Here is a 72,089-nt window from a genome sequence, read left to right as displayed (position 1 = left end):
ATGTTTAAAGCTACTGAAATATTGTGCTTGCGTAGGGAAGTGGGGAGGAGTCTGAGGCAAGGACCAGGAAGTCTGATACAAAGAGAGGGGCCAGAAGATTGCCTGGGCTTTGTCATCCTGGACCTCAGGCTCCACTAAGGGGTTAACACGTGGGCCCTGGGTTCCGTGCAACGTGGAGACCTGCCCTCATCAAGGGCTGGCCTCGGAGGAGAACTTTGAAAGCCACCCTTCTACGTGAACACGTAAGATTCATTTCTATTCCTTTTGATCTTTTTGAATATTTTTTGGGAGCCAGGCATATTACAGGTATAAGCTCTTTTAATCATTGCACCCACTTTACAGACACGCAAAGTCCTGTGTAGATGTGTAAAATGGTGGAGCTAAGATTTCAGCGGACGTCTGTCTGTGTCCAGAGTCTGAGCTCCTAACCAGGCATGCCTTACTGTCCCCCCTAGCCCATCTACTGAGCACCTTTCCTTGGAATGTCCTGTGAGGGGCTTGCAAAACAGAAATGCAAAAGCTATCCCTGTTTCAAGAATGATCACTCTCTGGAGGGTAATGGAAGGATTCACAAAGAGGTGACTTTAAGTGGTGTTTTGTGGTGTGAATAGGAGTTTGCCATTCTATATAGAGGGAAAAGTAGCCCAGAGGTATGAAAGGGGGTGGTGGATCTGAGGAACAGTGGTCCCTTTACTAGCTGAAACATAGGAGTTGTGTGTGTTTGGGGTGGGGCAGAGATAAATGAAGCTGGGAGGGTGAATTTGCACAGGTGGTAAGATGCCGCCGGCAGCGCTTTAACGGGAAGACTGGGTTTTATCCTCTACACTAGAACTTGCAAACTGGTGGCCCCAGGAGCCCAGCTTTGGCCTGCAGACATGTTTTGTCGGCCCATTAGTCTTTAAAATTATTTTAACTGACTGCCAACTTTTGAAAGTGAGAAGATTTTGCATAACTATCAAGATTTCACTTCTCATTTAAAAAATTCAAAATCTGGTGACACTGGATCCGGGTTTCTTCATAGCTACTGACTGGAGCTGAGGAGCTATGGTTCCTGCAGACCCACCTTGTGTTCCTCAGATGGACACAGCCCCACCTGCCCCTCCACCCTCCTGCACTCCCCGCCTGGCGCCTGCGGGCGTTTGAGTGCTTTCCTCTGATGAACGGGGATCAGCTGGGATTTTTAAGCAGGTGAGTGGCCTGGTCACATCTGAACGGGTCAAAGCTATTCTGGCTAGAGTGTGAAGACAAGACTGGATGGAGAAAACTAAAAACAGAGAAACCAGTTTGGAGACTATCTGGGAGATGGCGTGGAGGATGAAGGGACCTTGCTCCAGTAATGGCAGTGGGATGCGAATCTTCACGAGGCTGTTTTCTTATCATTTCAGTCTCTTCCTTATCACTCCATGAAAATTACGCCCCTTGACATCACCTTCTCCAGCTCCTGCTCTATTTCTCTGCTTTACACTTATCACAGCCTGACATCCTGGATGTTTTACGTATTCATTTGTTAATATCTGTCTCCTCCCACAGAATATAAGCTGCATGTGTCCAGGAATTTTGTTTGTTTCATAACCTGCCAAATCTCCAATGCTGAGAAAATTGCCTGGCACAGAATGTTTTTAGTGAAGAGATGTTTATTTCAGATAAAAAATGATGTTTTCAATTACTTACCAATTGATATACTTAAGCATCCATGATCTCAATACTCTGAGGACGACTGACACGCCAGGAAGATGTGCCATGTTTTGTAGCCAGCTGGCATAGCCCAGGGGCTTTCCACAACTGTTGGGATCCCAGTCTGGGAAGTACATCCCCACGCTAGCCATGCAGCGGGCAGGGCAGGAGAGGCACCAGGCTCCGGAAAGCTCAGGGTCTGGCCAGGACTCGCTCACAACAACACAGCCAGTGCTCTTCAGACATCTGCCCTGGACCACCCCAAGCCCCCTGGGACCCACACATCCTTTGGAAGGAGGACTCATTGATTGTCCTTTATCTCCATTGTAATTTCTTCACTGGCTTTCTGAACGAGCGCCAGGGCTGTAAGAGCCTCTCTTTGATCCTTAATTGCTTAATTATCAGTTTACTCCACCAACTTTGAGAGAGGGAATTGGACCACTTTATAAAAGGGGGGTGGGTTGGAGACAGCCCAGGGGGTAAAGCTCCCCTCTGTGTCTGCTGCAGATCCTTCTGAAGAGTGGAGGTTCCTGCAACCTGAGTTCCGGGGCTCTCTCCTCCGGTCACTCCCCTCATCTGGACCTCTGCACCCCGCGATCCCTCTTCATCAAGCTGAGCCCTTGGGCCGTGAGCGTGGGAATATCTGAGTCGCTGACGGACTCTGAGGCCCTGACCAAATGTACCATTCATTTTTCTTCAAAAGCATCTAAATCTTTTCATATTCTAATTCTTTTTATTCTACTGGAACTCACTTATTCATTCCATCTTTCTTTCAAATAATTCATTGACACCGTGTATGTGCCAGGGCCAAGTTAGTCACGCAGAACCAGACAAATGAAAAGACGTGGATCTGAGAATAACTGCCGTCAAATTGGTGTGGGCGCCCTGAGAGTCTGGGCAGAATGTGGGTGGGGGTCGGTCCTAGTAAGCTGGTAGTAGGGGGTCTGTGCATGTGGAGGTCGGGACCACCTTCAGGGAGGAGGTGACCTTTCAGAGAGCTGAGGAGGATGGACGGGAGCTCAAGATTTTAGCTCTCTCCTCCCCCTCACCCCCTCCCCCCCTTCCCCGTCTCCTTCTCCATATTCTCTCTCTCATTCACACAAACACACACTCACACACACATACACACTATGTAAAGGTAAACTGAGGCACATTAAAATGTTTAAGAGTTTATTTGAGCAGACATTGATTTGAATCAGGCAGTGACGACCTAAGATGGTTAGGAGTGTTCCAGCCACGGGAGCTGGGGGCAAGGTTTTTATGGAGAAGACACTGAAACAAAGCAAAGCTGTTATCTGACTGGCTACAGTTTAAGCTGCCGCCTTATTGGGGAAAGCCTAGTTGGCTGTTTGTGCTTGGTTGTTCCGAAGTTTCACTTTCTTGGATTCCAGTGCATTGACTCTGGCTGAGGATTTGGGCTGCTTGCACTTACCACCAAGACATTGGGCCCTCCCCTGCCAGTATAAGGGGCTCCTTGTTTAATTACATTAACACCACTCACACACACACACACACATACACTAAAGTGATCAGTCAAATGAGGATAAAATGGCATACAATCTCAGGGACCTGTGTCTATACTGGCCGACTTCAGTGTGACTCTCTTTTTCTTTAGGAAATTGGTATAATGGATTCAGATTCTCAACACACAAGTGTACCCACACACACTCTGATAGTCCAGGTCAATATATATGTTTTTTTCATTTGAAAAGAATTCCTACTGAGATGCCCTGTAGAAATGAGCCAGCCCCACACAGACAGCCCTTCTCTCACAGTTCAGCAGGCTCCTCCCACTCACATCCCGGCTCCAAGCTGCAAGAGGCTAGCCCCAGATCCAAACCCCAGAGCGCAGGCTTCTCTCTACCCTGTCTGTTTTTCTTTTCCTTTCTTTCTTTTCTAAGCCAGTGTCTGGCAAGAGATATACTCAGCAGAGGGGTCTGTGGGACGAAATAAAAACAAACACAATGAAGGTGGAGAAGGAAGAAGACAACAGACGTTATAGAGACGGTGAAATGTAGGGAGGGCAGGGACGTGGGACTGCAGGCCACAGCCATGCCCTTGGGTGGGGACCTGGGAGAAGGAAAGAGCTGTGGGCTACGGGTCTCATGGAGAACAATTTTCAATATTTTCCCGACATGCTGGGTGAGAAAACATTGCAGCAGAATGAGCCCGAGTCCAAAAATTTAAGTGTGCAAGAATTATCCGTAACATTATTACCTATAGATCAAATTATATCACGCTCACGGCCTCCATCCTTCTTAGAGGGGGAAATTTCCTGGGCTTCCTCTCCCCAGTGCTGGATCTTGCAAATGTCCTGGCATCTCACACAAAGCAAATATTTGAGAGTTTTCTCTTGGATGGTTGGACCACAGTGGGCAGGGGACTCTTTGCTCAGCTGAAACACAGGTGTCTGGATTCAGGGTCTCAATGACGAACACTCCGAGGGGCACCACGCACATCGCAGCCTATGTGGATGGAGCCCTTGGAGCACACAGCATGCACGGTGTCCATGATGGACTCCAGCTTCTCTCCATGTGCAATTTGGTCATCCCACCCCATCCCCAGGGCTCTAATCTTCCCAAGTGCTAAGACGAAAGCCGTTGCAGATCTCCGGTGCTTGAGGACCCAGAGGTCTCACCTTTCTTCCCAATCCCTGGAGGATCCAAGCCTCTGTCTGCTTGTACTCCTCAAAGGTGCCCATTTTCTCAATTCCCTCCTCCACGGGAATGCTTGCCTTGATAGCCTCAATAATCTCACAAGAGCCAGTAAAGGACTGGCTTCAAGAAGCTTCTGCTTTCTCCTAAAAATGCCTCTAACAACAAAATCTAACAAGAACCAAGAAACAAATGAATGTGTCTATTGGCCACCCCACCAGAGGGTTAACTGCGGTGCCTTGGGGCGAGTTACTAGAGGGTCCCATTGAGAATGAACTGACTGCCCACTACTGCGCTACCCTCGGCAGTTTGCTACAGTAAGGGCCCCAATGCATCGTGCATCCCATTATCCACACCCTTGTGTGTTCCTCCCACATTGACTCTGGGCTTGGCCTTATGACTTGCTTTGGCCAACAGGACACGTGCAAACACAGTAGAAGCAGAGTTTTGATAAGCATTTGTGCATTGAGGCTCACTCTCTTGGAACACTGCCCTGACATCACTGTGTAAGGCCTCGTCTAGCTTACTGGAGGATGAGAGGCCAAGTGGAGGGGAACCAAGATGACTCAGCCAACAGCCGCCACTAACTGCCAACACGTGACTGGGCCATCTTGGATCTTTCAGCCAAGCCGACTCTTCAGTTGAATTCAGCTGCCTAAGTGAGCTCAGACAAAAACAGCAGAAGAACAGCCCAAGCAACCCACAGAATCTTGGGGTGGTTTGTTATACAACGGCAGGTAACTAATTGTCTCTAACCACAAGACTTTGTATGCCAACTGCTGGAGAGCTGTTTTGGCTTTTGTTAATAAACTTTATTTTTTAGAGAAGTTTTAGGTTCACAGCAAAATTAAGAGGAAGGTGCAGAGATATTCCAGATATCCCCTGTCCCCACACATGCACAGCCTTCCCCATTATCAACAGCCCCCACCAGAGTGGTACGTTTGTTACAATTGGTGAACCTACAATGACACATCATTATTGCCCAAAATCCAGAGTTTATGGGTTCATGCTTGGTGTTGTACATTCTATGAATTTAGACAGAGGTATAATGACATGTATCTACCATTGTAGTATCATACAGAGTAGTTTCATTGCCCTTAAAATCCTCTGCTAAAATAGCGCCCTGCCTATTCATCCCTTTTTCCTCTTCATTCCCTGGCAACCCACTGATTTTTTCACTGTCTCCGTGGCTTGCCTCCTCCAGAATGTCATAGAGTTGGAATCATGTAGTATAGAGCCTTTTCAGACTGACATCTTTCACTTAGTAATATGCATTTAAGTTTCCTCCATGTCTTTTCATGGCCTGATTGCCCATTTCTTTTTAGCACTGAATAATCCTCCATTATCTGAAGGTACCACAGTTTATACACCCTTTCACCTACTGAAGGACATCTTGGCTGCTCCCAAGTTTTGGCAATTATGAATAAAGTTGCTTCAAACATCCATATGCAGGCTTTTTAATGGACTTAAATACCAAGGAGTATTTGGGCAAACACCAAGGAGGGAAATTTCTGTATCATATGGTGATACAGTATCACCATATGTTATATTTAGCTTTGTAAGAAACTGTCTTCCAGAGTAGCTGTACCATTTTGCATCCCCATTCAGCAATGAACAAGAGTTCCTGTTGCTCCAAACCCTCACCAGCATTTGGCGTCATCAGTGTATGGGGTTTTGACCATTCTAATAAGTGTGTAATAGTGTCTCACTGTTGTTTTAATTTGCATTTCCTTGATGATGTATGATGTGGAGCATCTTTTCATGTCTTTATTTGCCCTGTGTATGTCTTCTTCCATAAGGCATCTTTTCCTGTCTACTTTTTAATCAGGTTGTTTCTTTTCTTGTTGTTGAGTTTTAAATATTCTTTCTATATTTTGGATAAAAGTCTTTCATCAGATATGTCTTTGGCAAATATTTTCTCCCAGTCTGTGGCTTATCCTTTTATTCTCTTGACAGTATCTTTCACAGAGCAGAAATGTTTAATTTTACTGAAGTCCAGCTTATCAACTCTTTCAGAACTTTTTTCCTAACTCTAACCACCTGCTAGTCTGGACTTCCAAAGGTTTGAACAATTGCTCAGTCAGTGCCAGAGTCCACCCAGCCCCCAGGCGCCCTTGTTAAGGCAGCGTTCTCAACTGAGCTAACCTGCACTCCAGATCTCGGCCACCTTCTCATCTCTGATCCATGCTGCTGATGGGCCAAGCAGAAACTCTTTCTCGAGTGTGTTCTCAGAATCTGGCATATATTACTTGAGTCTGTGACTCATAAGCAGAGGGTAATGGAGTTGCGAAACCAGGAGGGAAAACTCACTATGAGACACTGAGACCTAATAAGGAGATGCTGAAAATCATAATGCAGGGATCTCAAATGCAAAACACCATTGAGACAAAAAGATAAAGTAAAAGAATGATTTAGGGTAGTGTGCATTTAGTTGCCATCTTAAGTCGTATTCTTTCAATGAAATCCATGTTCGACTTGCAGATTAAACACTTACAATTGATCTTCACTTCCTCAAGAAATTAACCCTGTAGCATTTCTCTTAAACCCATCACCCCTCTTTGTTCTATATCTTCTCCTTTTTGATAAAAATAGTATAGATCCAGAAAATATTTTGGTTTTTGCATTCCCCAAAATGCAAAATAAATGAAACAACAGGACAAGCACAGGAATAAATGGCAACTGACAGTCATCCTCAGTGTTAGGGACAATTGAGAGTAGTGAGGACTGAGGCAAATCTGGAGAATGCAAGCTCCATCTAAAGAGGAAAGCAGCTATTCAGCTCCAGCTGGTTGAGGCTATATAAGAACCACAAGCCCAGAGTTGTCAGATCTTCTGATTATTCAGGATGCCAGAAATCCAAATTTTCACATGAAAATCTGAATTTTTAAAATTAAGCAACTAATTTAAAATAATTTGAAATGCTGCATGTACTAGACAAACTCAAATTCCTAATATCCACTAGTTTGAGAACTCTGCCATAAGACAACTTAAACAATGAAAAGGCAACCTAGAGATTAAGAGAAAATATTTTCAAACCTTATATTTGATAAGGGGTTAATATCCAAAGTATATAAAGAGCTTATCCAACTCAATGGCAAAAAAAAACCTAACAGCCTGATCAGAAAATGGGCGAAGGACTGAATAGACATTTTTCCAAAGAAGACATACAAATGTCCAACGGGGTACATGAAAAGATGCTCAGCATCACTAATCATCAGGGAAATGCAAATAAAAAGCACTATGAGATATCACCTCCCACCTGTTAGGATGGCCTTTATCAAAGACAACAGATAGCAAGTGTGCATGAGGATGTGGGGGAAAGGGAACCCTGGTACACTATTGGTAGGATTGTCCATCGGCAAAGTCATTCTAGAAAACACTATGGAGGTTCCTCAAAAAGCTAAAAATAGAGCTACCATATGATCCGGCAATCCCTCTTCTGGGTATATACCCAAAGGAAATAAAATCAGTGTCTCAAAGAGATGTCTGTGTCCCATGCTCATTGTAGCATTATTCACAACAGCCAAGATGTGGAAACAACCTAAGTGTCCATTGACATATGAATGGATAAAAAAATTACTGTACACACACGCAGTGCAATATTATTCAGCTTTTAAAAAGGAGGAGATCCTGGGGCTGGCCCCGTGGCCGAGTGGTTAAGTTCGCGCGCTCCGCTGCAGGCGGCCCAGTGTTTCGTTGGTTCGAATCCTGGGCGCGGACATGGCACTGCTCGTCAGACCACGCTGAGGCAGCATCCCACATGCCACAACTAGAGTAACCCACAACGAAGAATACACAACTATGTACCGGGGGGCTTTGGGGAGAAAAAGGAAAAAATTAAAAAAAAATCTTAAAAAAAAAAAAAAAAAAGGAGGAGATCCTGCCATTTGCAACAACATGTATAAAGCTGGAGGAGATTATGCTAAATGAAATATGTCAGACACAGAAAGAAACAAATTGCATGATCTCTCATATACTGGAATCTAAAGAAGTCAGACACATGGAAGCAGACAGTAGAACCAGGGTTGGGAGGGTGGGGGAAATGGGGAGAGGTCAGGCAAAGGGTACAAAGTTGTAGTTATGTAGGGTGAATAAGTCTAGAGATCTAATGTACAGCATGATGCCTATAGTTAGTCATACTGTATTCAATACTGGAAATTTGCTAACAGAGTAGATTTCAGGTGCTCTCATCACACACACTCACAAATAGTACCTATGTTAGGAGGTGTTGTTTACTAGCTTGACTATAGCCGTCATTTCACTAGGAAATGTATATCAAATCATCACGTGGTACATCTTAAATAGATACAATTTTGATTTTAAAAATTCAATTAAAAAAATGTATGAGCCAGAAAGGTTTGGGACCCTGGAGTTGGATTTGGTTCCTGCAGGGCTGCAGGTCTCCTCCTGAGACCCTCATGGTCAGAATTATTCTGATAGGGTCCTTGAGCATGTGGCCTCTTTCCAGGCCTCTGAGAACTATGACAACGGCTGCAACCGTTCCCCTCCCAGAACAGATTCTTCACTGCAGCGTTTGTCCCTACTGGACTGGCTTCCTCAGTCCAGTGGTTCTCAAACCTGAGCACACATCAGAATCACCGGGAGGACTTGTCAAAACGTGTGTTGCTGGGTCCGCCCCCAGAGTTTCATTTCAGAAGATCTGCAGTGCGGCCTGAGACTTTGCATTTCTAGCAAGTTTCCAGGTGATGCTGCGGCTGCTGCTGGTGCTGATGCAGAGAGCTCACCTGGAGAACGCTGCTGCAGACCAAAGGGACAGTGTCTTAAACATGCGGAGAGATGCCTGACTTGGGAAAAGCTCTGGAATTCATCAAAGGGAGAAACTTTCTATCATAGTCCTAGGAAGGGGACAAAATGTCTAGCAGCCAGCTCCTTCAACATGGAAAACAGGTGGCTCTGGCCACATGGCGATGGGGAGGGGAGGGGTTCAGATGGAGCCATGACAGGGCAGCAGAAGCCAGATAGAGCTGAGCCTGGCAAAGCTCTCAGCCACTTTGTCTGGAAGTCTGAGGATCATGAGGAAACATGAACATCTATGGTTAGTGCGTTTTCCTTGTTTATTTCCCCATCCCCACACACTTTTTCAGTGATGCTCTTTGTGGAAATGTCAGCCTGTGAGCTCTGAGACAGGAAGGGAACAAGGAACACAGATGCTGGTCCAGACTCGGGCCAAGTGTTCCAGGGGGAGCAGGGCCCCTTGGGGCCAGCAAGGTGGGGCAAGCAGGAGGAGGGCTGAGCCAGGGAGGAGAGCGCTCCTTCCTTCCACAGGCATTTATTGAGCGCCTGATGTATGAGATCCAGGAGAGGAGTGGGGAAAGAGGAGAGTGGAAGGACAGACAGGGCCAGATCATGAAGGACTTAGGACTTCCGGATCTTAACCAGTTGTCTGCTCACTTTACATTTCCTCACAGTTCCCGTCAACTCAAGTCATCAAAATGAAAGAACGTCAACGTCCGAACCCACAACTGGAAACAGAGGAGTATGATTTTTGATATTTTGTTTTCTGATAGAGAAACTCCTTAGAGATGTTATCAGAAGGGGTGGGCATAACACATTCATCCAATTTCCTTTCCCTGCGAACAGGATCATTAAGGCAGCCAAATTAACTGGGTGTAATCATGAATTAAATCGAGCTCGTTTATAAGAGAAACATAGAGGCATCTTTCATCTTAATAACCTGACAAGATTCTCCTGACTTGAAGGTACGATTAGGAGGAAAGTGGAAAAAAAAACCTCTGTAGCTTAACCCTGAGCGGAATTTGTAATAAAGCGCCAGTTCCCCAATGAACTCTCTGTCTTTCCAGTCCTTCTCAGCTGAGCTCATTATTTTATTTCACTACTTGATAGGTTGAAAAATTGCCTGCAAACTGGTTAATTAGGACTAACAGTGCTTAGTAACTGAGGAGACAATTGCAGTTTGAGAAATTGATGCTGAAATTGTGGGAGCTCATGCTTCATCTCTCAAGTGCATCTGGACACGGAGTTCCACGGCTGTTGTCTCCAGCCAGCCGTCTGTCCGGGCGGCCAGAGTAACTGAGCATTTCTCTGTCTGAGTTTGGGGGTGGTGATGGTAACAAAGAGAAATCCATCTGGAAGAAAAGGGAGGTTCATTGTAAGGACACAAAGACAGTTCCACATAGGGCTTCTGGGGGTGGGTATGGACATAAGCAGGTGAGGAACTAAGGTGGTCTCTCTGCCTCTCCTTCCTTCCCTTGGTCTTTCGCTATCCCTCTCTGTATGCCCTGGGCGCTGGCTCCATCTCTCTCTCTGCCTGGACCCATCCTCCATTTAGTATGGGGTATGGACTACCCAACATCCAGTCATTCTCCTTCCAGATGTTCAGGGGGGCCTCTCCTTCCCTCTGTAGGTCCAGATTATCTGGTTAAGGTCCCATTGACCAACACCAGCGATGCAACCTGTTCCCAGGCTTTCACCTCTCAGCTTGTCAGGTTCCCTCTGGTCCCAGAAGCTGGCTCAGGGATGATGTCACGGTTCAGTCAGAGTCAAGAGGATGCAGTGGGGCTTTTGCTGGGGCATCTTGGAAAGACACTCCCTGCCCTTACCGTGAGGTTTCAAGAGGGGGGATGTAGGTTTTGGAACTGCTGGAGTCATCTTGCAACTACCAAAATAAATCCTATTTGAAAGCAAAGCCAGCCTGTGGAGCAGGACAGGACTCAGTAATGAAGAGCAAAATAGTCTGTATGACATCATTTGAGCCCCTGAATCAAGCAGTGCCTGATGCCTGCATTATCCTGGATTTTACAGTTGCCTGAGCCAGTAAATCCCTTTTTTGTGCGTAAGAAAATTTGTTTTTAATTGTCTGTCACTTGTGATGGAAAGAACTCCCACTGAAATTTGTGGCTTTCCTAACTCCCTCTAACTTTGAATTGCAAAGGCCCCAGCTCTCACCCTGCTTCCATATGGCCTTCCAGCCCAAGCGCTCACCATCCTCTGACTATGGTTTCTGTGTATCTTACTTCGTATTCTCAAAAAGACTGATTCGGTCGTCTCAGTCAAGGATTGGATGTCCTGACCCACCCCCGTCTAATCAGCTGTAGCCACAATGGTGAGGTCCCATCGTATAAGCACGGTGACCCTCCAGCTGGGATGGTGGAGAACAATATCAAAGAGGAGTCCAGATCATGACCACCACATCCTTCCTGGGTTCTCTCAGCCTGTGGGAAAGGCCAACGGCAATCCCTCCAAATTCACAAGCATCCTCCCTCCTGCTTTTCTTGTATGAGTCTCAGCATCCGGGCACCCCAGTCGTTATCTCACATTGGCCTGCAGGCTCCAAGGTCAGCACTTAAGCTTGCCAGGCCTCGAGCGAGCCCCCATGGAGCTCCTACTATGCTAAAAGAAGGAATCTTTGGTTCTCTCTGCCGAGAGAGTTCCACGCTCCTGAAGAAACTAACCTTTCAGCACCTTTCTATCTTATGCCGGCAAATTGCAACTCCAGGAAATGGCTGGCTGCTGCACAAATACTGGTCATTCTCCTTGGAGCTCTGACTAGGGGTCAATAAGTAAGATCTTAAAATGTGCTGCTTATTTTAAAGCCCCACTTCATCTTTGTCCATTGGGGTGAGGGGAACATGTGCTTAGCAAATGTTTGCTGAGTCCTGGGCTTGAAGAGAGGCAACGAAGAGAAACAGGAAAGTTTGAGAGTTCATGATTCCTTTAGCAGGAACTGGGTTTCCTAAGGCAGGTTATGTAAGAACTCTGAGCCTCAGTCTTCATCCATCTTGAGAAGGAGAAGTGATTATCCTTCTAGTCTACCTCAAAACGAGGCTGGTCTCCAGGAGGACCCTGCTGCCTGCTGCTCCCTCTCCCGTCAGATGATGGGTCCCGCGGACTGGGCCTCCAGCAACATGAGCAGATGCAGACGGCTTCCTCGCCCGTGTGGACTGCAGCAGGTTTGTGGATCCCGCCCCCAGCAGATGCCGTTCACGACCCACCTTCACCTCCAGGACAAGATGGAGAGACCCTTCTCAGCTCTGCCGGGCTTCCTCCTGCATCAGGCACTGCAGGACTTGCTGTGGTGCAAACATCAAGAGGGCTCAGGGGTCAGTGGACAGCGGCCCCGCCTCCTCAAGCCGCAATGAGATAGTGCTGAGGTGGTTCCTCAGAGGGACCTCAGCAGGACTGAGCCCTAGGTGCCCACAGCAGTGACCCGCTCTGAGCACACCCCTTACTGGCTTTTCTCCCTTCCTTTCTCCCCTTCTCCATTCTCTCACTTGTGTTTCTTGGGATCACCTCTCAAACAAATGACTTGAGTCCAAGTTCTGGTCTCAGACTCCGTGTTGAAGAAACACACACCAAACCACCACCCCAGGCCCGGCTTCTTCCCCAAGCTTCTTGCCTGGAGCCCAGACTCACTTCTTGGAGTTAAAGTCATTCCTGGAATTAAACAAATGCTATCAGATTCTTGGGTATCCTTGAAGAGATATTTTATGCATTTACAAGCAGATGCATAGATAAGATTCGCACACAAGCAAACTTCCCTCTTGCAGACCAAGTCTTTGGGGGCCTGCGCACATCCTTCCACACTTCTCCTCCATCCGCATGTTCTAATTTCCTTTCTGTTCACACACCTACCTCCAGTGAAAAGGTGCTATGAAAGAAGAAGTACGAGGTGCAACACATGGCAAGGACAGTTAACCCACACCTGAAAGGAGAAGTCAGAGAAGACTTCCTGGAGGAAGCGCCATTTAAATTGAGACCAGAGGATTGAGTAGAAGCTAGCCAGTATATTCAAAAATCTGGAAGTAGGGGAGAGATTGGCTTGTTTAAAGAACTGTAAGTGATCTGCATGGGTGCAACCCTAGCTGTGGAGTTAGGAACGGTGACAGCTGAGACTGAGAGATGCCCAGGGCCTTTTAGTCATCTCCCACCCTGGCCCATTTTTCTCTCCAACCACATCCGCTCCAGTGCACGTGTGTAGCATTGTGCCCTAAGACAGTGGGCTTGCGCTTTAGGCTTCTGGGCTGCTTTACGTATTGATCCCAAAACCAGGAGTAAGTTTAAGTCCAAGAAGGGAGTCTGAGCTTGAGGCAAGATGCCTGGGGAAGAAGCCGGGCCTGGGGTTGGGCTTTACTTTGCGTTCCTCCCACACAGACCCTGAGACCAGACTTGGATGCAGACCAACTTGAGAATGCTATTTCAAGAATGTTACACAATGGAATCACACAGTATGTGGCGCTTTTTGCACTCCGAATAATGCCCTTAAGATCCATCTAAGCTGCTGAGTGCATCAATAGTTCACTCCTTTTTATTGCTGTGTAGTATTCTCCTGTGTGGCTATATCAGTTTATTTAACCATTCATGTATTGAGGCATATTTTGTTTGTTTCCAGTTTGGGACGATTACAAATATAGCTGCTCTGAAGAGTTGCGTACAGGTTTTCTGTAGACAAAAGTTTTCATTTCTTTGGGATAAAGGCCCAAGAGAGTAATTGCTAGATATAGTAAGTATGTGTTTAGTTTGGCTTTTTCAATCTCTCTAACTTTTCCAGAGTGGTTGGACAGTCTTACATTCCCACCAGCAACGTTGTGAGTAATCCACTTAACCCAAAAAGGATTTGCCTTTTGTCACTTTTTATTTTAGATAACCTAACAGGTGTGTAGTGATAGTTTTTTGTGTTCTTAATTTGCATGTTCTGAAAGCCCAGCGCTGCCGAAGGCCTTTGCCTGTGCGCACTTGCCGTCCTGTGTGGCCTCTTCAGGGAGATGTCTGCCCACATTTTTTCCCCATTTTCTAATTGCATTGTGTTTTTTTACTGTTGAGTTTTGACAATTTTATATATATTCTAGCTACTACTCCTTGGTCACCTATGTGGTTTGCAAATATTTTCTCTTCCTCAATCCTACTTTCCTGGTAATTTTTATAGGAAATGGGTGGTGAATTTTGTCAAATGATTTTTCTGCATCGATTGATATGATCTTGTGATTTTTCTTCCTTGACTTATTAATATGATGAAGTACTTGATTTTCAAAATTCAAACCAGCTTTCCAACCCTGGAATAAGTCAAATTATTAGTAAAAAATAATGAAAATAAGTATGTCGATTGCTGTTTCTATTTACTAATATTCATTAAGAATTTCTTCATCTATATACATGAAGGATATTCACCTATAATTTTCTTTCTTTCTTTTTTTTTTACTGTCTTTGTCTGATCTTAGTAGCAGAGTAATGTTGGCTTTATAGAAAGGGCTGGAAAATGTTCCCTTCTCTTCTATTTTGTGGAAGAGATGGTGTAGAATTGATGGTAATTCTTCTTTATACATTTGGTAGAATTCTCCAGTGAAACCACTGGGGCCCGGAGATTACTCTTTTGGGAGGTTTTACTTTATGAATTCAGTTTACTTAATAGTTTTAGGACTGTTCAAATTATCTACTTCACATTTGGTGGTAGTTTGTTTTTTTTGAGGAATTGATCCATCTCATCTAAGTTGTCAAATTTATGTGTGTAGCGTTGTTTGTAGTATGATCTTGTTCTTTTGATGATGGCAGGGTCTACAGTAATACCCCTTGTTTCATTCCTGACATTTGTCATTTGTGTCTTCTCGTTTTTGTCCTTTGTCAATTTTGCTAGAGATTTGTCCATTATATCAGTCTTTTCAAAGAACCACCTCTTTGTTTCATAGATTTTCTCAATTGTTTCCTGTTTTCAATTCCCTTGATTTCTGCTCTTATTTTTGTCATTTCCTTCTTTCTACTTGTTTTGGTTTATTTGGTCATCTTCTCTTTCTAGTTTCTTGAGGTGAAAGCTTAAATTATTAATCTGAAACGATCCTTTTTTAATATATGTGTAGATGCCACAAATTTCTGTTTTAGTTTTGTCCCCCAAATTTTGATATGTTGTATTTTCATTTTATTTCAATTAAGTATATTTTTAATTTTTTCTTCATGCTTCCTTTTTGACCCATGTATCACTTAGAAGTGTGGTGTTTGGTTTCCAAGTATTTGGAGATTTTTCTGTTATTGATTTCTGGTTATGTTCCCTTATGGCCAGAGAAAACACTTTGCGTGATTTCACTTCTTTGTTGGGGTTTATTTTGTGGCCCAGGAGATGGTCATCTTGGCATATCCATGGGCACTTGAAAAGAGTTTGTATTCTGCTTTTTCGTTTTCTATTTTTTTACATTTTTTGCTGAGGAAGATTTGCCCTGAGCTAACATCTGTTGCCAATCTTCCTCTTTTTGTATGTGAGGCTCTGCCACAGCATGGCCACCAACGAGTGGTATAGGTCCGTGCCTGGGAATGGAACCCAGGCTGCTGATGTGGAGCACGCAGAACTTAACCACTAGGCCACTGGAGCTGGTCCCGTATTCTGCTTCTTTTCAGTGGATTATTGTACACATGTGAATGAGATTCTGCTGGTTGACAGTATTGTTAAGTTCTTCTATAACCTTGCTGATTTTCTGTCTAGTTGTCCTATCAATTATTGTAAGGAGGGTATTGATATCTTCAATATTCATTGTGGATTTGTCTGTTTGTCTTTTCAGTCCTAACAGCTTTTGCGTCACATACGGTGCATTTCTTTTGTTTTGTGCACACACTTTTAGGATTGATATTTATTCTTCATGGATTGACCCTTTTATCATTATGTTATGACCCCCTCTTCCTCTGGTGATTTTCATCACTCTGAATATTCTTATTTGTTATTAATATAGCCACTACTGCTTTCTTTTAATTTTTTTATGGTATGTCCTTTTCCATTTGTTTACTTTCAACCTATCTATATGTTCAATGAGTTTCTTAGAGACAGTATGTAATTGAGTCATTTTTTTAGTCCACTGTGCCCATCTCTGTCTTTTAATTAGTATATTTAGATCATTTACATTTAATGTAATTACTGATATGTTAGGGCTTAAGTCTGTCATTTAAAGTTTTGTTTTCTATTTGTCCTCTCTGTTTTTAGTTTCTCTGTTTTCTCTTTCCTGTCTTCTTTTTGATTAACCTTTTTTTATAATTCCATTTTGAATTATGTAATATTTTTTCAGTGTGAAGCTTTTTAAATGGTTGCCATAGGTATTCCATTATATATACATAATTTATCACAGTCTGCTTGTATCAACATTTTACCAATTCAGTTGAAGTTTAGAAATCTTACTTCCTTTTATACTCTCTTACCCTTACCTATTTGTGATATAATTGTCTTAAATATCACCTCCACAGACATTTAAGGCCATATTAAACAGTGTTATAATTTTTGTTTCAACTAGCAAACATATTTGTGAAAACTCAAGAGGAGAAGAAAGTCTATTGTATATAACCATAGTTTTGCTCTACGCCTGTTCTTTTTTCCTTCCTGATGTTCCAAGGTTCCTTCTTATGTTATCTCCTTTCTGCACAGATAACTTCCCTTAGCTGTTCTTTCAGGGTATGTCTATGCCAAATTCTCTTAGTTTCCCTTCTTCTGAATATGTCTTGATTTCCCTTCTGTTCCTGATGGATATTTTTTCTGGATGCAGAATTTGGGGTTCCAAATTCCTTTCTTGCAATACTTCAGCAATACTGCGCCACCTCATCCTGGTCTTAATGGTTTCTGATTTTAAAAATCTGCTCTTGTTCTAATTGTTTTCCCTTATAGGTAATGTGTAGTTTCTCTCTGGCCACTTTCAAGACTTTTTGTCTTGTTCACTCAGCTCCTTGAATCTGTAGGTTCACGAATTTTATCAAATTTTAGGGAATTTTCAGCAGTTTTTCATTTCCACCCCTTTTCCTCTCCTTTGGGATTACGATGTCCCAAATGTTAGATTTGTGTTATATTTCACATGTCGCTGAGGCTCTGTTCATTTTTCTTCTGTTTTCTCTCTGTAGTTCCAATTGGATAATTTCTGTTTCAAGTTCACTGATTCTTTCCTCTGTCCTCTCCTTTTTGCTGTTCAGCCCATCCATTGAGTTTTTATTTCATCTTTTGCATTTTTATAGTTCTAAATTTTCCATTTGGTTTTTCTTTATATCTTATATTCTTTTCTGAGAATTTCTATTTCTTTTCTGAGACTTCCTATATTTTCATTAATTTCAATTGTGTTCATAATACCTCAGTGAAGCATTTTTATGACAATTACTTTAAAATACTTATCAAACAATTCTAACATCTCTGCCATCTTGGTGTTGGATTTTGTTGATTGCCTTTTTTTTCATTCAAGTTGAGCTATTCCAGGTTGTTGATATAACAAGTGATATCTGATTGATACCTGGACATTTTTGAATATTACGTTATTGGACTCTGGGTCTTATTTACATTTCGTGTTTTAGCAGGCCTCCTCTGACAGTGCTCCAGTAGACAATGGAGAACACCACCTCATTACTGCCATGTGGAAGTGGAATTGCAGGTTCTCCACTTGGCCTCCATTGACATTCAGTGGGGAAGGGGCTCCTTGTTACTACTGGACAGGAGAGGGATTCAGGCTCCCTACTCGCTGTCTGCTGATACCACTCTACCTGGGAGGGGGAGGGGAGTCACCTTACTGCTCCCCATGTGGCCTCTACTTATATCACAGAGGGTTGCCTCATTAATGCTGAGCGGTGGTCAAAGTCCTGACTATCCACTAAGCCTCCTCTGACACTATCCCAGTGAGGAGGGGAATGAGCACCTCACACCACTGAGTAGAGGTGGAAGTCCAGGATCCCCGCATGGTCTCCACTAACACCACCCCAGCAGAAGAGTCAGGCACCTGTCACAGCCTGGCAAGGATAGTCTAGGCTCTCTACTCAACCTTTGCCAATGGGAATGGGAAATTGGAATTTCTGGATTGCTGGTTTCTCCAGTATGCAGTCTAGGCTATACGAGGCAAAAAGAAATCCCAGGGAATGCAGCACCAAGTTGTTCCTCAGGTTTGGAGGCCCCTAGACAGTTTACCTTCTCTCTGCTTTTCAGAGTCCTCTTATGTTTGTTTTATATATCATGGCCAGCAGTTTTAGCTGTACCTAGTAGGCTGAATAGGGAAAAGTATGCCTGTCCACTTCATCTTACCAGAAGTGGAAGTCCCCTGATTAAATTATTTTTAGTATTTATTTATTAATAGATAGTATATTCATGTGGTTCAAAATTGAAAAGACACAAAAGGGGGTATAATACAATTTCTCTGCTCACCTCTATCCCTCAGCCACTCAGTTCCTATTACCATTAAACAAATGTTATCTGCTTTTTGTGTCCCCTTTCTGAGATAGTTTATGCAGATACAAGTACATTCATGTATAGTTTTCTGCTTATTTTGCATAAATAGTAAAATCCTAAACACTCTGATCTGGCGCTCTGAATTTTTAGCCACTTTCTCTTAACTTTTTATTTTTTTAATTTATCTATTATTTTTACTTATTTATTATTTTTGGTGAGGAGGATTGGGCCTGAGCTAACATCTGTGCCCATCTTCCTCTGTTTTGTGTGTGTGACGCTTCCACAGCGCGGCTGACGAGTGGTGTGTAGGTCCACAATGGGATCTGAAGTTGAGAACCCTGGGCTGCCAAAGTGGAGTGTACAGACTTAACCACTGTGCCACCAGGCCAGCCCCTAATTTTTTATTTTTAAATAATCATAGATTCACAGAAGGTTGAAATAAATGAATAGGGAAGCCCCGTACATCATTCCCCCGGCCTCCCACAATGTTCTAAGCATTTTATACAATTACAGTATAATACTAAAATCGAGAAATGGACATTGGTACAATCTACAGACTCCACGGGCCTTATTCAGATTTCATCGGTTATACATGCTCTCGTGTGTGTGTGTGTGTGTGTGTGGTTCTTTGCAACGATGTCACATCTGTAGCTTTGCATAAGTGCCACCACAATGAAGATATTCAATTGCACTATTGCAAGACTCCCTTGTGTCACCCCTTTGTAGCCCCACTCGTTCCCTCATCCCCATGCCTAACCATCTCTATCATTAGATTATTTCATGAATGTTATGTGAATAGATTCTTTCTGAAATTTTTTTAAACTCAGCATAATGAGGCTTCTTGAGCTTCATCCAAGTTGTTGTGTGCCTGAAGAGTTCATTCCTTTCCATTACTGAGCTGTATTCCATAGTATGGATGTACCACAGTGTGTTGATCAGTTCACCCATTAAAGGACATTTGGGTGGTTTCCAGTTTGGGGTTCTTATGACTAAAGCTGCTGTGAACATTTGTGTTCCGGTTCCTGAATGAAAACAAGCCTTCATTTCTCTGGGATAAATGCCCCAGAGTGCCATTGTCGTTCACATGGTCAGTCCATTTTCAGTTCTGAAAGAAACTGCAAAACAATTTTCCAGAGTGGTTGTACCATTAATATTCCACTGGCAATGCATGTGTGCTGCAGGTTCTCCACATCCTCATTCATGAACTTTTATTGTACAACTTTGTGAGCGTATTAAAGACCACTGAATCGCCCCCCACTAAAAGAGTAGGTTTTACGGTATGTGAATTACATCAATAAAAAATAAATAAAATGAATAAAAGTTCACTTTCTTCACGTCGTCTCCACTGTCACGTGCTCAGAAAGGTCCTTTCTGCTCATCTGGTAGAAGCAGAGCACCTCGCTCTGTTTTTCTTCCCAGCACTTTTTACAGTCTTCCTTCTTCCCTCCCTCCTTCCGTCCTCCTCCCTTCCTTCCTTCTTCCCTCCTTCCGTCCTCCCTCCTTCCTTCTTTCCTCCCCTCCTTCCCTCCTCCCCTCTTTCTTTTCTCCTTCCTTCCTCCTTCTTTCCTCCCCTTCCTCCTTCCTTCTTCTCTCCCTCCTTCCTTCCTTCTTCCTCCCCTCATTCCTCCCCTTCCTCCTTCCTTCCTTCTCTCCCTCCTCCATGAGCTGTGCCCCGCCATTCTACCCTCCTTCCAGCCCCTGGCAGCCATTCCTTATTAACCATTTTTTAAATTTCCCCTCAGCCTTTCAATTTCTAAATACCCTTTCCTACTTTGGAATGTAGAATCTCATTGAAAATAAGTAGAATCATACTCAATAGAATGTAAGCTGCATGAGGGTAGGGGTTGTATTTATTCATTCATTTAGTCTATTTTGTTCCTTGATTAATTCCTTGCTGTCTAGAACAGAGTCTGGCCCTTAGGAGTTGCTCCATACTCATCTCTGTGAGTATAAGTAAATGGAGTAAGCAATGCACGCAGGAGTGGATAAAGTGCCCAGAACTGCCATGTCAAACCCCAGCGCTGCTACAGGACAGCAGTTTGCATTCTTGCTGAGCATCAGCATAAACTATGGAACTTGTTACAGGTTTACATGCCTTGGCTCCACTCCAGATCTTCTGCATCAAAATCTCCAGGTATGGGGTCTGAGATCATTCATTTTTAATCAACACCCCTGGTGGTTCTTATGTAACTAGCTCCACCCCCATGCACAGTCTAGAAATTTCTAAATCAAGGTGGGCAATAGGGCTGAGGAGGTACTAAGTGCACAATCTAAGCCCTTGCCAGGAGCTAGTGGATTTATGTACCTTTATTTCTCAGGGAAAGGGGGATGCAGAAAAATAATTCTGTCCAAAGGATGCCTCTGTTGGGGAGGCAGTATGACGTAGGAAAGAGTGGACACCTTGAAGCCAGGGAGATACAAGTTTGAATTCTGACTCAGTTACCAGCTGAATTGAACACATTGTTCGACTCCTCTGAGTAGTTTCATCCCCCATAAAATGGGCAGAATAATAGTTTCTAGCCTAGGTTGCTCTCATGAGGGTTAAATGAGCTGATCCATACAACGCATGCACACGCATGTGCAAGCAAGCATGCATGCACGAGTGCACGCACACACACCACATACCGTATTTTTAACTTCCAGACTTCCAGTTATGGGATCAGAGCCCAAGAATCTCAGTATTAAAAGGGTCCTAAGAATAATATCATCTCACCTCCCTCTTACAATGGATATCTCTTCTCTAGCACTCTCAGCAGTTGGCCACTCAGTCGCTGAATGCCTCCAATGCTGGGTGCCTCACTACCTCATAAGACAGCCCAATTCTTCAGTTACTCTCATTATTAGGGAGTCCTTCCTTAGGATGAACTAAAATCTACCCATCTTTGGCTCCTATTACTAATTTTCCTCTATGCACTGGAGTCCTGAGGAGTGAGACAAATCACTTGGCACCTCGCAATCTATCTGATTAACTAACCTCTCACCAGATAATCACAGCTGGGCAATATATTATCTGAGGGGTGGCGTATCTCGCAATGGAATTGTTTCATTGTGACATCCTGCTTCGCTCCTCGACTGGAAGCGCAGAGTCACAAGCACAAATGCCTTCAGAGGCTCGGCAGGTCATATAAACAAGTGAGGTCACCTCACTAAGGACGATGGCAAAATGAACATCCAATGCCACTCGAAAATCAGCGGGCTCCACTCAGTGTCAGCTGATCTTTCCAGATATTGAAATCTGGCCCAGTGTTTTCAGACAGGCTTTTTCAATGAGTATCCGAATTCCACACTTTTTACTTAAAATCACTTAATTAAAAAATGAGTGCCTGCACAAACCAGTGAAGTGTGATTAAGTTCTGTAGTTCATAGTATTAAACCAACATCAATTACCTGGTTTTGATACTGTACTGTGGTTATGCAAGATGTTATCATGGGGGGGGATTTTGTACTATTTTTGCAACTTCCTGTGAGTTTAAAATAATTTCAAAATAAAAAACTAAAAACTAGAAATAAGAAACTACCACTTTTTTTAACTATTCATTTTTTAAATGTTGGCAAGCAAATTTAATTAGAAAGCATCCATGTGTTTGGAAATAAAACTTACCTCGTGCCACTATTTTGCGACTTTTGCAGTTTAGCATCGTGATTGAGTTTATGAATTTTGCAGTCAGACTGTTTGAATTTTGGCTCTCGTACTTATTAGTTCTCAGACCATGGCAAGTTTCTGAGACTTAGTTTCCTCACCTGTATAACGAGAAATAGTAATGTCTCCCTGGGTGTTTGTGGGATTAATGAGGCAGTGTGTGTTAACATGGTGCCCAGGATACGCGTACTGTTCAATACATGCAGCCGTTGTGACTATTAGGATGAATTCAGATGGATGGATGCTCGAATCACCACCACATCAGGCCAGTCTGGCATAGTCTGTTGACAGATGCTCTGGCTTCCTCTCTCATTTCTGCTCGGAACAGGTTTTCTATAACCATCTGATGAAGCAGACTAGCTGGATCCAGAAAGCGAAGAGAAGGGTGCGTCCCCCTTCTGCTGCTCAGACCACTTGGAAGCCCTATGCTCAGGGGACGCCATGGTTTCTCCAGTCAGAGGCTGGCATCTCGTTAAATGAAAGATGCACTGAAATCAACATTGCCTGATCTGTCTGCCCCTGAATCTGCCACATTCCCTTAGTCGTGCTCTTCCCTGCACTGCACCGAGAGAAATGAGGACGGGCAGATTAAGCAAGTGGCTGATGTGAGTTTTTCTCCTGGCCTGAAATTCCTGACAGAGGTCAAGAAGAAAGCAACAGGTGAAAATGGACCTCGGAAGGGGTGAGCCAGAAGCCTCAGCAAATGTACATCTATGCCACTCACATCCAGGGTGGAGGAGAACAGGGGAAAGGGCCTGGCTGGGAGATGTTTGCTGCTGGACCCGAAAGGGGCAGGTGCGCTGCACCATCCCAGGTCCAGCATTTCACTTCAGTGAGGCCTAGAGGCTTCGGTGGAGAACACTGGGGCCTAAATCGCAGCGTTCAAAGATGCCCCTTCTCTCTATAGCAGGAGCAAAATGGTGGACTTAGGGCAACTGCTTAAGGAGAAAGGAAGGAGGGGAGGAAGAAAGGAAGGGAGGAAGGAAGGAAGGAGGGAGGGAGGAAGGAGGGACGGAAGGAGAGAAGGAAGGAAGGAAGGAAGGAGGGAAGGAAGGAAGGAGGGAAGGAAGGAAGGAGGGAGGGAGGAAGGAAGGAAAGAGGGGAGGAAAGAAGGAGGGGAGGGAGGAAGGAAGGAGGGAGGGAGGAAGGAAGACTGTAAAAAGTGCTGGGAAGAAAAACAAAGAAAGGTGCTCTGCTTCTACCAGAAGCAGAAAAGACCTTTCTGAGCCGGTGACAGTGGAGATGATGTGCAGAAAGTGAGGGAGAAGCTGTGCAAAGACTTGAAGAATGAGCTTTCTGGGCAGAGAGAGAAACAAGGGCCACAGCCTTGAGGCTGGAGGCTGCCTGACCTGTTCCAGGAGCAGCCCAGGAAGTGTAAGGAGCAAGAGAGGAAGAGAGCAGAGGGGACAAAGCCCGAGAGGTGGCAGAAAGCAAGACCATGGGATTTTCTGCAGCCTGAGAGAGAGGATGAGGCCCCGGAGGGCTCTGAACAGAGGAGGGACACGATTTGATGTTTTAAACAGGATCCCGCTGGCTGCCAGGTGGAGAGGAGATCCAGGTGGACAAGGATGGAAGCATACAGCTGCCAGGATGCTACTGCAACGGTCCAGATGAACACATGCACACTCCATCACTCATCAACCCCCGACACTGTGCGAGGTCCTGCACAGGACATTTTCCACGAAACTGAGTCACATCCACGCTCCTCATGTTGTCATCTCCATTCTCCAATGTCAGCACTGAGTAGGCTTCCCCCTCCCTCCCTCCTTCCCTCCCTCCTTCCTTCCTTCCTATTAAGCAGTTGCCCTAAGTCCACCATTTTGCTCCTGCTATAGAGAGAAGGGGCATCTTTTCAGTGTTGAGGCCACACACACATAAGGATTCTAACACCAGCGTGTCAGATTCCAGATGCTCATCTCCTCAGCTCCCCTCCTGCCCCCCTTACCCAGCCCTGCCTTCCCACACCGGCTCCGGCTCCGAGTCCAGAGTCAGGGGAGTGATTCTCACACATTCACACATTCAATTCCTTGCAAGAATTTGCTGCAATGGCCACTAGCCTTCAGTCATTGGCGTAAACTTTTATGCCTGCTGTTGAGAGACATGGCGACCGCACAGCCAGCACCTGTGACCGCTGACGTGGGTTTGTTCCAGCGTCTCCCGCCCCACTGCACTGAACGCCGCATGAGAGCAGAGATTGCTTCCTTTTTTCTTAGATGTATCCTCAGCACCTAGAAGCGTGCCTAGCACAGAAATATCCCGTGGTCATGTAAGACGCTAACATCAGGGGCAGCTCGGTGAAGGGTATGTGGGAACTCTAGCTGTCATCTCTGCAACTTTTCCACAAAGCTAAAATTATTTCAGATAAAAAAATTAACAATAACACTGGCAGACAAAAAAATAAACACAAGTGGGTTCCCACAAAGGCAAACCTGGCTTGCTTGCTCTTTCCCCTGCTGCTGCAGTCGTTCCCAAGGCTGGGCCCCAAGGCGCAGGGCCACCCAGATCCGGCGATGTCTGAGTGCAGGTACCGCCCAACGCCAGGCACGCGGAGAACTCCCCATCACCCAGCCTTCCCAGGCGCGGGCGACCGCCTCGGTGAGGCAATTGAAGAATTTTCTTCTAATGGCACTTTGCGGAGCTCACTCAACCCGTCAAAATAATTGTTCGACTTAATGTGAAATCTGGGCTCGGCAGCTGCATGCGTCTGTCCTCCCCGGGTACTCGGGCTGGCTGCTGGCTGCTGCCGGCGCACATTTCAGCGTCTCAAATTAGCAGTAGTTTGGAAGTCTCCCTAATTAGTTACAGCGCTGCCCGAGGTGTCATTTTATTTTATTTTATTTTATTATGAGCCAAATAACATATTGCCACTTAAGTTTCTGGAAGACAGGGAGCTATAAATAAAATGATAATTTACTTGAAGTCTATCACGCAGATATACCAAGTTCAGAAGTAAGTTTTAATTTGACTAATGAAGTGAAACTTTCTCTGCAGAGTGTGGGCGGTGGGGATGAATATCACTGTTACAGGGGAGGGGCGCGGCGGGGGCGGGGGAGGAAGGAGGGAGGGGCATTCCCCAAAAGGCCAGGGGGAGGCCACAGCCCGGAGATAACCACCAAACCTTGATCTGCTCAACAGAGGTCGTGTACAGGGTCCGGAATCCACCCCTCCGATTCTACTGCCTGCCCTGCCTCTTCCTGGCCGGGAGCCTGCCGGCCTCTCCTCCCCCCTTACTGGACCTCAGCTTCCTCTTCTATCCGAGAAGGAGGAGGATGCTTATACTTTCCCCAGAGGTTTCCGCAAACCTAAAAACATCTCACATATGTGAAAACAGCTACTACCAGAGGTCTGGTGGTGTGGTGTAGTGATTAGGGCGTTAAGGGGTTGTTCTCAGACGTCAGACTGCTTGAGTTCAAATCCAGCCTCCTTTATTAACTGGCTGTGCCAACTCAGGCAAATTACTTAACCTCTCTTCACCTGTTAAGCACTCACTAGGCTTCTTGAATCATAAATTGATATATATCCAAATTGCTTAGAACTTATAGAGAACACGTGGCAACACTATGCATCTTATGTAGCGCATGTATTCTCAACAGGTTTGCTGGCCTCCAAAGGGTGACAGGCCATCAACAGATCCACAGTGTACCTGTGATATACATTAAATGTATACAGTTATCATTATAAATGTATATAATGTATATAGATAATGTATAATATACATTGAAATGTGATGAGGGAAGGAGATTAGGGGACAAGGTTGAGAAACACTAAAACACTTATCTACAGTAATGGCTCGTGTGCAAAGTTTTCAGGCATGTCCCTTGTCTGATCTCAACTGTTGTGATGTAAGGTTTTGGGACCAGACAGGCCAATATTTGAACCTGGCTCGCCTGTGTGATCTTGGCGAGCTACTTGCCTTCCCTGTGCTCAAGTTTTCTCCTCTATCCAAAGGAGCTAATGAAGTTGAGGCGAGGAGAAAAGAAAAAGCTGCGTGCTGAGCGCTGGTACCATGCCTGCCATGCAATAAACACCCAGTATATGGCAGCTGTTACCGGGGTTGCTTTCCTCACCATTTTACCGAGCAGATAAAGAGCCTAGCACGCACCAGGCTCACGATCAGCGATAGCTCCGCAGAGCTGCTGAACCAGCTCAGGGCTGACACTTGCTTGGGCTCTTTCTCACTCTCTCTCATGTACCAAGGAGATGCTGCTGTTTGCTATGCAAATATTTGGCTGTTAGTCTGTAATCAGAGTATCGCACCACCGAGTGGACTGTGACAAGAGAAACACAAGGAGGTGGGATGTTTGCAGCTGCTCTTTGGTTCCTGGCGGATCCGCGGGAGCTGCGGGGGCGGCCGGCCAGCCTCTTGCTTCCCTGGCCCGTTTCGGGAGACGATGCCTTATTAGTGCTGCTCGGCACGGAGCGCTTCCTCTTGTACAGTCAGTTCCCGCTCAGCTGTGACGCCCTAAAGAAAGGGCCACTTTTAAATAATCAATATGGAATTAAAATGATTGAAAAGTGCATTGCGCCACTCCAGGGTGCCCACCAGAGCCAAAAGAATGCTGGCCTCGTGCTCAGGAAAGACAATTGGAGAATGGAGGCCGCCCAGCACACCCCTCTGCACCCAGGGGCCGAGGCCCGTGTCAGGACGCCCTCTCCCATAGGGCCATCTTGCAGATCCCTCCGCATTTGCGGTCTGGGCTGTATCTTTCTCCTGCTGAGCGCCTTCCTAGGCCCAATCGAAAAGCTTCATGTTGCGGATGGAACCCGTCTCTCTCTGGGTCTGGTTATGGAGCGTGGAAATGGGGGCGCTGCAGGCCAGCAAGCACCCCAGCTTAGCCCCTCCAGCCTGGTTCCTTAGCCTGCCCCACTTTCCCACCCCCTGCTAGTGTCTACATGGACAGAGGCCAGCCTTGGGCCCGACCTGGAGACAGTCAGTTGGTGCATGGAGAGTAGAGATCATCCTTGTGCGTAGACAGAAGCCTCATCGGGCTAACACCCAGCTTCCCATGGGTGGTGTGGCCTGCTGGTCAGCGTCATTCATTGACAGGGAATCTATGCTGTGCCAGGTAGATGCCTGGGTACCAGCCACAAAACAAAGAACAAACAAAAACAAAATCAACAGGGCACACTAGGTCCCGCCTTTAGAGGCTTACCCTTTGATGAAGATAAGCAATAAAGACATTAGTGGTGATCAATTCTCTGGAAAAGAATAAAGCAGAGTAAGCAGATGGAGAGTGAAAGGAGGGGCTGCTTTGGGCACAGTGGCCAGGGTCAGCCCCTCTAGGGAGGCGACATTGAATTAGAGGCCTGATTCAAGGGGGACAGGTAGCCACACACACGTGGCAGAGGGGAAAGCCCAGCAGGTGGAAACTGCTCGGGGGGTTCATGGAAAAACAGGATGGCTGTGGGGTCGGAGCAAAGAGAGCAGGCAGGAGAGTGATAAGAGGGAGGGCAAAGGAGGCCTGGTGGGCCACGGGAGGGTGCCTGGACTTCACTCGAAGTGGAATGAGAAGCCCCTGGGGCCTTGACAGCAGGTCGTCTTTATTCTGACAGGCTGACTCTGGCTGCCGTGTGAAATCCTTTAGGGAGAAGAGGGGAGGCCGGGAGCCGAATTAGGGCTGGCACAGCGATCCGGCGGCTTGGACTAGGGAGCAGCAGTGAGGACCAAGAGAAGTCCAGTGGGTCCTCACCATTCGCGGATTCTGTATTTGCAAACCCGCCTACTTGCTAGGAGTTGTTCCCCCAAAATTAATACCAGCAGCGCTTTCCCAGGCATTTCCAGGCATTCTCAGAGCGGCGACAATTTTGAGTCACCTGTCGCGCACGCTCCCAGCTGGGGTGGAGCAAGGGGATGCCCTGCTTTCCTGTTTCAGCTCCTGTGTGTAAACAAGTGTTCTTTTTGCAGTCTGTATACTGGCTCATTTTTCACATTTTTGTGGGTTTTGTTGGTGATTTTAAACTGGGCCCCAAGGGTAGTGTTGAAGTGCTGGCTAGTATTCCTAAGTTCCAGAAGGCTGGGATGTACCTTATGGAGAAAATACGTGCATCTGATGAGCTCTGTTCAGGCATGAGTTACAGTGCTGCTGGCTGTGCGTTCAATGCTCATGAATCAACAGTATGTTTTAGATGACGTGTTTAAATAGAAACAAAACAAATCAGTTGATCAAAACGGATCCATTGATAAGAATGTCATGGCTAGACGCTCACAGGAACCTCACCCTGTATTTCCCCTCAGAGCAATGCATTGTTCAGTATTCACCAACTCAGTGTTGGAGGTGACTTCGTAGGACTCGACGACCATGAATGATGCCAATCAGCTGCGAATGGATTCAGAAGATATTTCGATGATAGAGGGAAAAGGAGGAACATCATCTGCTCCCGGACTTCCGCACGTGTTCCTTCCTCAGCAAACCCACGCGTGAGGACCACTCACCCCATGGTACAGATGAGGAAACTGAGGCCGCAAGGTGAAATGATGCTGCTAGTAAAGGCGGAATTGAGATGCACGCCTTGCCCTACATCCAGTTCTTCCCTTCCCACAGCTCTGGAGGCTGAAGTCCAGGATCAGGATCTTTTTTTATTTTGAGGAAGACTAGCCCTGAGCTAACTACTGCCAGTCCTCCTCTTTTTGCTGAGGAAGACTGGCCCTGAGCTAACATCCTTGGCCATCTTCCTCTACTTTATATGTGGGGCGCCTACCACAGCATGGCGTGCCAAGCAGTGCCATGTCCTCACCCAGGATCCAAACCGGCGAACCCCAGGCCGCTGAGAAGCGGAAGGTGAAAACTTAACCGCTGCACCACCGGGCCAGCCCCTGTTGTAGTTTCTGCTGAGGCCTCTGTCCTTGAGTCACAGATGGCCGGCTTCCGATTGTGTCCTCACATGGTCTTTCCTCTGTGCGGGCACATCCCCGGTGTCTCATTGTGCCCAAATTTCCTCTTCCCACCAAGACATCAGTCATATTGGACTAGGGCCCACCCTAAGAGCCTCACTTTAACTCAATCACTTCTTTAAAAACTGTCTCCAAATACAGCCACGCTTTGAGGTACTCGGGTTAGAACTCCAACATCCAGATTCTGGGGAATGCAGTTCAGCCCCTAATCCTCAGCAGCGATCGCACCGTCTCACTCTCTCTCACCGCTGGGTGTAGAACAAGGGCATGTACAGCCCTTCTCTATAATGCTCTAAGTGTGTGTGTTTATCCCCACACGGAGGCCAGAATTGCAGCTCGGAGCGGCCAAGAAGGAAGAAACAGGAGGGAACAATAAAGCTGTGAAATCATTTTTAGTTCTCCGACCGTGTAATTCTCTCTGTCTTCTCTTGCCACGTTATTCTTTCCATCCTTTAATAAACTGACTCCAAAATTATGAAAGAAAGGAAATCACCGCCTCCTGTTCTGGGTGCCCCCTGAGGGATTACGGGACTTCGCCTAATTAAATAGGAGCCGTGTCATTCCCACCTGCTGCTCCGTTGTACATTGTATGTTGCCCCTCACAGTTTCTCAGCTCCTATTTCAAGTGGAAAACGGGATTCACTGTGAGAAAAAGGCCTCTCTCTGTTTCCCTGAGGGGCTCCCCCGGCTTCCGCTGCCCACATCTCCTGCCAGTTCCTGCTTCACAGCCCACCTAACATGACAGCCGGCCTCTGAGTCCAGCTGGAGCGCACGGGGCCCCTCCACAGGGCTCAGCTCGGGGCCTGGGTGCTGGGCAAGCAGGCTCCTTGGGCTCAAAGCCTGGCTTGGCAAAGTATCTCACCTCTCCAGGCCTCCGTTGGTTCTTCTGTAAAGTGGGTTTGAGTTATTTTCTTGAGCAGTTCACATGGAGGTATAAAGAGCTCTGTTACTGCACAGGCCTGGAAAGTGCCTTATAAACTAGAAAGTGCTGTGCGAAGACCATGATCTCTGTGCTTGGAGAAAGCTTGCTCTACAGCCACCAACAGCAGCCGTGACTCGGGAACTCTGACAATGCTGGGGGTGCCAGGCTTCTCTGCTCAGGCACTCTGCTCTCCTCGGTATCACTTGGGGCTGTCAGAACATTCCTGATCCAGCAGGCATCCTGTGCAGATGGTGTGGAAGGATATCACAGGCAATCTCCTCCAGCGTCCTACAGGTTTGTGCCTTCAGGGCCCAGGTAGAAAGAGGAAAGAGACCAAGCAGGCCAGATGTTGGTAAGAAAATACAGAGCTGGGGGAAGGTGGGAATTAGAGATTTCTTTCAAATTTCTTGTCTTAAAAACATTGGACACGCTAAGTATTACATCTGACAGGCGGGATCCGATCCAGGGGAGCTCAGTTAAAACTCTGAATACGACTTCTGTGCAAGATGCACGTGCTCTTTCCCAGCCCGGGCCCTCCCGGAGGTCACCTGCAGACGGTGTATCTCCCCTGAGGCCGGTGTCCCACCAGGCCAGGATGCTCAGCCCACGCCTGGGCCAGGCTGGAGGTGCCTGAGTGTTAAGGTCCCCGGAGCAACCCCCAACCCGAGGAACGGGGTCTAGTCGGTAAACAGCCCAGCTTCCTTGGCCTGCAAGGGTCAGTTCTGACGTTCTCTCAGAGGGTCCCCAGCAGGACGGAGCCCACTGCAGGAATCGTCTCTCTGAGGCACTCTTCACTGGCTTCCTTCCCTTCCCTGTCTCGTTTCCCGACTCCCACCGTGTTTCCTGGGATTACAGCCAAATGAACGATTGCATCCAAACCCTTGCTTCAGGATCTGCTTCTGGGGGAAGCCAAACTAAGACAGCGCCTATTCAATGCTCTGCAGGTGGCCGCTTTGATACCCATGACAGCCAAATAGCCTACTTTAACTTGTATACCTCTAGTCATGGGGAGTTCACTACCTCATGAGTTAGTCCCTTCCATTCTTACACAGCTTTGATTATCACAAATTAAAATTTTAAAACTCTTCCTTATAATGAAGAGCAATCTATCTTTTCTTTCCAGGGTTGCTCACTTGTCCTCATATGATATCACTTGAAATCCCTTCACCGCCATGGGCCCTCCTGCTGGTCAGTTGCCAAACAATTCTAAATACTCAGAGGCAAACAGATGAATGCGGGTACGGCCTGGCCAGCCAAGAGCAGAACAGCACTAGCAGAGTGGTCTCCTCCCTGCTTCTGGGCACTGTGCCTCTGTTTCATGTGACCTGGGGTTCTGTTCCAGTTCTGGTCCGCTCTGAGGACATGGACAATCTTAGCTGCAACCCGTCATAGGCTGCCACTGCCAGCCCAGCTCAGAATGCCCAGCACACTTGCTACTCTCAGTGGAGGGAAAGGAAGCAAGGTATGGCCCTGGATGGGGACAAGGTGTGACACCAGGACAGAGGACTTGGCCTTAGGGTGGACCAGTAAGCCAAGATGAGGTATATTTATCAGACTCTCAATTATATTCGAAGCCCAACTCAAGATGGCTTGAGCCATAAAAAGAGCAAATTGGCCCATGTCTCTGAGAAACCCACAGTTAGACCCCATTCGAGTTCCCAAATGTGTCATAGGGAACACATCTGTCCTTATCACTGGATTTGGTTTCCCTGTGTGGACTGTGTTCTCAGGCAGGTGTCACTGCCTCTGGGCTCCCCTGAGTGGGCCTCATTCTCAGGCAGGCTCTCATCTCCTGGTCGCATAGATGGTCTCCTCCCGGTTAGGCAATGCCAGGGCAGAGGAGGCCTCGTTCCCAAGAGAGCGAACAACTGTTGGCTTTGTTCTTACTTGACAAGCCTGGGTCAGCTACACAGCCAGGAACCGGGAGTTAGGGTCAGCCTCACCCAACTATGTGGACTAAGAGTGGGGGAAGGGTGGTTCCCCACAGGAAAGATGGAATCCTGTTATCAGAAGGAAGAGGAAAAACCCAAGGCGTCTACTCTAGGAAACCAAGAATTCCCGGAAGGCTTCAGACCATCATGTGTATCCAAGATGTCTGATTCCGAAGGTAGATCAGGGCCCCAGTGTTTCCAGGGTGGCTGCATGTGACAGTGGGTCATCCATGGTGGTGGAGTCTAGTGCTCTTGGTAGGTGTTAGCAGGACAGGACCTCTGGGGACATTATGGTCAAATTGGACTGAGCATTTACTGTGGGAAAGGCATGTACTTTATAGGGACTGTCCCAGTTGCCTTCAGAATGCTCCCATGATTGTCATTAGCCCCATTTCACAGATGAGGGAACTGAGGTACCAAGAGGTTAATGAACTTGTGTCCAAGGTCACACACCCAGTGGCAGAAGCAGGATTTGGATGAGGGCACTCTCATCTAAAGCTGCAGTTCTCAACCTTGTCTGTGCATTGGAATCACCTAGAGAGACTCTTAAAAACCCCCAGGCCAGGCTGTGACCCAAGTCTCAATTGCTGGGGATGGGACCCAGGCACCAATATTTTTTAAAGCTCCCCACCACCCACACCCACCCCATGCCAGAGATGCCAGTGTGCAACCGTGACCAAGGACTTGCAGTCTAGAGTCTACACTCCTATCTGCTCCTCAAGGGGAACTGCTCTCTGGGCAGCTGGGCAGGCTGGACCTGGACTGAGAGTTGAGGGTAACAGCCATTTCCTTCCCTGCGAATTACCTTCAGTTCTCATAGCTAAGCCAGGCCAGTTGCCAATTTAGTCTCTTCTCCCAGACACAACTTCTGACCCTCCAGCAGACTCTCGTCGTCTGTCTGTACATCTGCTCTGGCATCTCGGGGTTGGGGGGGATGGTGCTCCAAGGTTGGGAACCCTTTGCATGTTGAGTCTAAGTCATATTTTTCTGAGTGGCCCTAATCCCAGGACCAAGGACAAAAGCTGGAAAAGCTTTATAAGAAACAAACTTGAGCTCATTCTCACCCATTTCACAGATGAGGAAACTGAGACCCCCTTGCCTCTCCTCTCACTTGCAGTTTCTTGCTGGACAACTCACTGACAGGCAGTCAAAAGGTCTGAAAGGCAAAAAGTGAAAATGTAAGGAAAAAGACCACTGTTATGGACTGAATATTTATGTCTCCCCCCAAATTCCTATTTTGAAACCCTACCCCCCAATGTGATGGTATTAGGAGGTGGGGCCTTTGGAAGGTGGTTAGGATTAAGTGAGGTCTTGAGGGTGGAGCCTTCATGAACAGGATCAGCACCCTTCTAAGAGTCACCAGAGAGCTTGCTTCCTCTCTCAGATCTCTGCCATGTGAGGACACAATGAGAAGTCGGCAGACTACAACCCAGAAGAGGGTCCTCACCAGAACTTGACCAAGCTGGCACCTCAATCTTGGACTTTCAGCCTCCAGAACTGTGAGAAATAAATTTCTATTGTTTATAAGCCACTGAGCCTATAGTATTTTGTTATAGTAGCCTGAACTGATGAAGACAACCATTAATCTACAATTCCATTTATCCATCAACACTCACTTCTCCAGAATCCCCCAGATAGTCCCAAATTATCAAAATCATCCAGTTTCTCTAAAAAGCACGTATTGAGCACTTAGTGCTTCATTAGGCTGTAAGAATACAAGGAATCTGAGGATAGGCCCTACGCTGGAACACCATCTGAGTGTGTGGTTGGCTTTGCTGGTTGCCTTCCCAAGGGCCCTTCCCCTGCCCTTTTCTAAGCTGCCTGAACCTGCCTTCAAGAGAAACAATAGAAACTGAAACACAGACACTTGTGTTCCTGGGCTCCCTTGCAGCTAGGACTGTGAACATTCTTTCCAATGGGATGTAGCGGGAAATCATCTGGGGAATATTGGGAAGCAATTTCTTCCTGATAAAAAAGAGAAATACACTAGGACAGCTTCATTTCCTGACCCACCACTGCCTCTTCCTGCTTTTGAAGGAGTTTTCATGAAGACCAGGAGGCCTGGAGGCTATGAGAGGAGAAGGTGACAACACACTGTGGATGGTGGATCTGAGACATGGGAGGAGCTGAGGTCCAGAATTCTCCTGTTGAACTGTTGACCCACTCCTGGGGTGACCTACTTCTCCTCTTCTGGTTATGATAGAAAATGAAATCCCTGTTGTTTGGGCCGCTTTTCATTGGGTGTTCCATTCCTTATGGATAAAAAGCATTCTTTCCTAAAAAGGAATGATATCAGACAGACTTAGGTCTCTGCCTCTTACTGGCTCTGAAACTCTTGGCTAGTTAAATACCGTCTCTGAAACTTAACTTCACAAAATGTGAAGCAGCAATAATAATGACTACCTAAGTGGCTCATTGTGGGGATTAACCACGACAGCAAACCTACGTGTATGTGAGGCGCTCCTGGTGTTCTATTGATGCTCGTGACTCTTCCTTTTTCTCACCAAACAAAATAGAGAGGAGGAGTTGTAAGCTCAGACTTTGGAATCTCCCAGATGTGGGCTTGAATCGGCACTTGGACTTCTCATTTGTGACCTTGAGCAAGTCACCTTACTGGAACCTCATTTTCCTGATCTGTAGAATGGGCATACTATTAGCATCTGCCTCCCTGGGCTGTTGTAGAGATCAGGGATGAAATTGCTTGTAAAGACCTTGACAGAGAGACAATCCATAGCAAACATTCAGTATATGTTTACTATTGCTTTTATGGAGAATTAATCGTCTGAAGAGAAAATGATAAATTCAATGAAAAATGGTGAGGTAGTTGGGTCATCCCCAGACCCCTTCCTCCTTTCAAACAGAAGCCTGATTTTGTTTCAGATATCCCTTGGACACAGCCCATCCCCAGCTGAGCTCACCCCAGACTCCATGGATGGACCTGTTTGTGCTAAAGCAATCCCACCACTTTGCCGGTGACTGCCATGTTGAGGAATGGGCATGTGACCTACGTCTCGCCAAAGGGGCAAGACTCCCGGTGGCTTTCAGTAAAGTTTTCTCTCTCCCAAGATGGCCTCCACTGGAAGAGATGCTCTCTCTTCTTGGTCTGGATGTTTTCATATCTGGCCGTGATAACCAGAACATCTGCAGGCAGAAGCAAGGAAGCCAGCCTCAAGGATTGCACAGAGAGGAGCAGAATGAACGTGGGTCTTTGAAAATGTGCTTGAGCCGTTCGTCACCAATCCTAAAACTCACCCTACCCGGAAGTCTATACAGTACATTTGGGAGCGATACATTTCTGTATTGTTTAAGCCAGTTTGAGTTAATGTTTCTGTTGCCTATGACCAAAAGCATCCTAACTGATAGAGATGGTCTCAGACATGTTGCTCCCTCAGTATCTGAGCTCACATACGGAGCCTCAGAATCATAGAATGATGGAAGTCAGAGAGCTCATCCTGTCCTCATTACATAAATGAGAAGATGCAGGCCCAGAGATGGGGAGCAACTTGCCCCAGGACACATAGCTGGTGGGGGGCAAAGCCATAATGCACACCCATGTTTTCTGACCCTTAAAATTTTCTTTCCTTTACCCACCACCCACTTCTGGCAAGGCAAAAGACTGATATGCTTGGGAAGAAGGAAGAAGGAATGAAAACCAAGAGGCATAACTTCAAGAAGAAGATCCTCTGGGAGATCTGGTGATTCCCCAGGAGCCCCTCGGCCCTTCCCCCACCCCCACGCACCAGGACTCAGATCTACTTAGTGTCCTGTACCCCGTGATGCAGTGGTATTAAACACCACAGCAGGGCCTGATACACTCCCTTCTGGGACCAGTGGCCCTGGGGACAAGTTGTAGACCAGGGTGATGAGAGGGCACTGATGAAATGCTGACTGTGATCAGCCAGACCCTTTTGCTTAACTGCACCATTTTCAGCCCTGAGCAAGGGGGCAGTAAATCTCAGACACACAGAGAGAACTGCGTTGAACCACGGCGGAAACCTCAGCTTCAGGCAGACCCAGGAGACATCAGTGCGTCTGAATCACCTGCCTTTTCTTCTCTTTACCAGGTCAGGGCTGAGGACTCATAGACACACTGGGGCTGACCTTGAATCGAAGTGCACTGATTTCCACAGGAGCAAACAATCCCAGCGTAGAGAGAACGCCGTGGCAGAGATGCCTACTGCTCACCTAATTTGGGTGTCCTCCTCTTCTGAGTACCTGGGAGGGTTACTTTTCTCCACACCCTTACTCTGTGAAGGTGGGGCCATGCCATCAGTTCTGGCCAATTGGTTGTAAGTAGAATGGATGCATATTTCTTCCGGATCAAAGTGTTTAATTGCTCGTGTAAAATCTTCCAGCTTCTCTTCCCTGCGTCGGCAATTATGGAAACGTATGCGGTGGAAATGCTACAAGGTGGAAGCGACCTGGAGTTCTAAATCACTATGTGAAAACAGCCACCCAAGAGAGTGCTTTCAGTCGGCAGTAAGGAGCAGACTTGTGTTAAGTGGCTGAGATTGCTGTGCTGTTTGTCATCGCAGCAGAACCAAGCCTAACAGACGCAGGAGTCCAGTCAAATCAGTAACAGCCTCCACCGTCTTATAAGCACTTACTGTGTTTTAGGAACTGTGTGCCGAGTTCTATGTGCCTTACGCCATTTAAACCCCACACTGACCCTATGAAAGGAGACTCAGAATTTTCCCAGGGACTAAAATCTAAGAAATGGTAAAGCTTGAATTCTCATACCCAGGTTGATTTTACTCCAAAGCCTCATATGCTTTTATTGTTAAACATGGAGGAAAAAAAAAACCACAGGGAGAAAAACTTTTATAACGTATTGAAAAAATCAGATAGAAAAATCTGTATATAAGACGACCCCAGGGGCCAGCCCCGTGGCACAGCAGTTAAGTTCACAAGTTCCGCTTCAGTGGCCCAGGGTTTCACCAGTTAAGATCCCAGGCGTGGACCTACACACCACTTATCAAGCCACGTTGTGGCAGGCGTCCCACATATAAAGTAGAGGAAGATGGGCACAGAGGTTAGGTCAGGGCCAGTCTTCCACAGCAAAAAGAGGAGGATTGGCTGTAGATGTTAGCTGAGGGCTAATCTTCCTCAAAAATAAGAAAAAAGATGATCGCAATTATTTTTACATACACACACAAAGAAACAGAGACAGAGAGAGAGAAAATGGGAGCGAATCACAATATGTACCACTGAAATCTTTAATGGGTGGTTTTATGGAAGATTCTTATTTTATTTTTTATGCTTCTATAGTCTTTTAGGTCTTCTATAATGAATAAACATTATTTTATAATCAGAAAACAACGCATTTCTAAACATCAGATAGTATCCAAAATAGAATATGAATGACTGATATCCGAAACATCCATGCCGCAGGAAGTGATGGAGAAGAAATGCTTACTAAGGCCCTACTATGTGTCTGACCTTTTTCATATGTTAGAGTATTTCATCCTCTCAATGATCTGAGAAATAAGGATTTCTTTTCCCAAAGCTGGGATTCAGAGGGGTCAAGTGACTTGCCTAAAGTCACATAGGTATGACATGACAGAACCAGGATTTTGGACCCAAAACTCATGATCTTTCCACTACTTGGTGCTCGCTGCGACTAGCCCTGCTAGGCAGCGGTTCACGGATGGTTTTTCGTCTTATATCCCTCCATTCGTATGAATGTCAGGATGCCTGAATTTTACCTCAAACCAGAGCCGTACCTCCCCGTGAGGTTTCCCACAAGAAACAATGGCAAATGAGAATCAAGGTATTAATGTATTCCTTACCCACATTTGTAATCTTATTCGCCAAAGCATAACTCCAGGGCTGGTGTTCATGGCCTTGTTTAAGGACCTTTGGAGGCATTTCCTCCTTCTGTGTCCCAGTCTTATCTCGAGCCAGCCCGTGAGGCCAGTCCAGCATGAGAGGAGCAAGGGGAGCCAGGCGGCTGGGTCTGCCCTGAACATCCAAAGCCACACACAGGACATGGGTTTCTAACTTTTCATCATGAAAACTCTCAGACTCAAATGTAGAGTATAACAAACTCCCGCATATCCATCACCCAGCTTCAACGACTACCAACATTTTGCCATATTTGTTTCATCTATACCTTATATTTTATTCCATCTCTATCTGATTTATTTTAAAGTAAATCCCAGAGATCATGCCTCCTGCACCTAAATACTTCAGTAACACCTCATAAATGGTGGACATTTTTATACATAACCACAACGGTATCATCACACCTCACAAAATTATAAACTTATGTAATACCCAGTCCATATTCAAATTTCCCAACTGCCTAAACAAATAAATTTTTAAGTTAGTTTTCCAAAATCAAGATTCATGTCAGTTTCATTCACTGAGTTTGGTTGGTAGGTCTCTCAAGCTTCCTCTGATACAATGACGACATCACTTGTCATCTAAATGTGAACATTTTGGAGAGTGAAATATGGTACTATTAATAATATATCAGGACAAAGAGCACAAGCCAAGATTGCCCAGGGACAACCACGTGGGGACCCCACCTTTCAGTGCCCCCTTGTTTTCATGCCTTAGAACAAGACTCTGGCGGTTGTCCTGCAGAAGGATGCTTGTTCCAGTTTGGGATAATTGCTTCCTGTGGGGCTGTTTCACATGTTCCTTTACCTCGCATTCTTCTTACAGATACGAAGTCTACAGCCCAAAGGTTTGATTAGATTCAGGTGGTGTGTGATTTTTAAATGTGCAGTTGCCCTGCTGTATTAACTTCCTGTTGCTATTGCCACAAATTACCGGGAATGTCGTGGCTTAAGACAATGCAAGTTTTCTATGTTCTAGTTTTGGAGGTCGGAAGTCTGAAATGGGTGTCACTGGACTAGAATTAAGGCGCCATCAGGGCTTCATTCCCCCTGAGGCTCAGGGGCTTGTCTGTTTTCTTGCCTTTTCTAGCTTCTCAAGTCTGCCCACTGTCCTTGGTTCTTGATCCTCTTCCTCCCTCTTCAAAATCAGCAATGACAGGTGGGTCTCATGATGCCACCTCTCTGGTTCTCTCTCTCTGCCTCCTTGTCTCCACTGAAGGACCCTGTGATTCGGTTGGATCCACGCAGATGATTCAGGGTCTTCTCCTTACTCTAAGTCATCTGATTAGCAACCTTAGCTCCATCTGCAACTTGAATTCCTCTTGCCACGTAACCTAGCATATTCAGTTTCCCAGAATCAGGACATGGCCATTACTCTACGGCCGTTGTGGTAATTGTGGTTGAGTCGCATACTAAAATCACCTGGGTCTCCCCTCCTCTTGGGGAAAAGCGACAAGTGGTGATGATTACATTGGCCACAATAAACAGCCATGAACTCTCAGCCTCCTCACATCTTCCTTCTACCGTCCCTTTCTCTGGCTACGTCTTGAGTGACCGCCACCTTCCCTTTAGGAGACATTAAAGGGATACAGAGAGTGTTGTCACAGTTAAGGCACATATTTTAGGTTCACACTTGCTGGCCACAGGGCTTTGAAAATGTCTTTCACCTTCTCTGGCCCTCAGTGTCCTCATCAGTGACGTGAAGAGAATGATAACCAATTCTGGACAAGTCAGGCGAAGTGTGACACTGTTTAGAACAGCATCCGGCACATGGAACATTCTCAAGCCCTGGTGGCTTCCCCCACTCGCTGCCCTGGCTTCACCTACCGCGGTTGCTGCTCTCGCTCCATTTGGAACCTGACTTTGTTGTCACCGCTAGGTTTGGCTCCGCACTACCTCCTGTAGCTGCCAACGTGGAACTTGTTGTCCCTGGAGCTGGCGGGGCTGGTCTCATCCTTGCCATCTCAGTGTAAGTGGTTCTGGCTAAGGTGAGAGAGGGTTTTCCCTCTGGTATGTGTAACTCCTTAACTAGGCTTCTTAAAAAGAAGAGGGGTTTCTCTCAGTAAGCCACTGGATCCAGAGGGTGCAATTCAGAGGGTGAACAAACACCGAAGTCCCCACCCTCAGACGACTGGAGCTTAGAAGGAGCCCAGGAGACGGTGCTGGGGTAGTGACCCGGAGAGGCTGCCAGGGAGGAGATTCAAGGGGTGTCTTGGAAGCCCAGTGGTCACCCTCTCTGGTCCCCACAGTTGGCTAACTTCTAGTCCTTGAACCAACAGGGAGAAATAAGCATCCCACTCTTTCAGCTTCACCACACAGCACGGAGCAGGAAGAATGAAGAAGAGAAAACATTTGCCTCCCGTATTCCAAGACAGAGAAAGGGTGTAGGCATTTGAACGGAGAGGCCTGAATGCGTCAGTAACGTGTTAGCACTGCCTGCGAGTATTTTTATAGCTTTGAGTTATCCTGAAGGCTTAAGAACCCTGAGCCAGAGTTGACAGCTATAGCTTTAGATATAGATAGATGTAGATATAGATGTATAAACACATATTTATATATGTATATAGTTATTTATTTAATTTAAAACGAGGAGATACATCCAGGGTCAGATGAAGAAGCAATTTCTAATAGATAACTTGTATTTCTCAACTTTTTCAGCGTGGGCTCAGTGCCGTGCTATGCGCTTTTCTGATGCCCTCTCACAAAAGGCCCAGCAGGGGGGCAAGAAGGTATTCACAGCCCCGTTCCACAGGTGGGGAAACTGACAGTCAGACGTTAAGGAGGTTGGCCAAGGACAGACAGGTGGTACGCTGACTTTCCAAGTCAGAGAATTTAGAATTTTTTTGCTGGCAAAAAAGTCAACGTGTCTGCCAGGGTCCCACAAAGTAACTGAATATTTGAACGAGGCTGTTTGATATTTGCATATCTTTAAATCTTGCTCTAAATGGTATCATTTCTTTTAAATAGACTAAGCAACTATGAATAATTAGCAATTAATAATTATTATGCCTCATTAACTTAATAAAGGATTTTGTCTTTATACAAAATGCGGAGCTAATTGGAAAAGAAAGTTAACCCATGCTTTTTCAGCTCCCACGGGGAGGTTTGCCCAGTTGGAGCAGATGCCCAGAGTCCAGAAAACACTGCTCACCTTGGGCCAGGTCACCCAGGCTGCTCACCTGTGACAGGAGAGCTGGAGGATGAGATGAGAGCTGGAACCTGGCCTTATGAACTTAAACCTGTAAAGAGCCCTGCCACTAACCAAACAGAAATCTCAGGAAACAAAACAAAATAAGAAGCACAGTGACCAGCTTGCCAGGGCTACGTGGCCTGTGACCGGAACGTGGGGGATGTGGGCAGTGCAGAAATCTCAGCTACAATTTGCAGGACTGCCACTTTGGAAACGTAAACATAGGTCAGGTAGCCCTTTCTCCTAGGAAGAAGGAGCACGGGGATGAAGTGTCACTGGAGCACTAGTCCAGGGTCACAAGTCCAGAGAGAGAGATGCACCCGCTGCTCTCCATTTTGCAGCCCCTGGTCTCGACCTGGACCAGACAGGATGATTGCATCGGCATCTTAAGTGGTCTCCCCACCCCCAGTCTTGCTCCCTTGCAATCCTAATGACAGCCAGAGTGAGTTTGTCAAAAGGAAAAATATATGCTAATGCTCCCCGAGGGGCTCTTAAAGCTCTTGTGTTGGCTTCCCACTGCCCTTGGGATGAAGCCCAGAGGGAGGGAGCCCCCCCTTGACACCCCAGGGTCTTCTCATCCTGCTTTCCTCTCTGGGTTCTCCTCAGGAACATCTGCAACAGCACTCGCTCATAAAGACACACTCAGAATGCGAGATCTGAAGGCCCAGCGGATGGCTGCTCCAATGTCCACAGACAGCTGTGTGCAGCCCTGTATGAAGAGCACAGAGTGTACATCCTGGCCTGGAACAGGGGCTCAGTGAAGATTGGCCTTCACTGTAAGAAACCTGGTGCAATTCCCAGGTCCTCATCAGCCACCTTCCTTTCGGGACCCACCCCTGCCTGTTTCATCCCATCTTCTAGATCACAGCATCTCCCCTGCTGGCATATCTGGCCAGGAGCCCTCCCTCTCTTCAACTTGCGCCAGGACAGGAGTCTTAGCCACACCTCTTGGACCAGGAATCTCATCTCCACCATTGGGCATGAACCCCTCAGGTGTGTAAGCTCAGCAGCAGAAGATGGCCTCATGGTTACAAGTGTGGACACCGGACTCAGACCTCATGTCAGAATTCCAGCTCTGCCACTTTGCAGCTGTGCGATTCTGGACAAGTCATTTACACCCTGTGCTCCCATTTTTTCATTTGTCAAATGAGAAAGACGGTAGCACTAATGTTCTATGGTTTTGTAATGCGTGCAAAGCAGGTAGAGCTGGCACATGTGAGATGCCCCATGTGTGCTGGCTCTCATTGTTGCAGTTTTGGGGTTTGGTGGAGGTCAGGACAAAGCTGGAGCCAGTGACCCTGGGCATCTGCCCTTACCTCTAACGTTGCGCTACTCTGAACGAGTGCTTATACACAGGTCCCGGGCACAGGCGGGGGAGTGTCATCTTGCCTCTCGTGCAACGAGAAACCTGATACACAGGAAACGTCAGGAGCTTCTGCCCAAGATCAGAGACACAGAGAGTGGCAGAGCCAGAAGTCAAACCCACGCCTGTCTGAACCCGAAGCCTGCTCTTATTGACACCGTCTGGAGCTTCACCTGGGGTTCCTCTGTGACCCCGCCTGAGGGAGGTTTCTCTCTCCCTCTGCCCATAGCACCTGCTCCCTTCCCATCACTGGAGAGTCCCCACTTGTCCTTCCAGCTCCTTGGGAAGCTTTGCCTGACTCCCTCAGGCTGGGTCTCGTGTTCCGCTCTTGTGTTTATCCATCCGTGGCCACATCAGTCGGGAAGGGCCGGGTTATACCGCAGTCATAAGTGACCCCACGACCTCAGAGGCTCACACAGTGCTGTTCTGTTTCTCTCACACACCACTTGACCATTGAGGGTCACCAGCCTGGCTCCAGGGCCCACATGGACGGAGCAGCCTCTATCTAGAACATTTCCAATTGTCATGGCAGAGGGTAACAAGGGTCACTGTGACAGGGGCTCAGCATGGATGAGCTCCGAAGGCAGAACTTGTCCTGTTGGTTCACATTTTATTGTCCAAAAGCCACAAGCCACACAGCCAAAGTGGACTGCAAGTGAGGGAGAAGCACAGCCCTCCTGTGGGTGAACAACCCAGCGTCCACCATTGTGGTTCCTGTCACATTATAACGCGGTGAGCCGTTGACTTCTCTGTCTTCGCCGTGGTGAGCGTCCCCAGGCAGTGGTCTTTATCTTTGGATATTACCTCGCATGGTACCTGTGCCAAATAGGCACCTGCCATCTACACATTGAATAGACAAATAAATGCCTGAATGAAGTCCAGGCCAGAGCCCTTTCTCCATCCCAACTCCTCTTACCACCTCCTGCTGCACAGAGGCAGCTCATACAAATGACTGCTCCAGCCACACAGGCTCTCTTTTCTTTCACAAACACGCCCACTCGCTTCCCTGCACAGGGCCTTTGCACATGCTGTCCCTTTTTTTTTCCTGGAACACTCTCCCTGAAATTTGTGTATACTGAAGACACCTTCCATGACCACTTCATTCAAAGAGTTCTCCTGCCACAGCCCTCTCCAGCCTCACATCCTGTTTCATTTTCTCCACAGGCATGGTTACTGTATGAAATTACATTGTTGATTTGGTTACTTGCTTAGTGTTTGTCTTCCTGATGAAAATATGGCTCCATGAGGCAGGGTCCCTGCCCATTATGTTTATTATTGTACCCCAAGAACTGGAATAGTGTTTGGAATTAGTTGACACTAAATATATATTTGTTGAATTAATAAGTGAATGAATAAGTAAACATGTAAATACACAATTTATTGTCACTGTATAGAGAGCAAATGACCAAAAAATTCTCCCTGCTTACTATAGAAATAGCGTCTTGAGAAGAGGAATGCATGAGCTCAAACTTCCCTGGATTTTTTTTTAAGATCTTCAACCCATCAGAATCAGCCCTGATGCCCTTCTAAAATGTATTATGACAAGCAAAATGATGGAGAATTAAGAGTTTAATTAATGTTTATTATTGCTAGCATATTAGTTTGCAGTCAAATTTATGACCCGATAGATTTGCCGTCTTTCTGAGTGGCAGGTTGATGTCACGGTGCCACGGTCTTCGGCAGAAGCAGGAGCTCAGTGCTTTTCTGCCATCTTCCAGCTCCTTGTGGGGCAGGCCGCACGGCACACCAGGAGAGGCACACGACTGCTCACTCATTCGTTCCGTGAAGCCTGATGGAGAACCTACAGCACGCAAAACTATGCCAGCCTCTGCAATGAGCGGACTGGGAGTGAGTGAATACATGCATGTGTTTATTCACTCAACAAACATTTATTTTTGTCTCTAGCGTGTACAAAGTGCTGTGTTAGGTGATGAATAAAACAGACACGGAAATAGAAAATGTGGGTCCGGTTCAGACTCTGGAATCTCACAGAAGTTCACGGTCAGTAAGCAGCAGAGACAGATGTGACTGATGCTAAGTTAACCGTGAACCTATGGCAGTGGCTCATAGATACTTCCTTCCCCCGAGTCCTGTCATTCCTCACCCCTGCCTTTAACCCATCAGCAAGCGCTGATGGCCCCGCCTCCAAAATACAGCTGGAATCCACCTGCTTACCTCCTGCTCTACCTGCCCCGCCTCACCTCTCATCTGAATGTCTGCGGCTCCCGCCCTCCACTCCCACCCACTCCCAAATAATTCTCCACACGGCCACTGAGTGAATGTTCAAACCCTCCAGAGGTTTCCCACTGCTCTGAGAACAAAATCAATCCCTTATCACAGCCCACAGATCCTTGCCCCACTCGCCAATCCCATCCTCACCTCTCCGCCGTCCTGGGTTAGCATCCTTCTCTTCCTCCCCACTAGGAAATCGGCTTTGGTTTTACTCATTAAGAGATGGATTCATTAAGAAGGCTTTCAGCTGCAAACAACACGAAACCCCAATGAAGGAAAAGCAGCTCTCTTACCTAAAAGGAAGTCTGTTCATAGCGCCATGCCAGAAACAACAAAAACCCAAGTTCTTTCTGCATTCTGATTTTCCGAGCTGAAATGTGGCTTTCTGCAGACTAGCTGCCTCAGAGCATAAGATGGCTGCCGTGGTTCCGAGTGTTACACCTTTTCCCAAATGTTGCTTTCTATCTGTGAGGAGAACCTTCCCAGAAGCCCCTGTATTCTTCCCTTCACATCTCATTGGCCAGAATCATGTCATATGCCTGTTCCTAAACCAATCACCAGCAATGCGACTAGGGTGACCTTGATTACTTTAGACTCATCAGAATGTAACCCTAAATCATGATGGGGAGGGGTGGGCATCTAAACAAAAGTGAGGTTCTGCCAAAATGGAAAAAGGGGATAACCGTGTGGGGACAAAACCAAACTGCCTGCCCCACCCAGGAGCGGGGTTAAAGAGCACGATGGGTTTCAACCCAGCTCCACCACTTACAGGCCATGTGAAGATGACAGTCCTTTTGCCTCTCTGCATCTCAGTTTCCTCGTCTATAACACGAAGCGGAGCGCCAGCCACCTCACTCCTGTGCTACACGTGGCGCTGGAGGTGCTGCAGGCAGGAGAGCAGCACCCAGTCGCCTTGATGGCAGCCATCAAGATTTACATCCTGCAGAAGTACCTGAGGTTGGACAGCATCCGGTTCAAGTACCTGCTGCCACGGGCATGCACTGCAGCCTCCTCCTGAGGCCCATCAGCTCCAAGGCCAAGGGGCCACCAGCAGCTTCAAATTAGCTTCCAAACACAAAAGGAAAACCCAGCCTAGGAAGATGCCTGCCGTGACAGCTCCCAGGAGACCCAGTGAGGCCAAGGAGAAGGGCCCCAAGAAACGAAGTGAGGCAAAGAAGGACCTCCCAACCCGAGTGAGGTGCAAAGGGGACCCAGGAAGGCAGGGGAGGTAAGGACGGCTACCTCCAAATGATGTGCAGCCAAGGAGAAGGCCCCCAAGAAAGGGGACTAGCCCAAGGACGAAGTGGAAAGACTGGCTGAGGCCAGGAAGGTCCCCCCCACAACCAGACAAGGCCACACAGGTCCCTCCCAGTACCAATGGGCCCAGCATGGAGTCAAAGGTCAAAGGCAGAGGGAGCAGCCAAGGTGCTGAGGTCCACTGGAAAACAAAGCTGGGGGTCAGAGTTCCAAATGCACAGGGGCCAGCCCCGTGGCCAAATGATTGAGTCTGGCATGCTCTTTGGCGGCCTGGGGTTCGGTTCCCGGGCGCGGATCTACACCACTTGTCAGTGGCCAGGCTGCAGCAGTGACCCACATACAAAATAGAGGGAGATTGGCACAGACGTTAGCTCAGGGAGAATCTTCCTCAGCAAAAACATTTAAGTTGTATAAAGATGCTAACTACATACTTAAAAAAAAAAAAACTCAGTCACCAAGGGTAAGAATGGTGCTGCTTCCCCAGCCAAAAAGAAGGAGGGAGCCAAGGTCCCTAAAGGGGACGTTGCCCTGGAGGCTGGGGAGGGGCTAAAAGCCAAGGCCGCTCCTCCTCTGAAGGGCAGTAAGTCCAAGACGGTGCCTGCACTCCTGGCCAGGAAGACAGAGGCCCCCAAAGGCCAAGAAGGCCTGGCATGCTCAGCAAGGCCTCGTCGCGCAGAGTGTCCAGCAAGAAGGCAGAAGCCAAGAGCTAGAAGCTGGGGTGGAGAGGAACCAAGATTCTGCTTGAGCTCTCGTTCCCCAACCATCCATCACTCTGTGTATTTATTTCATTTAATTTATCTATCAATAAAGACTCCATCCACCAAACAAACAATATGGTGCTTAAGATATGTTTTATGAATGAAGGAAGGAAGGAATAGCATGCCATTCTGGGCAGCTTATTTCCTCCTGAAAACAGATCTGATGTGTCAAAATGCTGAACAACATGAAAAATAACTCCTGAAATGGAAACTCTAGAGAGATGGACATTTTAAGTTTGAGGTTTTTTTCATATAAAAATGAACTATGAACAAGACAGATGGAAAAAAAAAAAGTCCAGCCTCAACTTCAAACATAAGCTGTGACAATACAGGCCGTGTGTGGCCATGAATATTTAAGGAGAGAAAGCCAGTGGAGCAGACGGCTCAGGCTGATCGACCCCAGCCCGGGCCTTGGCACTGGCAGAGGGGGAGGACCGTAAGGCGGTCTCGGGACCACCAAGCCCGAAGCACAGTGATGTCCTGAATAGTCCTGTTCATTGCTAATGCGGGGACCCAAGGCAGAGGGGTGCTGCTTGGCAGGAAGGGGCGAGAGAACAGATGTATTTATTTGGCATCTGCTCTGTGGGGGGCCCTGCAAACAGCTTGTCTCATTTAATTCTCACAACGAACCCAAGAAGCCAGCGTTCCTACTCCCATTTTACAGATGAGGTCACTGTGTCTCTGAGGAGTGAAATAACATATTTAAGGGGATCTAATTGTGTAAGAAACATTTCTCCTTGGCTGGGAGTAAATGTTCTAGGTGCTTTACAAGCGTGAACCCATTTATTCCTCGTGGCAAGACTGTGAAGTAGGGATCGTGGTTTTTCCCACTTAACAGATGAGGAAACCGAGGCACAGAGAGGTAAAGTAACTTGCCCACGATCGTGCTGACGCCTGAACCCAGCCATCTGGCTCTAGAGTCCACGTTCTTAAGCACCACCCTGTGTAGAGGCTCCCGTTAGTCGCAAATCAGGATTCCAACTCCTGTCTATCTATTTCCGAAACAGAAAGGTTGTCCTGCTGCCCCACGCTCCCTTCCCATAGGAAACAATGTAGCTATTACAGGTGGCAGCACCTGGAAATAAAAGGATTAGACCAGAATTGGAAAAGATTAAATGCTTATAGGAGCCGAGATAATGGAAGCAGGTCAGACGCGTCCGAGACAGGAGCGATGAGAGAACTGGGGTGAGTGGACAGCACCGGCCCCCCTAAAGGGGGAGCGTCATTCGGACACAGCCACTGGTGTCATAAGGTGTTGGAGACCCAGCATGGCCAGATTTTCATGTGGATTCCTCCAAGTTTTAGAATACTAATAGTCAACAGAGTAGATCGTGTGTGATTCCATCTACAGGAAGTCTAGAAAGAGGGAAAACGAATAGGTGCTGTCAGTGAAGAGAGCAGGTCCTCGCAGGCAGCAGTGATCAGGGGGAACAGGAAGTGCTCGTGACCCTCTCTTTCCTCATCCAAGCTGGTTACACAGTTGTGCTTACTTTGTGCTAATCCATTGAGCTGGACACTCGTGATATGTGCGTGAAATGTGTATTACACTTTACAAGAAATTTTGCTTTTGTAAATCCTGGAACTAGGAGATAATACTCTGTGTCAAATACAGTTCTTAGGTCACCTGTGTGCCTGTGTGTGGCACCTGTATTAAGCCTTTGGGCAATCACGCTTGCATGGAGTCGTTTGGGACTGCAAGCATAGGCTCTTCTGTGCTAGGAATTATATGCAGGGGCGGCTAATGCCACAGGACACATAGCGTGAGCCCGTCCATGGTGGAGCAGACCAGACTGCTGCTCCTGAAGGGGGGCAGCCCCTCTCGTAGGAATTCAAGCAGAGGGTGGACAACCATTGGTCAGGGATTCTGCAGAGGCGCTGGGGGAAGGAGCTGAGTAAGGTGACACAGAAGTTCCTGCCAGTCCTGAGAGCCAAGGAATCCAAGATCCTTTATCCAACCATTCACTCAACAAATACTGCTGAGTACTAAGTACCTCCTCCGTGTCAGGCATGTGCTCGGCACTGGGCATTCAGTGGGGAACAAAACAGTCAGCGTCCTTTCATTTAAAGACCTTGCGGGGCCGGCCTGGTGGCGCAGCAGTTAAGTTCGCACGTTCCTCTTCTTGGCGGCCCGGGGTTCGCCTGTTCGGATCCCGGGTGTGGACATGGCACCGCTTGGCACGCCATGCTGTGGTAGGCATCCCACATATAAAGCAGAGGAAGATGGGCACGATGTTAGCTCAGGGCCAGTCTTCCTCAGCAAAAAGAGGAGGATTGGCAGTAGTGAGCTCAGGGCTAATCTTCCTCAAAAATAAATAAAATAAAGTAAAGACCTTGCAAACCCTCAGGGTAGGGGGAGCATGAGTCAGTTCAGTGGAGAGGACAATCATGAGGGAAGATGAGGGCGTTCTGCTTCCGTCTCATGCGGGCCCATTTTAGCGTGGGCGAAGGAAAAGGCCCCGGGAGGGAGGGATAGTTCGGCTAAGACATGAATCATCATTCATATGATGTGAACTAGCCAGACAAAGGGAGCGGGGGCTGGAGGATGGAGGGAAACAGGCCTGTTGGAGGAAATGGGGAAAGTTCAACTTAGTTGAAAGGCAGCCAGTGTGAGAGGCAGTTGCATTCCTGGAATCTGGCTGCATCTTTATTTCCAGGATTCTAAGAATGCAAAAGTGTAAGGCCCCATAATTCTGAGCATCTATGATTCAGCAGCTCTCTGTTATGAAGATTCTCTGAATTTAGTTTTCCAAGATTCCGTGAATACACCTTTCTAAGTCTCTGGTTTTCAGGCACAATGAATTTGCATCCTAATTTTACTGCAGGCTGACCCTGCCCTGGATTATTCTCTGCTAGTATAGACGAGGCTAAAGAGAGGTGTTTGGAAGAAAAAACCTCATTCGCATTTGCTCCGCAATCTGCCTCCCAATTAGACCCTGTGTTCTGCTCTGTTCTGGGAAAAGAGACAAAAGAAAATGCAGACAGGGCCCTGCTTAGGCTAATGAGTGCTCTCCGCTGGCAGAGTTAATGCCCAGCCCCGCTCGGCCGCCAGGCCATCGCCAGCGTGGGGTGAACACACAGACTAATTTATGTGGAAGAAAAACACATTTTTACATGGTGCCCTGACACCAAGACAGGCGTTTCCTCCCCACAAAACAAGCCCAATTATCATGGTAAGCTCTTTGGCCTTTTCTGTTCTATGAAAGAGTTGCAAATTCTCTTAACCCTTTATAGCACTGGGAAGAGGAGCCAAAAGAATGGTGCAAATAGAGCATCTTGGGGAGGAGGAAGGTGAGTCTGGAGATGTGGGCCATGCAGCTTGATGCTAAGAGCTTGGGCACTGGAACCAGAGTGTTTGACCCAGAAAGCTGCTCCCCCATTCGGTGCCTCAGTAGCCCCACCAGTAAATGGTGGTGAGCACAGTGCCTCAGCGGGCTGTGGAGCCCGTCAAATGAGTTAACGCAGCCGAAGTGCTCAGGATGGTGGCTGATTCACAGTGCTCGCTGTTTCTACTAAACGGAGGCCAGAGAATGCTACACTATATGCGCCATGTTAAGGGCTGTGGAATTATCCAATGAATGATCATCGCCGATGGAAGGGTCTTAAGCAGGCAATGAGTTAAACAGACAAGATGGGCCTTGCCGATGTGTGGAGGGTAACTTGGCAGGGGTAAGAGTGAAAGGGCATGGTGTGCTGGGGAAATGGCGAGTCGTTTACAACAAAAGAGCGTGAGGCCCACGTGGCCCGGAGCGTGGCAAGGAACGGCAGACGGAAGTGGAAACGTGGTTACGGGGCGTCCTAGTCCATTCGGGCTGCTGTGACAAGATGCCAAGAAGGGTGGCTGGTAAACAGCAAAAATTTATTTCTCACAATTCTGGAGGCTGGAAGGCCAAGAGCAGGGAGCATGCAATGCCGGGTTCTGGTGACGGACCTCTTCTTGGTTGCAGACTGCCATCTTTGCGTCATGTCCTCACATGTTGGAATGAGAGCAAGAGAACTCTCGGGGGTCTCTTTTATAAGGGCAATAATCCCATTTATGAGGGCTCCACCCTCAGGACCTAATCCCCTCCCAAAAGCCCCCTCCTAATACCATCAACTTGGGGAACAGGTTTCAACATATGAATTTTGAGGGGACACAAACATCCAGACCACTGCAAGAGAAATCACCAAAGGGTTTTTGAACAAAGCAAGTCATTAATTATACTTTGTTCCAAGTGTCAGAAACACAACTCATATTGGCTTAAGCTAAATATAAAGGCTCATGTCATTGGAACGTCCTGTAGTAAAACTAGTTTTAGGCTAGATTAGCTCTAGACTAGCTGGACTAGAATCAGAGGCTGAAGTGATTTCTTCAGGACACAGCTCCCTCCATCTCCTCACTCTGCTGTTCTCCAAGTTGACGTCATTTAGGGCCAGGTGTTCCACAGCTGGTGACAAAGATGGTACCAACAGCTCCGGCCTCACAGCCTATCAGGCAAACCACGCTGGGGGGAGGGAGCATTTCAGGCTGGAGTCTCATTGGGCTGCTTTGAGTCAGGTGGGTATCCCTGAACCAATCATTGAGGCTGGGGTGGGATTCTTTGATCTCTGATTGGTCAGACCTGGTGATGCGCCTATTACTGGTGTAGGTGGGCGGTGGGATTATGGCCTGAGAGCAGAAAGGGATGGCTCCCCCCCAGGAAAGTCAGAGGGGTGGGTGGGTGTGTGCGTGTACGCACGTGTGTATTGTTTGTTTTGTTATGGTGGTTGTGGTTGTGTTTTTACCAGAAGAAGGATTGATTCTAGGCAGGCAAAAAGAACATGTTCATGAGATATACATGTATGTGTTTATTTTGTTCATTTGTGCTTTTGAATATAAAGTGGATCTGTGTGAGCAAAGACTAGAGCAGGGCTGTCAAACGTGTGACGCCCTCAGCTCCCTGCCCCTCCCTGCACTCGTGCAGACCGGACTGATTCACGGCTAGTCCACCCAGCCCTCTTTTTATTGATCCTGGATGGGTGGCCATCGGTCAATCTGAGTGAGAACCGTTTGCCACCCCCGGATTGAGGGCAGGAGTCTAATTTTTTTCCTATTTTTTGGATGCCATACTACTCATCTCTTTAAACCGGAAGGAGATAGATGAAGGGGAAAGAGGGCTCATGATCTGTCATATCTCCACATTGAAGAAAAGAAGGGAGGAACTGGGTGCAAAGCTGCAGAGCTGGAGTCCGGACTGAAGCGTCCTGTCCCGGCTGCCAGCTGGGGGGATGCTCCCCAGCACTGAGCCCAGGAGTCAACTGACTCTGTCTGAATCCCGTCTGTCCTGCTTACTAACCCTGTGACCTGCGGGAAATTGCTTCCCCTCTGTGGACTGGTTTCTTCACCTGGAAAATGGAAATAACAACTCCCCCAGGGTCACTGTGATGACCGAAGGGGCGATGCAGGCAAAGAACTCAGCCCAAACATACCAAGCGCTCCAAAGATAGATGTTATCTTTGTCATCATGGTTCCTACACCTTCCTTCTGTTTTCCAGCTTCCAGGTGCTCATCTTTATTTTTAATTCAGTTGAGGAAGTGAGAAAATTAAGATAACCAAGTGGTTTAGTGACAATGTTATGTAAAACTGTCTCCCTGTGGATCCTTCCAGGCTAAATAGAGAGGAGTATTTGAATTTCTGAAAGTAACTCCGTCAACTCTCTTCTCCTTGGGGAGTGAGGAGGCTGGTAAATCAAATACAGAGAAAGTGGAGTTAATCAAACAAGGCCGCTGTGTTGACCCAGTTGGAGTCAGGAGAAGAATGAGGGTGCAGCAGGAGTACAGCCAAAAATGCCTGGAGGGCTCCCCGTTGCCTACAAGATCGAACACCTCAGAACCTGACTCCAGAGGATGGTTTGGCCACGGGGGCCCCCTGTGGCCTCCACTCCTGCTCCTCGTCCCTGAGCCCCAGGCGCACACCTGGCTCCCCGTGGCTCTGCTTGTGTCACGCCTTCCGTCTCGGAGGACCTCGATGACACCACTGTGCCTTTCTGCAGTACTGTCTCTCCATCTGTGAATGGGCAGAATAAATTCCCATATTTCCTCATGGGAACGTTGGGAGTATGATGAGGGCCGTTTGTGAAAAGCGCCTGGAAGAACGCCTGCTGGGCAGGAGGTGTGCAGAGAGCTCCCACTGAGCCTGGATGTGGCTGCCTCGAAACCCCTGTGACCTGACAGGGACGATAGGTTGATGGCCTCCAGGTTGGGGAGGGCCCAGGGAGTGTTCTCAATCATCCAAGGAAACCAGAGAAATTCCTTTATAGTTAAAGACCCTTCTCTGGACCCTACTGCGGACAATTCCACACTACTTAGGATATGCAAAGATAAAGCCTGATCATAGCAGTCTTAGATTGTATCATTTGTAAGAAGTGAAGAAACTGTACTGTCTCAAACACCTCATCAAGGAAAACACTTGGATGTGTGACTACATGAGAGCAGCAGCAATTATAGCCATTGAAAACTTCCTATGTACCAGGCACTGTTCTAAGTGTTGTTCGCATATTAACTCATTTAATCCTCACACTTTATATTTCAGATGAGGAAATGGAGGCACAGAAAGGTTAAGGGACTTTCCCAAGGCTGCACAGCTAGTAAGCGGCAGAGCTCAGAATCTTAACTGCTACGTAAAACCCACTCTCACCAGTGTTCCACAGAAGTAGAACGCTGTGGTGCTCCTCTTTCCTGAGTTGAATAATATTTCTTAGTAAGCCAATTCTGAAAGTTTTTGACCATTTATATTATATGACCCATAATACATATAATACCAACAAATGCTCTACAGATCAATACCTGCTTTTATTACATACAATGTGCTTTGATAGTTTCCATAATATTCTCTTCTACTTTATATCTTTTTTTTTTTTTTTTGAGGAAGATTAGCCCTGCGCTAACTGCTGCCAATCCTCCTCTGTTTGCTGAGGAAGACTGGCCCTGAGCTAACACCCAAGCCCATCTTCTTCTACTTTTTTTTCTATGTGGGACGCCTACCACAGCATGGCGTGCCAAGTGGTGCCATGTCCGCACCCGGGATCTGAACTGGTGAACCCCGGGCTGCCAAAGCGGAGCATGCAAACGTAACTGCTGCGCCACCGGGCCGGCCCCTATATCTTTTCTTTTCTTAAAGATTGGCACGTGAGCTAACGTCTGTTGCCAATCTTCTTTTTTCTTCTTCTTCTTCTTTTCCCCAAAGCACCCCAGTACATAGTTGTACATTCCAGTTGTAGGTCCTTCTGGTTGTGGCCTGTGGGATGCCGCCTCAGCGTGGCCTGATGAGCGGTGCCGTGTCTGCACCCAGGATCCGAACCAGTGAAACCCTGGGCTGCTGAAGCGGAGCGCATGAACTTAACCACTCGGCCCCGGGGCCAGCCCGTATTTTAGATCATTTTTAAGTGTTGGTTACCACGCGCTACATGGATTTTAAGATGCACTAATTGGTCATGATTCACAGTTTGAAAAGCACTGCTCTAGACTCAGTTATAAAAGGCAGGGCCGGCTCACCAGCAGAAATCTGGCGCCCAGCACTGCTCGTGGCCATAGCAGGCGTCCGTCAGTGCTCACCCAACCGAATGTTTAAACACAAATAAGCTTTGGAGCGGAGCTTGCGTCTAACCCACAGAAGCATTTTCTTTTGCCTACACAGAACTTACAGGTTTCGTAAAGTTTGCTAACGTTTAAGAATCACGGGGTTCACAGCACATCCGGATCTCCAGCTTCGGAAACACGCAGCTCTGGCGGCTGGAGTAACTGCGGGTGGAGAGCGCCGCGCCCGTTCAGAGAGCCTGTGCTCCACTCCCCCACCCTCAGGCCCCAGCCCCACTCACTCCAGCTCAGTTTACTCATTCTCTACCTACCTGGGCCCTGTAGGCATTCAGATTTGGGTCTGGTTGAGGACCTTAAAATTAAAAAAGAAACAGGCAAATTCTACAGGTAAACAATGACCTTCAGACCTCCTTGCCATCCTGCATCCTGGGCTAGCATTTTCAGTGACCTGGAGGCGTACTTGCATGGATGCCTAGGGACATTTGAATTTTGACTTGCTTTGGTTGCTTCTATTTATCTAGTTATTTTAGGACGTCTCTGCTAATGCCACATATCTTTCTTGCTTAAAGCCTTTTTTATGGTCCTTCTAGGAACCGGTGTTCCCTTCTGGGAATCTTGAGAAGCTAGGTACCAATCAGACACTTGGAGATATTGTTTGTTGTGACTTGTCACGAAGATGTGGCTCTAGCAAGGATGGGCTATGTATGAGCATGGGCTCTGGAAGCAGACTGCCGTTTTCCAGCTGTTGGCACGGGAGCAAGTCTTTCAACTCCTCTGTATCTCTGTGCCTTCACCTGTAAAAGGGGAATCCGAGAGGCATAGAGCATGCCGGGCTTGGGGGGCTGATTAAATAAGATAATCCACATAAAGTGCTTCCTCACTGCGCTCTATAAATATTAATAGTTATTACACACTGAAAACACTGGGGTATTTTGTCAGCCTGGTTGTGCCTGAATGCTGTGGTGTGGGGTTCCCTGGGCACAGGAGGGTCTGTCAAAGACTGTCACCAGCTCAGGATGAGGCTGGAGGGGAAGGACTTGATTGTGTTTCAAGCCCACCCTTTATGTTCATCATTCCCCAGGGCTCTCTGGTAACCATGGCAACCCAGCTTACAGGTTGCCAAGTTCAAAACAATATATCTCCATGAAAGAAGTTTTGCTGACATCACCCATCCTGAGGAGAAGGGAATGAAGGCTCGTGGGTCTGCGCTGCGGTCTGTTCCAGCCTGAAGATGCGAGAGCTTCGGCTGTCTCTTTGCGCACGTCCACCTGAGTAATGATGTCCAGGCAAAAATAGGGCCTTTATTATTAAATGACCGGTGTGATAGCCTTGAGCACCATTTACTACACTTACAACTGAGCCTGAGCTTTGGGGTCCCATGAACTGAGATCCACTCTTGACTTAGCTACTTGCTGTGTGACCCTGAGCAGATAACTTAACTTCCCTGTGCTTTAGTTACCTCAAGGATGAAATGGGCATAGCCCAATGCTCCTCAAATAGTTCCTATGAAGACCACACTAGTTGGTGTATGTGAAAGGCCCGGCATGGGGCCTGGCACACAGTAGGCCTGCAGTAACTGTTACTTTCCCTCCTCTCCTCCAGCTGTGACTTGTCGGGTCTGCTTGGGCACCCCTGATTCGATACCTTCACTTTCTCTAAGTGTTTTGCCAAGAACACTCCCTCATGTCAAGCCTCAACCCCCGACCTATTGAAAATGCCCTGGATTTTTCCTGAGGAAACAACTGTACAAAGATTCATCAACGAAGATCTTAACCACAACAGCATTTATAATGGCAAAAAATTGCAAGCAATATAAATATCCTACAGTAGAGGACTGATTAGAGAAAGTGAGGTATATTCATAATAGAGTATGCGACCTGTTTACAGTGACAACGCATGTCTGTATTTATTGATACAGAATTGCTTACTATGTTATAAAATAAAAAGCAGATCCTAAAAGACTCTCCATAGGATGGCCATGTGCACAGATAGGTGGGTAGGTGGACAGGCAAGTAGATACACAGATGTCCAAATAGTAGTAACTGCTGGGTAATTTTCTTTTTAGTTTTCTTCTCTGTGTCTTCTCTGTTTTTTACCAGAAAAAAATGTATGCCTTGTGCAATAAAATATCTCTAACACAACCCTGAAGGTAACACTCACGTAAATTAATATTAGTATCCCTTTTCTAAGGTTCAGGTCAAAGCCGTCTTCCACCACGGGCTTTCCTGGAGACCCCTGGCTCCCAGAGAATTTCCTTCTTCCTTCTCCAAAGCCTGTGCAGTCCTTTGTGCATCTCTGAAGACCTTGACTTCATCTTCCTCAGCCCTGTCCCCACTCCCTGCTCAGGCCTGTGTTCCCAGGGGGCAGAGGCAGGCCCCTTAGGCCCTGCAGGCAGTCAGTGAACGCACGGGTGAAGGCGGGAATGAAGGAATGCCTCCCTCACTCTTCAGAATTCTCGTGTGAGGCCTTCTCATTTGTGAGGCCTTTCTGGACGCCTTCCCTCTTCTCTCAACCCTTTGGATGCTGTTCCCCGTGGAACTGGCCACTCTGAGTCAGTGCTCCCACTCCTACCACCTGCATTCTGGCTCTAACTCTCTCCTGCTGGTGGTCTGAGGCAGAAGCAGGGGTGCCTGGGACAAAGTGCTGTGGACACAGGCCTGGCTCCAAAAGTGCGGGTGGGGAAAGAGCAAACAGTAGCCCAGGCAGTGGGAAAAGGTTTTGGGGAAGGGACACCATTGCCCTTCCTTGGTATAACACTTAGTGTGAATCTTGGAGGCTGGGCAGGGCGAGAGAAGGCGGCATGAATCCAGGGGCCAGCAGCCGCTCTATTCACAGTCTCTATAAGGCCTACAGTTTGACAGTTTCTTTAAACGCAACACAGTGGCATGATTGTTTGGTGCTACCAAATTTCCCTGTTCTCCCTGTATTTCCCAGCCTCACTGGTGGTTAGGTTGGGGCCATGTGGCCAGTGTACCGCGAGGAGAAACCAGATGTGTCCCTTCTGGCCTGTGGCCATTAGGAAACAGTGTGGCACTTCCTCCATCCGTCTCTTCCCCTCCTGCTGCAACTTGAAGTCTCTGTGTTCCAGAAGGTACAGTGACACGGTATAAAAAGACTGCCTGACCACAGCTGAACTTCGCATGGCCCATCCGATGACTTTCATCGTGTTAAGCCACCTGAAAGGTTAGGGTGTATTTGTCACTCCAGTGAAGCCTGGCCTATGCTGACTAACAGGGATCTCAGACTTCTCCCAACCCCTGCTCTCATCTCGTAACCTTCACAAGAAGGTGACCTTGCATCTGACAGGATTCAATATTTGGACTCCACTTATAGAGTGATGGTGGGGTTTCAATCTACTGGAGAATAGAATCAATAAATATTTGTGTATAAAAATGAAGAAGGAAATAAGTCTTCATGTCTCCTGGCAAACCCAGCAGCTGCCTCTAAAAGGCAGAAAAGTCCGGCCCCTAATTAGGTATTTTTCCCTGTCCTTGAGCTTAGCAAAAGGGGATCCATCCAAACCGAATCCATCAACTTCCAGTGATTTCCTCTCGTGTGGGGACAACAGCATCAATTAGGCCCCAGGATGGATGTAGGTAAAACTTCACTCCAACAAGGATTCAACCTGTCTTGCTTCTAATTGTCCATTTATTTCTCTCACAAACAATGTCAATAGCCCAGATGCTGCTTTCACGGAGCAATGTCTGCTCCCAAGGGAAGCGGGCTGGCGGAAGCAGCTGAGTGTGGCGTGAAGGTTTCCATGGTAATTACGCACCGACCACCAGAAGGCTCTGCCCGGTGAAATCCCTTGTTAGCCACCGGCCAACTAATTAGAAGAGGCCTTTAGCACTTGCTGGTGTTCTGGAGCATTTCTTCCTGGTGGGTTAGGAATGGACACTCAAGGCTTTGTCCAAGCAAGGCCAAGCCTCTTTGGCCCCAATCCCCAGGGAAGGTCACGGGCATGAAGAGAGAGTAATTTATTCCGTTGATCCATGGAGCAGCAGACCTTTGACGGCCCTTTCTTTGCATCTGGCAAGCACCAAGATGTGTTCATGGCAACCAGCCCGCGGCAGAGGTGTGGGGACCACTAAGGGAGGGAAGAATCAAACCGTTCCATTCTGAGAAAGACGCAGAGAGTAACTGAGGCTACAGGGGACACAGCCCTGCCTTTGCGTGGGAGACTGCGGTAGGGACAGGAAAACTTGCTGGGGCCAGAGAAGCGTTTGGGGGCTCACAGGGCCAGCTTCCTGCACGCCTTCCTGTGGAGCCACCCAGGGCTCCGTGCTCAGAAGGATTTAAAGCTTGGTTAAACGCTCCGCTGTCACTCTCTAATGTTCAATAATTTTTTTGATTGTACAATCATTTATTTATACATCTTTTGATTTTTAGAAGTTTCTTTCTTTTTTTACTACTTTACTGAGGTCACACTGGTTTCTAACATTGTGGAAATTTCAGGTGTACATCATTGTATTTCGGCTTCTGTGTAGACGGCATCACGCTCAGCACGAAAAGTCTAGTTTCCCTCTATCACCATACACACGCGCCCGTGCACCTCTTTCACCCTCCCCCCACCCCCTTTCCCTCTGATAACAAATCAATCTGTTCACCTTATTGGTGTGTTTTTTTGCTTATTTTTAAGCAAGGTGCCCTGGATTTTTATTTTTCACTGAGCCCCACAACATTATGCAACTGGTCCTGGGTGCTCAGGTGGACAGATTTTCTGAGCAGGTAAACTGAGGCAGCAGGCTATGGATATGGAGAATGCCTCTATGCACACAGATAACCAGGACTCCCCCCAACCACCAGATACTGGGTCCATGACACTGATGAGTCTCAGACAAGCACGGGGACTAAGAGCTCTGGCTGAGTCAGAAAGATGTGGGTCCAAGACCCCACTGTGCTGGTCCCCTGTGTTCCTGGCAAATGACCTAACCCCTCTGTACCTCAGCGTTCTTATCTGTGCTACAGAGATGCTAGTTAGGAGTTATTTCATAGGGTTATGGTAAATATTGGTAAGTCATTGTTGCTTAATAAATGTTACCTGATACCCTTATTATCATCATTGATATTTTTATGATTATCATTATATTTCCTCCTCATATTGTTACCCAGCCACCCGCTAAGGCTCCTGAGAAGCCCCTGAGATGTCCACGCTGTCTCCAAGCTCGGTCCCTCTGCAGCGGGTGTCCTGAAGGCCAGGCGAGGCTGGAGCACTGCCTCTCTCCCTCTCCGTTCTCCTCTCCTCCCAGCACCTTCCCTCTTGCGCAAATTTCCCCCCATCCCAGCTCCTTAGCTCCACCCTTAAACTCTCAGAATCTATTCTCCCTTCCAATTTTACTAAAGAAACTGGCCCAGAGGTGAGTGACTCGCCCAAGGTCGCCCCGTGAGTCAACAACAGAACCAGGATCTCGTCTTGGTCTTCCCTCGTCTTCCACCGCTCTCTGAGATTTTGTGTTTGACTGGTCAATGCTCCTTCATTTCCGCCAGCCTCAGACAAGTACTTCCCTGTGTTTAAGTTTGCAGTATCTGCTCTCTTCTCATAAATTCACTCAAATCCCCCAGGATATAATTATCGCCAAGAAAATCAAGCACCTCCTGATTGGGGGCTGGTCAGAGCAAGACCCTGGGCTCAATGCATCAGTGGGCAGAAGAAGCTGCTTATCTTAAGCAGCAGCAAGCTGGAGGGGAGGCTAATTGGCAAACAAAAGGAGAAGAGGAGGCTGCTCGAGCGTGACTGAACTTGGCTCGGCCTGCCAGGGAAGGGCAGCCCATCTGAAGGTTGGGAAAACAAAAGAGAGAGAAGGGGCAGCTGGCTCCACTTGATCCCAAGAAAGGACAGCTGGTGTGCCCAGCTGTTCAAGCTCTCAGAAGAGCGTGGACTCTGGCATCAAATGGAATTGGGTTGGAATCCCTCCTCTGCCATTTACTAGCTGTGTGACTTCGAGCAGGTTTCTCTCCCTCTCTGAAGATGTTGTCTTATGTGTAAAATGGGGCTAGTCATGTGCTCCTTTCAGGGTTGTGTTGTGTTTGGATGAAATAATCCAGGTAAAGCAGTTGGCACTAGCACCCAATAAATGTTCATCGTCATCATCATCTTTTTCATGGTTCTTGTTAATATTGTCAAAGAGCAGCCAGATCCTTTGATCTGTCCTCAGTTCTTCCCCGTGATTACGAACTGCAAGGGCATTGAAGGGCAAAGCAGTACTCATCAGACCAATAAAAGTAATAATAAAAGAGGGCGAGAGACATTAACATTTGAGCAGCTTCACTCTGGTCCAGAGAGCGTATTTGGCACTGCTCACCTCCTCATTTCATCTTCACAACCTGTGAGGCAAGGGCGACATTCCCCACCATCTTATTGATGAGGACACCAAGCTTCCCACAGTTGAGGTGCCTTGCCCGGCGTCACCAGCTAGTACGAAACAGAACCGGGATCGGAGCGCCTGTGCATCTGGCCCGAGGCCTCACACAGGGTCCTCCCCAGACCTGGTGGCTGTGAAGGGAGCCAGGAAAGACCTGACAGTGAGTCAGTGGTCCCTGGAAACCCCGGTCCTCTCAGACAGGGACGAAGAGGACACAGCAAGGGAAAGTGAGTGAGCAGTGGCAGGAAAATGAATCGGAGAGTGGGGAGGAGCTGCCTGCCATTAATCATGATGAAGAATAGGTCCCGGAGAGCTGCCTTTGGCTCCACGGTGATTAATGACCTTTTTAATTTCCTTGCGCATCATCCCAATTATGCAGGGGCACTGTGGGAGGCCTCACCTTCCCCTGGGAAGCAGGGAGGTCTGTGTAATGCCCTGGAGCGAGGCAGCGAGGAGGGCTCTGGGGAGATGCCTGACTTGTTTTCCAAAGACCCTGGGCCCAGGGGGCAGGGCTTGGGGGAGCTGCAGATCTGATCTCAGAACTTGGCAGGATGTGGGGCCCCAGAAAGACAGCACCAGGCTTTGGAGAGGCTGGTGACGGGTACCACACTCTGCCCTCAAACTCAGTTGTGAAGAAATAGAATTTTTTTTTTTTTTTGCAAACTCAACTAAATTTCTATTGTGAGTTCCTATTCTCCCAAAATGTCAGAATCTTCATCTTGTTCCTGAGTTGTGTCTAAGTTCTGGATGTCAAGACGCGGGCTGAGAGTTGGGGCAATTGGCTACTTGAGATTCTCAACCGGGCGGACAAGTATCTTCTGGTTCATCCATCATCTGGTCCAGCCCTCGGTTATCAGTCCATGGAGGCTGCTGCTGAGAAAGCCCATGTTCCTGTTCACACTCACTGGTTCTCTCTTTGTTATTGCTGTGCATCAAGGAGCAATGAGCATCTTGAAAAGGCCTTCTCTGGTCCCAACTACCAAGACAGACCCCCAGGCTTTTCTGAGGTCCCTGATCCTCCAAACTGATGCTCTCTTGAGAATCGAGCTGCAGGGGCTGTCTCTAAGCTCTGTCACCCTCTCCCTCGTTATTCCTCTCCTCTCCTAGTCCCAGCCCAGGGCACGGCACTGTCACCAACCACCTTCCCCTGGTCCCCAGATCCTGTCCATACAGCCAGTCTTCTGGGTCCTTCCTCCCTAAAAGTTCCACCTTTTGGGGCACAAAAGCCAGAACCCGCAGGTTATTTCTGTTTGCACTCGGAGGCGTTAACTACAGCGCGAACTCTCTCTCTCTCTCTCCTTCTCTCTCTCTTTTCTTTAATTTTGAGAAGTAAAGTGGAGGTTGGAAGAGAAATAAGGGGAGAACTAATGGTTAATATCTCATAAATATTATCATGCCACACGTACAGAGTGCTACAGAGAGGCTCAGAAGGAACGAACACGTCCTATAGAAAAATCAATAAAATTGTTCATGCAGAGGGCAGCATTTCTTCTTTATTAAGAGCACACGCTTTCGAGTCTGGCAGATGGTGGTTCAGTCTCAGGCCCCTGCTTACTACTGTCCGACCTTTAGCAAGTGGCTTCATCTCCCCCAGCCTCAGTGGCCTCATCTGTAAACTGGGGAGGAGCAAACCTGCCGTAGGATCAGCCAGACAGTGTGCGGAGGAGCTCAGCCAAGACCTCTAGCTGTAAGCATGCAAAGAAGGACGGAGGCAGGTTAGCTGGTTAGAGATAGAAGGAGAGAGAGTGGGGGATGGGGGAGAGAGGGTACCTAAAATTCAGGAAAGAGAAGTTGAGGCCCCACCTGAAGCCAGCCAGAGAAGTCACAGAGCCAGAAAGGAAGCTACAAGATCTGGAATAAGTTAGGGAATCGTGACAATTGGATTTGAATTGTTGCCCCAAGACCTGTGGGCATAGTGGGGTGAGGGAGGGAGGGAGCCAAAATCACCAAGGAGATGCCAAGCAGATGCTAAGAAGTATCTGAAGACGAGGAATGGTGACTATTTCTGTGCACGCTCTCTCTCTGTCACATGCAGACACACACGCGTGCGCGTGCATACCTACCTCTACAGTTGAAATCAATAAATTTACTTCACTGACTAAAATCAAAGTCAAAATTCCTTATAATGTCCTCCAAGGCCCTGAATGACCTAGAGTCTGTCCCCCTTGTCTCTCTCTTCTTGGATCTACTTTCCCTCCTTGCTATGTTCCAGCTCCTTTCTGTTCCTCCAAGGCAGGGTTTCCCAAACCTGGCTGCACTTTAGAATCACCGGGGAAGTTTTTTAAAATATGTAAATTCTGGCCAAACCCCAGACCAACAAGATCACAATCTTGGAGATGGAAATCAGGAACCGATAAACTGTAAAGCTCTCCTCGGAGATGGCAGTGGACCGCCAAGGCTGGCAATCACAGCTCTGAAGTTCAAGAGCTCTCTGCCCTCAGCACCTTGCCTCCTCTCCCTCTGCCCCCGGCCCTCAGCGTGCTGGATCCTTCTCGTGGGTCAGACCTCAGCCCAAATGACTCCTCTTCACTGAAGCCTTCCACGGACACCTTATCGAAAACCGCCGCTTGCTTTATTTCCTTCCTAAAACTTATCACAATCTGTAATCTCTTAGTTATTTACGTGTTTGCTGACTCTCTGTTCCCTTCAGCAAACTGTTAGCCCCAGGGTGCGAAGAACCCTGTCTGATTTTACTGGCGCCACACCCAGCGCTTAACACGGTGCTTGACCCACAGCTGCGGCTGAGCAGATGGCTGATGAACGGAAGAAAGGCTCTCTAGACAGTTCAGTGTGAGATGCCCCGTTGAGACGTGGTTTAACACCTGTTCCCTGAGTCACATTAAGTGAAGAAGGTCTGAGCCTTCAGACAGACGTTTGTCAGGTGACCGTACCTCTTTCCTTACTTCCTATTCTCTCTCCTCCATCTGTGGTGGCCGTTCTGCGGGGTCCTCTTCTAAGCCTCCCAGCTCAGTGCCCTCACCCTGCTCTCCTTGGAAGCCACACTCTTCCAAAATGGAGGAAAAACCGCCCTCCCCCAGTGCCTCCACCTTCTTGTGTCTCACACCCTGTGGAACTCAGTCATGCATGAAGGTACTGGTAAGGTACTTGGTAGCTCCAGGTGGGGAGAAATGGTACTGGATCCAAAGAGAAGAGAAGGCTGTGGGTACTCCACTTCTAATTTACTCTCCCTACCAGTAGCAGATTTTTCTCCCTAATTTCCTGAGAGCCGTGCACCCTCACCAAAACAAACATTCATTTCTCCCAGAGCAATGCTGTAATAGTTTTACATGAGGAAATTAAATTTCTCCTTTTAGCATAACTAGAACAAATAACAATTGCTCCTTCCTTCACTAAGCAATAACCCCTCATTACTTCCTAAGGACCACTCACCTGTGAGCTGGGCTTACATTATCAGCGATGCCAGCCGCTGTGCATGCCCTTTCTTACCCTTCCAAGGAAAGGGGCATGACACCCCCAAATCTCTCCCCTGTGGCTTCTCTGTTCATCCTATCAATCCAGCAAAGCCGATCTTGAGCTTCCCATTTCCTCCCTTTCCCAATGTGAGAAAAATCATGTGCTTTGATGAGCTACATTCCCAGCAGAAATGACCGGCTGCTGCAAAACTAAAATTATCTTCAGAGGATGAATTGACAGCTGTGACGTCCCTGACAGAGCACTTGGTCCACTGTAGGTGCTTCTTTAAAAAGAAAGAAAAAAGTGGTAGCTGTTCCCTCTCCTGGTGCTGCTGCTGCTGCTACTTGCGCTCCCACCATCACTTGTGCCCCAAGCACCTAGCGAAAGACTTAGGGCAAATTAATCATTTGATGAAAGCTTACTGATAAACAAGTGAATGAAGGATAAAGCTGGAATTTCTCTTAAAATTAGGTCCTAGCTCTCCCATTGCCCATATGGAAACACTGAGTCCTGGCTCCAATGCTGGGCATCTGCCTAAGCTGTGCTCGTGAGCCCTGAGCCCTGACACTTGGCTAGCAATTTCCCGGCAGCATGCCCGCTCCGGCTTTGAGCTCATGGATGCAGACACTCAGTCCTACTGCCTGGAGGATGTTCACACAATCTCACAGTCATTAAAAGAGGGCTCCGAAATTTATTTGCAGAAATCCAATTGCTAGTATGGATAACTAAGTGCTGAATTAGGACTTGATATATCCCCAAAGAGCAACTCTCTCAAGACAGCACTTTTTGAGAATAAAGATAAGGTACACTTGCATTCAAAATTCCACACGCATTCAGGATGGGGAAGAATCGCTCAATTGTGGCCTGAGTGAAAAAGCAATAGCGTTTACACTGCAATAAGCTCATGGACAAAAATATTCTGATTGAACAAATAAGATAAAATAAATTGGGGCAAATGCAGAGAGTTGGCCCAACTCATCCTCAAAAGAGAGTTTCTGTCTTCTTATTTTTATTGTAGCTTCAGGAGGAAAGTAATGTCAAAGGGGAAAAGTTGTTTAGGCAAAATAAATAATTGCAACCGTTAACTGAGTGGTTACTGTGTACCAGGCTCTGTGCCAAAAACATCACAGGGATGATCGCAACTGTTTTAACTAATGTAGTCTGTCCAGAGGAGCACAAAGATTCCCCAAGAGGCACCTGAACACTGGGCTTGAAAGTCAGGTCTGCCTGATTCCAGGAAGCCAGGCTCTCACGTGCTTCGTCCTACAGCTTGGAGGAGAGGAGCTTCTCTTTTACAGAGAAAAAGTACTTATTCAAATTACTAACACAGGAAAGTGGAGTCGCCCCCTGAGCTCTGGTGCATTGCATCACGTGGCCCATTCCATCAGATGAGTCTTATCCAGCAACTGGGGGTGGGGGCGGGGACAGAAGGAAAAAAATTGCCATGCAGCCATTTTTGTCAAACTATAAATGAGATCAAGAACATTTTGACCCCGACCCCCAAGTAGGCTATTGTTTACCAAAACTGGAGAAAGCTCCCGTAGAAGTAGAATAAAAATCAAGATCAAGTTCAGCAGAGATTTAAAACCTCCTAAGGATCAATAAGAAAAAAATCCCACATATCAACTAGGGATTTGCATTTTTCATTATTTCAACAAAGATTTATTGTTTCCTATTCTGCGTCTACTCTAGGTATTTTGGATTTACCTGTAAATATCTGTAAAATAGACAAGGGGCTGGCCTGGTGGCGTAGTGGTTAAGTTCATGCACTCTGCTTCAGCAGCCTGGGGTTTGTGGGTTGGGGTCCTGGGCGGGGACCTACACACTGCTCATCAAGCCATGCTGTGGCTGCGTCCCACAAAAAAATAGAGGAAGATGGGCACAGATGTTAGCTCAGGGACAATCTTCCTCACCAAGAAAAAAAGGACAAAATAATTCCTGTCTTTAGGAAGCTTAATTCCAGCAGTGGGATATAGACACTAAAAAAATTAAAATCAACAAAATATACTATGATAAAAGGTGATACATAATACAGAAAAAATAGGGAATAAGGAGTGCTGGCAGGGGAGGCAGGCAATATTTGAGCAAATATTTGAAGGAGGTGATGGAATAAGCCATGCAGATATCTGGGGAGAGAGGGTTCCCGTCAGGGGAAACAGCAAGTGCAAAGGCCCTGAGGCAGAAACATGGCCAGATAGAATGAAGAATAACAAGAAGATAAGTGTTATCTGGAGTAAAGTAAATGAGGTGGAAAAGGACAGAAGGTGAGGTCCAATAGGAAATGAGGACAAAATCGTGCAGGGCCTTTGAAAGCTGTTATGAGCACTTTAGCTTTTACTGAGTGAAATGGAGAGCCATGGGAGGGTTCTGAGCACAGGAGTGATCATGATCAGACTTGTGTAAACAACTCAGTAGGGAGACTAGTTAGGAGACCATCCAGGTGAGCAGACCATCCAGGTGAGAGACGATGGGGCTTGGAGCAGGGGTGTCAGCAGAGGTGGGAGAAGTAGTGGGATTCTGGGCAGATGTTGAAGGTAGAACTAGCAGGATTCCTTGACGGTTTGTATGTGGGATGTGAGAGAGAGGCGTCAGGAAATTCTCAAGCTTTTGGCCTGAGATGCTGGAGAAATGGATTGCCATTAACTGAGATGAGGGCATCATTGGTTGAGCAGTTTTAGGGGGAAAGTCGAGAGGTCTGATTTGACATGTTAAGCTGGAGATTCTTATTCAACATCTAAGTGGATAAGTTGAGTATGCGTTTATATATACGACTCTGAGTTCAGCAGACAAGTCTGAACACACCAGGAATCCGGGGCTCTCTTCTCCTTTTCTCCTGCCCTGCGGCTTCACATAACATTTATGTGCTGTTGACGCCAAAGTGTATAGCTCTAGTTCAGACCTCTTGTCTGACTCTGGATTCATATATTCAGTGGTGAGTTGACATCTTTATCTGGACGCACCATCCGAAATGGTCAAGGAGAACTCTTGATTTGTGCCTCAAATCTAATTCTTTCTTTAGCTTCCCTACCTCCTGGAATGATACCACCATCCCTCCAGGTTTTTCAAATCGAGAACATCAGAATCCTCTTCAACTCTCTTCTCTTACTCCTTACATCCAATCCATCAACAATTTCATCTCATTCTACCGCTAAAATGTACAACGAAAGTGTCCCATGATCTCCATCTCTACTGCACTCCCCTAGTTCAAACAACTGCCTCTGACCTGGAATACGGCAATAGCCTCCTGCAGGTTTTTCTGTTGCACAAGCTACAATCCATCCTCCATACACTCACCACTGTTTGCCTCTAGAAACGCAAGTCAGGTACCCTCAGCTCATTCACAAAATCCTTCACTGGCTCCCTAGGGACTTAGAACCCATCCGTTCTCCTTAGCATGGTCTGAAAAGCCCTGCATGACGCGGTCCCACTCACCTCTCCAACCTAAACCCGAATCACCATCCTCCGCTATGATCCAGACACTCAGAAGTTCTTTTTCTCCTTGGGGTCTCTGAGCTCCATCCCGTCTTGAGAATTTACATATGCTGCTCCCCCAGCCAGGAGTATTCTACCCTCAGAGCTCTGCTTGACCTTGTTTCTTCTTATTGTTCAGACCTTAGCTCCACATCATCTCTTCGGAATGTCTTCTTTATTTGATCCATTGCTAACTAACCCCCTTCATGGTGATCTGCCTTATCTTTTCCTTCATAGAATTTATCACTATCTCAAAAGAGCCTATCTAATTTTTAACCAGCTTGTATACTATCAATTCTTCCCCACATGAATGTGAGTTCCGTGAGTTCAGCACTGTACCCTCAGTTCTTATCAGTGCTTGCACATATTGGGCATGGTATAAACGCCTAGTCAATGAGCGAACTTTCTCCAAATTGTGATGTATCGGGCATGTGTTAAAGATCTACCCAAATCAAGTCATTGTGGGAGAGGTTCTTCGGGGAAGCAAGAGTTCAAGTGATAGGATCCCATTCTGAACTGCATCCCCTCCATCTCTTCAACTAAAGAAAACCTAGACGGCTACTCCACAAGAACTATATCACTCCCCAGGTAGTAGCTAACTGAATCACGGCCAGTGTCAGGAATGGTCTATCCAAAAATTTGACTTTAAGCAGCTTCTCGAAATTTGTGTCAAAAAACCTCATCTTTAGTGATAACAAATACCACTAGACCACACAGAGCTGGCTCCTAACAAAAGTTTGTAATTACACTTTTTGTTTTGAGATACTCGTAGATACACGTAGTTGTAAGATGCAACACAGAGATTTTGTGTACCTTTTACTGAGTTTCCTCCAGTGTTAACATATTGCAAAACTACAGCACGATTTCATGACCAGGGTGTTGACATTGACACAGTCCAGGCCCCTGACAGATTTTGAAATGCAGAATGGTTCTTCAACCGTTCATGCTTCCTTCTGCAAGACCTGACTCTGAGCTCACAAGTAATTGTGAGCAAGGCATTAAGGCACTACACCTTCCAAGAAAAATTGCACGTTAAGAGAGATTATTGAAAGCCAAACTACAATTAACTACATGACAGCGTGCACAAATTCATTATTACTCAGAGAATGCACAGCAAAACCACACTGAGATACCGCTTTTCATCAGTCGGATTAACAAAAGTAAGAAAAGACTGATAGCACCCGGTGCTGGCGTGGGTGGGGAAACAGGCATCCATTTTCCTGTTGGAAGCTTTCACTACTCTTTGGGGATTAATCTGGCAATAACTATTGTAATAAAAATGCATATGCCCTCTGACGGAGCAATCTCAATTTAGGTAATCCATTTCACAGAAAAAAAGGAGCTACGGAAACATGAGCATGTTTATTGCAGCGTTGTTTGAGGTGTCAAGCACACACTCACAAATACCCCGGATGTCACTTGGCAGGAGAATGGCTGAACTCATGATGTAAATCCAAACTGAAATATTATGCAGCTATTTCAAAAGATGAGTTGATCTAATCATATATCAGCAGGAATTTCTGGTGTGATAAGTGAAAAAAAGGCAAGATGAAGGGTAGTGTACACAGTATGATCCAAGTTTAGCAAAAAAGTCTACCAATGTACGTACATATTTGTACATGTTTTATGAGCTTGAAAAAAGTTGTGGCAAGGCATAAAACAGCCAGCCAGCATTGTTTTTTGCAGGCGTTGGAGGAAAAGTTAGAAGGAAGGAAGGGAGAAATTATTGACATCTTCTTTAAACACCTTTGAATTGTTTGTCTAGTTACAACAGGCATGCAATCTATACTGAGATTTACAAGAAACCTAACAAGTAATAGAGAGGGGAAGAAAAGAACAGAAGATCAAACACGGTCATCAAGCCCAAAGGAATAAATTGTGACCATAGAATTTCAGCTACTGACAGGAGTGTCTGGACCTGAGGAGGAGAGGGGAGACCCCACCCTTTGGTCTGGGGCCTGGGAACTTACCTTTACCTCCCCAAATCCTGCTGCATGGGCCAAGGGAGAGTAGCAGACCAACTGCTTGTCAACTGGAATTGATGCGAGAGGCAAGCGGCTCACTAAATGGGCCCTGGTGATGGATTCCCAACGAAGCAGATGCCTTTCTCGCAGGCAACAGCACACGTGTCTGGGCTGCCTGGGAACCTGGGCGCCGCTCTTGCAAGGAGCACTTCGATGGGTGGCTCCCCTTTGGACCAGGAGGGAGGCATCAGGCATCCAGCTTCCTTCCCTCCACCAACCCATGAGATGCCTAGTCCAGCAGACCAGTGGGGATGAGCTCTGCTGAACTGAGGTCACCGCCTCTGGGCCAGGTCGCACTCTTGGGGACCTCAGGGCAGGATGTCCAAGCAGGGCCTTGCATGGGAATTGAGAAAGAAGGGCAGAAAACGACCTTGGAGTGATAAGACAGGGCCATGCTTCTTTGGAAGTCACCAGCTGTACAGGTATGAATGAGCAGAATAATTCAGCCTCTTCAAAAAACCACACCCAAGCACTCCGAGAAGCTGAGAGCCCAGCCGGAAATGCCTGCCTACACAAGCAATTAAACTGGATTTATTTCGCACTGCAAGTCTGCCCCCTTGAACTGTGCCCCCACTCCATTCTGCTAAGCCAAAGGACATGCTTTCTGGGCAAAGATGTGTTCTTGCCGCCCAAATGGCTTCTGGGGAGAAGTTCTCTGCAAGGGAGGGAGTTACCTAATCTCTCTCTGCCTCAGTTTCCTCATCTATGTAATGGCAATAATAAGAGCTCTTACCTCATGGGGTTCTTATAAGAATAAACAGGTTAATGTTTAGACAGCACTTGGAACTGGGCCTAGCATACAGTACGTACTTTATAAGTTATTCTTGCTATTATTACGATTATTATTATTAAGATGAGATGGCTGTGTTTGTGGCATAACATCCCCAAGAGTATTTAACAATCCTTGGTGGTGTGTGCTGTGCCAGGCACTCTGCTGTGTGTTGTATGGGTGTTACCTGCTTTCATCCTCACACAAATCTGCGAGATAAGGACTAATGCTTGTCTTCATTTTTTTCCCTGAGCATCAGAGAATATAAGCATCTTACTACCCAAGGCTTCCCAGCCAGTAAGGGGCAAAGCTGAGTTCTCACCCCAACCGGCCACCTCCAGATGCTCAGGTCTTACCCACCGTGCACTGCTGGAGCGGGTGAGCAGCAGCCCACACGCAGAGGTCCTCACACCTGGCTTCACCAGGGGAAGCCCGAAAGTACGTATTTCTGACAAGCTCCTTAAGTAACTCCTGTGTAGTCAGCCGAGCGCTTGACTTGAAGAGCTATTCCAGAACACAGTTGGGGTTTCTCTTTAACCCATCAGTTAATCCCTCTAAAGAAAAGAATCCCCTTTCCTAGACTAGATCCTTTCATCTGACACCAGCCGAGTCCAAATCTCTATAGCAAAAACTTTCTTGAATTCTACACCTTACTTTTAATTAAACTTTTGGAGCCCCAAACTTTCCAGATGCCTGGAAAACCTTTTCTGGCCTCCTGCTTTTCCCACTTCAGTATTGTCTCCACAGAAGCCTCAGCCAGCCTCATCTATTCAATGACCTACAGTTACGAACAATGGAAAGATAAATCTGTTTCGTTCAATGGAAACATTTACCCAATGAGTCTGAGTCACCAAAGCCTCAGAAATTTTGACACATTCATTAATTTTGCTCAACTTTATTTGTTAACCATAAAACCCAGGAACTATACAGGCTCTGAAGGCTTTGTCTTTACATGAAGATGTATTTCTTGGAAAGGAGTGCTAAAATGAGCGTTTTCTTCCACATGGGGATTCTTAAAGTAATTACACCAAGCAAAGTAAAAGAAGAGCCTGGATACATATTCCATTAAAGCCGTATTTATTGAGCACCTGCCATGGGAAAGGCACTCCCCAGGGTCAAGCAGGAGATGTTGAGACAGATGTGGTTCCGGCCTGAAGAAGCTTTTATCTGGGAGGGGAGATAAGCAGACATAACTATAACACAGGTGGGATGTGGAACATGTCATGAGACAGTGAAATGAGTACTGTTTTGGCCCTTCTGAAATCCATTTCCCCTTCTTTGGGTAACAGCACTTGAGTTTTGCTCCACAGAACTGCCCATAACTCACCATGACTTCACGTGGAATGGTGATGATTGACTCCAGGCTCCAGCTTCAGGGCGGGCGCCCATCACAAGTCTGGCCAATCAGAGTACCCTGTTCCTCTGGCCGCCGTGATTGGTTCAGGAATGGGCACGTGGCTCAAGTTGATCCAGTGAGATTCAGCCCCGGTCTTGTTGGAATAATATAAAAATAGAAGCTCTGTTTCTCCTGAAGTTGCTGAGCTGGAGAGATAGCCACCCAAAGCTGCCAGGCCCACCCGCAGAGAAGAGCTTTTATAAAAGTGTAGGAGGCAACCAAATACAAAGACAGAGCCCAGGCGGCATTGTGTGAGCTCCTGGATCCAGCCGCGCCTGAAGAATAACAAGTCTGCAAGTGAAGAATTTTGTGCTTCAGCTGAGAAGTGGTTGAAGTGTAGCCGATGCTCAGAGGCCGCATCCAGGTGGCAGAATCAGAGAAACAACTGTCTTCTGAGGCAGCGGCTCCAGAGCAGGGACAGAATGGGGCTGGAGTTGTCTGTGGAGGTGAAGGGCAAGGTCAGCACCACCAGTCTGTACGCCTCGCAGGGAATGTTGCACCGACGAGCTGTCTCCAGCAGCTGCACTCCAGAATCATTTTAACTCAGTTATGGCACATCTTCCAGAGACGTTTTCAGCAGTGGGAATCATCTTTTCTTTTTC

At 47.1% G+C, this 72,089-nt stretch overlaps 1 pseudogene; it reads left to right on the top strand.

Moving 5' to 3' along the window:
* Positions 1 to 28,410: 28,410 nt before the first annotated feature.
* LOC111767639 (histone H1.8 pseudogene) lies at positions 28,411 to 45,989 on the top strand (annotated as a pseudogene).
* The last annotated feature ends 26,100 nt before the right edge of the window (positions 45,990 to 72,089 follow it).

Source organism: Equus caballus, chromosome 13 (genome assembly GCF_041296265.1).
Source record: "Equus caballus isolate H_3958 breed thoroughbred chromosome 13, TB-T2T, whole genome shotgun sequence".
NCBI lineage: Eukaryota > Metazoa > Chordata > Mammalia > Perissodactyla > Equidae > Equus > Equus caballus.
The sequence above is the reverse complement of the archived record's forward strand: the minus strand, read 5'-3'. Positions and strand labels throughout refer to the sequence as shown.